This window comes from Anopheles ziemanni, chromosome 2, assembly GCF_943734765.1.
Source record: "Anopheles ziemanni chromosome 2, idAnoZiCoDA_A2_x.2, whole genome shotgun sequence".
In the NCBI taxonomy this organism is placed as follows: domain Eukaryota; kingdom Metazoa; phylum Arthropoda; class Insecta; order Diptera; family Culicidae; genus Anopheles; species Anopheles ziemanni.
Window position 1 is genome coordinate 17217977 of NC_080705.1, and position 72089 is coordinate 17290065.

Here is a 72089-nt window from a genome sequence, read left to right on the forward strand (position 1 = left end):
CAAACCCTAAATGGACCCTTTTTCGATCGTAACAATAAACTATTTAGCACCGACTAACCCATTCCGGACGGATGGCCCATATTTCGTACGGCCAGTGGCTCGCCCGTCTAATGACCGACCTGCCTGCAGTTTATAAGCACATAAATGTTATTAATTGTTCAACGGTAGTATCGCAGGGCAGGACATGCGTGATGCTATTTGCTGGCAAGAAAAACGCAAACCCTCGTCCGGAGGAACGTGACGGACGGAACGGATCGAATGGGTGGTTGCAAAAGGTTGCTTCCCCTTGGCAGTCTAGTCCTTTTCCCAGCAGTGCCAATGAAAACGGTGCTGGCAGGGGAAAAGTTCTGCGGTGGCACAATGACTGCTGGGTGTCACTAGAAACCCGAAATTTATTGGGCAACTTATTGAGTTGAACGAGCTGTGAGCGTGTGGGTCGTCGTTGCGTGCATTCCAGTGGAAAATGGCATTCAAGAGTGAAGTTTGAACCCGACAAAGTTCGACCGTTGATGCCGTTTTGCTGGAAGGTATGAAGAAGACGATTTTATTTGTTTTCTGTGACATTTGAATATCTAGCATAGCAACAGCCATAATTGTATAAAATCTAGTGTAAGTTAAACGGAAAAATGTGCAAAATTTCTTGAAAAATAATAAATCAACCTTGTGTTTCTCCTTAGTGCACGACACATGTTTGGCGAAAAAGTTAGCAATGAGATACGATCGTTTTTCCTGTAACTTTATTTATCAATCATTGTGTATCGCATTGAAAATTATGTCGAATGTTGTCAAATACATTTTATGCTTTCCTTTTCCAGAAGAAGCTTAACCCCTTATGGTGGTCAATTTATGAGAAGGTCTTCCAAAAAGCTGCTATAATGCGGTACGGAGAAACATTTCGTTTTTGCGAAAAACCTGTGCAGGTATTTTTCTTTCCCCGGGATGTCAAGCTTGCGCAAAACATTCATCCATTTGTTGATTATTGCAGAGGGTTTGGAGAAACAAATGAAAAATCCAAAAACCCTTCGGTAACGTTAAGGAAAAAGAAACAAAAAACAGCAAAACAGGAAAATGCTTTCTTCCTTGCATCAACAGTAACCGGTAAAAGTGACTATCTAACGATGAAAGTAAAACAACCTAACCCGCATAACCCTTTTTCATGGTGAAAGAAAACAACAAAAAGCTTCCCTTGCTTTCGGCTTTGTTTGCGCACCAGCCGAGCCAAGGAAAAGGGCTTTCACTTCGTTCCGTTCCGAGTATCAAAACATCGTCTCAAGTTGAAGGAAGTCACCCCCAGCTTTGCACCCCCCTACCCCCCCTGTACAAAGCCACCCGTTAGTTATGGGACTTTGGGAAGTGTTTGTTGTTGTTTTCTTTCCTCTCTTGTCGACTTTTTTTAGCCTTCTTTTCCGATTTCCTACCGATTTTATCGATACCATTGTGACATCCAGCCGCGTTTAACACTCCATCGTTGGCCATTGAGTTTGAGTGGTCCGATGGGGAAGAGAACTGAGGAAGGGAGGGGCACTTAGACAGAGCGACTTGGCATAAATCATTTTCGAGGCCACCCCCAAAGGTCACGTGCACTTATGGTCGCCCCGGTTGGCACTTTGGCGACCAAGGCGGCCCACCCAATTCCAACCAACAGCCTGCCGGAAGGCATCGGCTGATGCTGATCGAGCCGGGTGTAAACGTTTTGACAGCCACCTCGCCGGAATTCCCATCTCGGAGCGGCTTATCGGCGGAACGGCCGCCCCGAGGGGGGGATTGCCGCCAGCTGATGGTCATTTATCTAAGTGCCGCACTAGCAGAGAGGGTAGATTTATTATCCCGACTACACACAGTTCGCACACTTCGACCCGGTTCAATCCTTTCCGCTTCGCAAGGTAGGAGGTCGCGTCCGATGCGACGATGAGGATAAGCTTTCTGCGACTTTGCATGATGCTGCTCCTTTGGCAATTGGTACTCTTTTGCCTTTTCTTTTCGATGTTCTCCCATTCCTTCCGGCTGTACGAGATCCAATCCCACGGTATCATGCGCTGATTGCGTTCCGAGATCCACCGTTTCGATGGAGGCGCCCGGTACTTGGTGCAGCTACAAACGCTTGATGGAGGCGCCTGGTGCTTGGTGACGACACGCACGCCTGATGGAGGCGCCTGGTGTTTGGTGGAGATACGAACGTCTGATGGAGGCGCCTGGTGGCCCATCCGCAGATCCGTCTGGCGATGGGACACCATTTCGAACCTCATCCAATTTTCGAAGAAAATAAAACAGATCATACATAAAGATACTCACGCCACGCACGAATACGCAAGCACACGGAACGATAATCATGGGGGTCGGCAACCTGCTGGAGGAGTACGAGACCTCGATTGTTACGCGCCACACCTACCTTGTTAGCGGTGGGAAGGGGGTTTTAAGTCCGGGGTGGTTACTTTTGAAATTTATTCATGGAGAAAATTGACAACAGCGAAAGATTTATGTAAACCTTCACCGACACCATGGGCGCGCGGCTCTTAGCACCCCGATTTGCCAATCATTCCACGCCAAACGAAGTGCGCTCTTTTCACGACACCCGACGACGGGTTGCGTCTACCGGATCTTGTGTCTTCACAGTTTGCGTTCGATTTTCCGCACCGTTATAAAATAGAAGGAGGTCACAGTGGAAGGCCTCGATTGAACGATGCAGACAATTTCTTAGATACCACAGCCTGTTTGAGGCTTTGCGGCTTTCAACGCACATCACTTTGAATTATGTGCGGGTTGGTATACTCTTTAGTTTAGTGAACGAAATAAAATCGACCCGCCACATAATCGATACGATTGACATCTTTTCCCATCGATGGAAAAAAATTGTTTGATTTTAAAATAAACAACACTAGCCAACACCCGAGTAAACGACCATCGGACCGTTATTACGGAGTATGCAAATACTGTCAGCAAATATTTCCGGAACCATTTGATCTTGGTGTTGTTTATCTATTTCGGGTTTGAAATTTCATGATTTTCAACATGGTTTGTGGATAAACCTACACAGTCACCACTTAGGATGTGTGAAATATATAACTTGCCAAAGGGAAATAAACATCCGACTTCTTCAACTATCTTTTCCTCCAGCCAATCGTTGCCATCGCCCTCCAATAGCCAAGCAGAAGCGCACGGAGTACGTAGAGGTTATGGCTTTTAAAAACTTTTCGCTCCCTCTGCACTCCCTTTGACCCGTGCGACCCAACGCCGGCATATGGCATTGCAGTACAAAATGTGTTTACCACCACCGTTTTGCTCGATCGTTGTGCATTTCCAGCTGTACCGGTTTTTCTATCCCACGTTTATTTTCTCGAACTCGAAACCAACCAGGTCGATGCGGCAAGTGACTCGAGCGTCTGTCGGTTCGATAACTTTTTCTATCAATTTTACATTGCTGAGCGTTGCATGGGATGCACTCGTTCGAACATATGCACTCAGCGTCTTCCAACCCTTGCAGGTGGTGACGTAGCATGAGGTTCCAGAGAAATATGAAACGTTTGCAACGCGCTATAGAATCGAGAGCGAAGAAGGAAGATGGTGAAGAAACAACTTTCAACCGTCTAGGCTTGTGCATGTGCATTTGTCAGCATGGACGGGAATGTCACGTAAGGTCCGTCGTGGGACTTCCGTTCAAGAAAGGCGCATATGGCAATGGAATATCCTTACTTTTTCCTATTTCACTTCCCTTCCCGTAGCCTTGTCAATCGAACCCAACGCGTACGTCACATCGAGTACGGGCGAATTCAATTTTCCTTATCTCCGCCGAGCCCGAAGTCCCGAAAGCCTTCGAAGTGGTTTCGGTTTTATTTTCTTCGCTCCGTTCGATTACGATCACCCGCTTGCTGATCTTTCAAGAAACCCAATTCAAAGGGCAGCCATTCGCCGTCGACTGTAAGCGTTCTCTTCTCCCTCGATTCACATGAACGAAATGGGACTTGGTTTTGGGAGCGGGAGGGATCTTATCAGGATTCTACACCATACGCAATTCAATCGATCGGACGCTGGCACAAACCGAGCTGTCAGTAAAGAGCAGCTGCGAGTTGAGGAGCGCACGAAAGAGAAGCAATTCCAATGGCAAGTGTCAGCACATCGTATTACCTTTTCTTCCTTCCTCTAAATTTATGTTCGGAAGTTCTGATAGTGAAAAGAAATATTCACCTTTTCCGTCGATGTCAAATTGGTGTAATTTTATAACAAGCACGAATATTGTGCATACCATCAAAGCATGGCGTTGATCGAGTTCAACAACCATGTGTCTTGATTACACATAATGCACATCAAAAGCAAATCAAATCGAATGTTGATGAACGAACACTTGGTTTGATCAGATTGGTCTATGATTTTGTTGAAGTTTGTAATTTATTCTTGGAAATTGCATTATTCGCTTTCATATGGCGGTATGCGGTTTAAATATGCAAACTGTATGAAAGATTTAGCCTAACAAAGCACAAATTCAAGGATAATTATTTGACTAATGCAATTGCACAACGTCGTCTTCCTATTTTCGTTCGAAATCTTCAAGTTGCCCAGTAAACAGATTGGCTGGAGAAATTCGATGTTTGTTCGTTTACGGCTGAATGGTGGCCAGCTTTTACCCGCCAACCCTTTGCCACTCACACAAGCTCGCCCGGGCCATGTTCAGTCTGCGGTCGTGGCAATAGAATTTTCAATTTCCTCTTTCATTAGGCGCCCGACGCTAGTGGGAACCGTCACCGTCTCCGCGTCGTTTTCCGAATGCGAGTGTGCCCCAACAATAATGGTAAACCCACACGAATGCAATGGGAAGCCTAACGAAATGTTTGCTCTGCGGCTGATTCTTCGTTTCCGCTGCTCAATCTTCTCTGCCTGGTAGGTTTTGGAGTCCGTTCCGTTAAAAACGGGTGCTTCTCCCTCTGGTACCCGAGTTCTTTCATGTTTTTGAGCCATCTCGGCGAAGAAGATGTTGCTTTATGCTTATGCAAATATGTGTTGAATCTGCACCGCTGGCACATTCACAACGGCACGGCCCTTCACGAGCGCACAACCCCTTCGTCGATAGGGACTTCCGCTTTTCGTTTATCACGGGAATTCTTCCCTTCACTCGCCGCTCCCGGGCGCGGTTACCGTTGGCTCTGGTTGGCAGATGCAGCTTGCGATTGAAGCCCGCTGCATGGTGTGAGAGGGTTTGTAGTACGGCAAAAACCACAGCTGCCGGTACGGGGCATGAGAATCTTCACAGCTTCATTCTCTCGGCCGGAATGCTCTGGCAGCTGCCGAGTGGAAAATGTCTGGTCCAATCGATAGTTGACATAACTTTGCTGTCTCGTGCACGAAGAATGTTCCAACACGATTTGGCAGCACTTTTGTCGGGGCGCGCTTTCCAGCTGGACGATTGGAAAGTGTGAGCATAAGAACCCGTCGCATACGTTTCGTTAAGTTATACAACCAATCATAACCGTCTCAACCGATTGGGTCGGAACTATATAACTATACAACTATATTGATACACTTTTTTCTCAAATATAAAATTATTTTTATTGAAATATAACATGAGAGAAATTAAATCAATGCTTCGTTTGCTCCCAGCAAATCCAATTCGCAAAACGAGTAGCAATAAATGAAAAATCATAAATATAATACCGTCAATAGATGCTGACAGATATCGATTTTCTTCGCCCATCAGCCTGTCCTTGAGGGAAAGCTTCAAAAGAATAAACAGAACAATACATTGTGCTACATGAAGCGCAAAAAACGAAACGAGCGCACATATTTTATTCTTCGCTCGTTCCATGATGGCTCCCGCATGGTCACTTTCCTTGCATCATTGCGAGATAATCATCACGCAATGAAACCAATCAAAGTTTCTTCAGACAGCCATCATCGGCGTGGCGCTTCTTCGCCTTTGCTTACCATCTCCGTTCCGTGCTGCGTGTTACCGAAGGCAAATGGGGCGACAAAAAAAATACGAAAGGTCAGCCATCCTCCGGTCGCGATGAATGGGGGGAAAGTCATAAAAGGGAATCATATTTGCAACATCAGCTGAATCATAAAATCAGATTATTACCCAGCAACACACACGCAGATTCGTATTGCGCATGGAATGGACTGTTAGGGGCGCGCTTACATTAGAGATCACCAGCATTAGTGATTGAAGGTAATTATGCTTGCAATAAAGGAAAGCAGTGCCGAACTAGCAGTAGTAAGCATAAGAACATAACGGTTGGTGGAGGCTAAATGAATTCGTTTTGTTGTTTGTTTTTTTGGTTGTGAATACACTTTATTCATTAACCTAATGATTTCTTTGTACCATTTCTCCAAAGTTATACATTTTTGTATAACTTGTTGACTTGCTGAGGTTGAACTAAACATTGAATAACAAGCAGTGATTTAAAAAGGAAAATATTTGTACCGCCAATGATTGGTGATTTGTCAGCGAAAGTACATTCGTCTTCATCATACGCCATGATACACGTGCATGTTTACCATACACTCAATTCGGATCGACTTCACATCCACATTCCGGGCAATTGAATGTGTATTTATTCTGCTTTCAAGCACTTGTAAATCAGGGCTGCCGGAGCCACTCACACAAAAGGACCATTCTGTTGGCGGCATTTGTAAGCAAGAAAATACGCTTACTATTGGAAAAAGGGCCTCAACCTTCAGGGCTGGGTCAACACTTCTAAGAAGGCACGGCTTACCTGATCCAAACTGATACATCTCACTGCAAATAGCACTTTTTTCGACCTCTCTTTAATTTGCCTTCCAATTCCTCGAGGTGATGGCGGAACCTTCATTGTGGCTGCTCGAACGCGTCAACAACCTGTTTGCACCAGGTGGAGTTTTTTTTATTCCAAAACAACCTGCAGTGCTGTGTGTGTAGGCACGAAGGTATGAAAAGAAAACACCCATCTTTTGCGTGAGGTGAGTTTACTTCGACCGTAAGTCCAACCTGACGAGAAAATGCTTTTACGCGGGCGAGAGCAAATTCGATGTTTAAATTATAGGTTGTTTTTTTTCTTGTTCACCAACAGAATTTTCCTCCACCTCCTCCAGGCCAAACTGTTGAATTTTTGCGGTCCGTACTTTCTACGAGCAACTAAATTCAATAATAACAACTTTCGAGCATCTTAGAGCATGCATAATTTCGTCTGTTTAAAGTGCGAAGCAGTCTGGCTTGGCTGCCCGTGATGCGAAGCGGTTGATAAAATCAACAAAGTTTTATTAAATTATTTTCCCATGGCCACATGGGAGGCCGATAAAGAGGTTTATGTGTGTGCGTGTCTGAATAAAGCTGCTAGTGGCTAAAAGTTGTGATTCAATTTATTCATTACACAATTTATGCCGCCTCGTTCACAATGGAGCGTTTCCCGTTGAACAGGTGTGTTATCTAGAGTGTCAATTTACATAATCTTTTGCACTATGCCGTTACACTAAGTACACAAACACGCACACCATATGTTTCGCCATAAACCATCTGGGTGATAAGATAATGGAGATAGGAAGGATGAACATATTGATTTATGCCTCGGGCATGAAGATGTTTCTTGAATGTTGTGATTCCGTAGGAAGAGGAGATTATAAAACAGATTTATGAGGCCCTAAGCTTAATCCTGTTTTTAACTAGTGAACGTGTTTTCTTTTCTATGAAAATTCGTTTTGTTTTCCTCTCGAACACTTGAAAAACATGTACTCTGTTCGTTTCCTAGCAACATCGAAAAACAAAATACAAAATCGGTGTCCTAAAAGCTTCGCGTGAGCGCAGCTTTCGGCAATACGGAATGGTATTTTATGTTCGAAGGAACAGGAGGGAAAATAATTAATATTCCTCACCCATACCAAGGCAAGCTTTCCTTGTCGATGTTGTCTTCAATAACGGCCATAATTTGCCAAAGCGGATCCTTTCATGTCAAGTAGCGTAATTTTGTACTTCCTTTCTCTTCCGTTTGCTACTTAGACTTCTTAGGGGCGGAGCCGGCAGGCGCTATCAGGCGTACGATCAGGCCAATATGAGTGGCAGCCTTTTTGAAACCCACGCACACACAGGCACACGTCAAGCTGGAGCATAATTTCGAGCCATACAGCAAACCGTGCGAGGATAATCGAGCCGATTACGAAGCACTGTGTCTCATTTAATTAGCCACGATACGCCCTTAGCGTTTCCACTGGGGTTGCAGCGTGGACGGGATGTGTTTATGGCACAGCTTGATCCCGGAGGTCGCCGGCTTCGATGGTGCTCCGTAAACGGGTTTATGTCTTGCAGTAGCGTGCATTGTTCTCGGACGGAAGGGAGTAAAATTTCAAAGAATTTTCCGCACGCTGTCGTGCTTTCTTTGCAAGCGTCTTGTACATTTGTTGATCTCTGTCGAAGGAGAAGGATGATTTTTTTGTCCCACCCTCCCAAGAGAGGAGTAATGTTGGTAACTCGCGAACAAGTCAACCGGCAGCAGCTTGCGCTTTTAACTGATCAAAGAGATTTTTGTAAAGCGGCATTATCCCCATCCAACCAACCGTTGTGCAATAAAGAAGAGCGAAAAATGAAACCAACCAGATGAGGGCAACAACAAGAAAGCTTAACTTTATCCTGACGGGTATAAACAAGTTTCGGGGTTCCCGAGCAAAGCGTGGTTTGTTTTCCTAACCTTGCTAACCCCTACAAGATGTGAAAGAAACCATTCCAATCTCGGTTTTGCGTTGCGATTTGCACTGACCGATCACCGTCGGAATGGGGAAACTACTCAAAAAAAACGGAAAATTCTCACAACCCAGTTTGAGGAGAAGTTAAATTTTTCAACCGCAAAAGTTTTCCTCAATTCCATCGCAGTTTGCCCACGGTTATACGGCCCGGGCGGATGCACATCGATTTATTCGCAGTAAAAGTTGCTTCTTAAGCCGGTTGCTATCTGGACTGCATCCCTTTTAGCTGCAGTTCGCTTGCCTCACGCGCACTCGTGCAGGCATTCTTTTGCGGCACGGAATGTGGCCGAAAAAATGTTTGATTGGGGTTTCTTTTTTTTTTCAAGGTGGAATGAGGAAGGGAAGTGGGAGACTTATTGACAAAATACACGGTAGAAAATGAAATACATCAGGAAAGTAACATTATGTCAACGGAAAATAGATCGGTGAAATAAGTTAAAGCTATTTTTTCAACCATGCCAATGTAAACGGTAACTATTAGAAAAATTGCTATGAAAACAAATTTTCGAAAACTTTTACTCCAATGGATGCTTGATGTTTAAGATCAGTTTTTTTGCTCAGAATGTTGACATTTATATTAAACACGACATAAGTTAACCCTTTCAGGACCAGAAGCTATTCAAGTATATTATTTTGGCTATTTGGGGTGTAAAATAAAAGAATATCACCAGAAAAACCTAGCAGTCTGCGTAGGTTTTTTTTATAATTTCATGAGAAATATTTTTCTCTATAAACCATAAAAGTATAAAATGAAAAGTAAAGTGATGATATCGGAAGTTTTTTTATTAGCTTTCCAAAACAAATTACATATTAAAAGTTCTTAAAACAGATCTTAGCCATTTCAACAAAAACATAATAAATTAATCAAGTCTAATAAACTTCCCAAATATTAAGTTGCTGTTGTTGGTTGAACGCACGAATGTTTTGGTTTTGGAGCAATTAATTTTGATACTTTTTTTTTATTTATTCGTTCAGAAAGACATTTGCCGCCTTTGACATAATGTTTTCTTTGATGTTTCGTATCAAAAGTATCATTTTGATAACAGTTGAACAAACAGTAACGAGTTTTGTAGATCGGAAAAATATTTCCCTTGGTCGTGAAAGGTTTAAGTAATCGTAAAAACAGTTGAAGCGATTGAAATAGTCAAACCAAACGAGATGGTTGAAGATATCGAGGTATTGAATCATTCTGCTATTGGGGAAATTCAAATCCATCCACACTCTTTGGTCGATAAAATTCTCATTAGCTGTTTAGTTAGAAGAAGTATTTAGCTTGCAAAACGTTTAATGAATGGGAACGTTCATTAGGCATACGAAATCTTTAATTAAATCTCAAAAACGAGTGTCATTCGTAGAACAACTTGTTTTATCTCGAACGTGTCGCAGTTAATTGATATTTGCAAAATGCCACTATGTTCGCCCGAATCGAAGCACATTCGTAGCTCGCTAGATTATTCCCATTCTCACTTCCGGGATCTGCGGCTGGCGGGAACGTTCCCGGGAAAACCTCCAATCCATCTTCACCCGGTTTTTCGGTTCGGCCGTAGCGAAGTCACCAGCTAGAAACAATCGCTGTTGGCATCAAACGCCAAGCTCACCATGGCAACGCATCACAGGCCACCGCAAAGAGTGGCGTACCGGAATTGGTAGCGCTCTTGTGCGAGAGCAGATCGGGCTCCACCAGGTCGCTCGATTGCCTTCCGGCCGGCGGAGAAATGTGCTGTTCGATAGCGTGCCAGGCACGTGACATGTGATCGTGACCACGCCGTGCACATTTGCGGCCTCATCGCTCGAACCAAACTCACCAGCCAACGGCCGCTAATGAGTTTTCGGGCCGAATGTAAAATTCAACGACAAAACGGTAGCCGCATCGCGACACGGCGTGCGTTTTCGGTTTTCGTTGCAAGGATTCCGGAACGACCGACACCACCGGATGGAGTGAAATTTGACAAACGGTGGCAAAAGCTCGGTTTTACCCGGCGGGCCTGATGGCGAGGTAGTGAATTAAAATCAGTCCATCGCTACCGGGACAGTCGAGCTCGAAAGCTCGAAGATTGGCTTGAGGCATCGGTTTGGCCAACACCCTTCGCGGAAAGTTTGCCATTCGCTCGCTAAATTCCTTTCACCGTTTCGGGTTCGGAGATCAAACTATCCGTTCGCAACTCACTCATTCCTGCAGGCTTCGGGCACGTTCGAGAACGCCACCTGTCAGCTCTGGACAGTTGCTGAAGGCAGCTCGTTTCGCGTGTGACTTTTGCCAGTTGCACAATCGGGAAAACTATATCCCGGCCAGCCTGTTTCCCCTGGGTCGGTTTGCCATCCCCTCCTCGGGCTTTGACGAGCTCCACCCGCCCCGCTGGCTGTTGACAGAAACTGTGCTCCAATAAATCATTCAACAGTCGCTGCACCGACGACTCGCGTGACAGCCTCGAGTGATGACGATTGAAAGGATTCAACGCGACGCTTGTGACGCGGGTGGCTAGAAAAAATTGGATGTCTAAAAAAAGAGAAGCCTTCTAGTGTAGCAAATTTTCAGCAAAAACCAAAAATAAAAGGTTGGAAAAAGATGTACCCATCACAGTGTTTGTCGAGAGGATCGATTGCACTCGGTGCGTTTTATTATTATTTTGCGTTTTCAATTTGTTTCCACGTTGCGCTCTGACAGGTTTCCGCTGTTAATTGGTTATTGGGCTCTCTCCGGTGAGCTCAGCGCGTGTTGAAGTATGCTTTCGCAGTGTTTGCTATGTTTTCCCGCAATAAAACAAAACCTTGAAATCCACTCCAGCACACTTTGACACACGCCGGGTGACCAGGATGACTGGAAACAAGATTGCCCGCAAGTGTTATTAGTTTCAGTAATAGTTTTATTTTCCCGCTGTGAAATCAAACCGATCGTGTATTTTTGGAGCCGCATTTCATTCTTGTACCGTTTTCTCTCCTCCACAGCAATGGCACTTCACTGGACACAGCCAGGCATGAAACTATTGTTTATTTTCACCGTCTACTTAAGTCGAGGTAAGTACAACGAAAGGTATAATTAAAAATCATTGGGCAAAAACGAAGCTGACAGAGGATAACAAGTTTTGCAGTTGATTGTCACACCACTCATCCGATAGGAAATGCAATTCGATTGGAAAGGGTTTTAATTTTAGATTAAAAATGTGATATCATTGTTATGCAAGCCAGGGAAACAGAAAGCCCACTCCAAATAGATCTCGTTTTGAAATTGCTCGTTCAGTTTTGCATATTTTATGTCACTATCATATTCACTATCTCTACATTGGCCTGCTATTCGACGTTTTGTGGCCGGTTAAATTTTGTTCGACTGCTTGAAAAAATGTCCGGAAGGCGAAGAAGCTCGTTTTATATTTTTATTTTTCACGTTTCAAGCGGACGTGCCGGGAAGGATGAGTCGGAAACACGTTTATAAAATCTTTAATCTCGCTTGAAAGATGAGTCAATAATTTCAACTAGTTTTAAGCACTTTACAAATCTTTAAAGCCACACATGAAAGCCTAAAGCAAGATTGAAAACAATTTGGAAAATACCAGCTAAGGAATGAAAACCTTCATATGTTAACCCAATTCGATATGGGTTACGTCACCCAATGATGGTTGTTAAAACACACACACAACAAAATAAAAGATGTAACCATACCTGTTACGCAACGGAAAAATACCCTTCTTCCGTTTCTAATGACCTCCTCGGTTGTCGTTGTTAAATCACAACGAACCGCAAATCGACGGTTTTGTTTTGTGTGTTTTCCACGCTGTCAAGCAATGCTTTTCCATCCATCTAACCCCACCGGGAACGAATGAGTAACTCTCTTCCACAAGCTTCATTGTGTCGAAAAAACCGTGCGTGAACAATCTCCGATCTGCGGTTCATTCTTGCGCTGCGTTGCTTTTAAAACCCGCATGGAGGACATGTGGGGGGGAAAGAAGGAACGACAACGAAATTTTAGAAGCTTGTTCGCCCGTTCGGGGATTTCTTGTTCCATTGCGCAGAGTAATGAAAAGCCAACAGCTTTCTCTGTGCCTCGGCGTGGATCGAGGCGAGACATAAGGAATGTTTTCTGAAACGAAATGATATAATAGCCTTCGGGTCCGTCGGAGTCTCCGCCGGGGAATACGGGTCGGTTCGAGAGTGTATGAGCTCGAGCTTGATGTTTGACTATTTTTCTTTCCATATCTCTGGTACAGTACATATTTCGTTTTTAGCGCAGGTTAGGTTTTCATTATAATTAGAAAATATTCTTTATCGTTCGGCATAACTTGTCAGAATATGTTCTTCCTCTAGTGGTACAAAGTTAACTATTGTTGTATTGCTTCAAAGCGCAGAAAACATTTCATACATAAATCTAAAGCCAACATAGACTAAACCACCATTCATGCTACGCGGGTCGCTTTTCCTTTGGGTGTTTTCCCTCCGGGGAGGGTGTCTCACGGCTCGCGGCAAAATGTACCGCGTTTTGATTTATTAGCTCTGATGGCCACCGTAGGCCCGCCGGTACTTTGCCTTTGCAGTCGAGCGATGGTCTTGAACTTGAAGCGAAACGGCTGTGAGAGAGTGGAACGGACAATAATGGAGCATTACAATTGCGTGTTCGTGTGCACAAGAGAGTGTTTGTTCGTCCGAAAGCGAACCTGAGAGCAGGAAAAAATTGTTTTTCCTAATAACTGCAATGGAAAGAAGCGGAACTAAGCAACCGTCGCAGATAAAGCGATGCCGTAATCAGTGAAATACATTTCACTCATCTCACCGAGGTCACCGTCACGGGCAGCGTGGCAGAAAACAAAAGCTCGGCTGACCGACCAGGCGCCTCCATCGGACAACGGGTTCCCGGTGGGATTCATTCCACCCTCCCCCCCCCCCCCCCCCCCCCCCCCCCGAACCGGAGTCCGTCCGTATCGCTGGTAAATTTATTCATCACTCAAGTGCTCCCGACTGTTGACGTCGGTTGGGAGCGCATCGGAAGCCAGCTTCTTTCATTCTTCATTTCGTCCGTTTAGCATTTTCTAAGCATAATGAATGACTCGGGCCCCGAAATTCGAAACCCTCCCGATTGGCACGGGGTGGGAGAGCTGTCCGGGTTGCGCGGTGCGTAATTATATTAAATACGTTTCCGTTTCCATATCGTTTGCACGGGGCAGGCCAACGACGGTGAAGGTCGGTAAGTAAATCATTCCGGCTATTCGTCAACGTCAATCAACGTCCCCAACGGGGACCGGAGCCGGACTTTCCCTTTTCTTGAGCCTCGCTTCCCGGGAAATCCGTGAAAGTGAGTGAGGCACTTTGACAAACGGTTCGCACGGGGTTGAAGGGAATATAAAAGGGAAGAAAATAGGCCCATCTCGGATTCCTATTGCTTCCGGCCCGCAAAATAAAACCCTCCCCCCGTAAGTCATTAGCGAAAACCGGTGCGGGTTCGGGAACGTGAACCATGTTCCGGTGACTCCGGAAGTGGCTTTCGTTGCCGCAAACCTCGCAAGCGGACTTCAGTGGCAGAGGTCATAGGCCCGCAGCGAGCGAACGACCCGGACAACGGAACGTAGCCGAACCATTACTTACATTTGAATAATTTTTGATTCATCTTTCATTGGGATGCAAAATTTCTCGGAAAATTCAAGTGGTTAATTTTTGGTTCTCGAGCATCGAACAAAGAGAAATCATTACCCTACCCCCCGGGGAGGGGGGGGGGGAAGGGTGGTAGACGGTAACGATGATGGGAACCATAGCACAACTTTTCGCCGACGGTTGGGAGCCGGAGACGAGCGAGTAACGGTGGGGCTGTGTAACGAAGCGAAAGCGTTTCTAATTGCTACATTAGGTCCATGGTGTGGTGGTGCGAAATGTGCTACAATTTGATTTTGAATCCAACACCGACGGCTCGTGCCTTGCGATGGCGTGAATTCTAATTTCGCTAGCGGTGAACAGTCTGGCCGAAGCGTACAATTGAAAGCAAGTCCCGGTGCGCGGTTCCATTTTCGAATCGTTTGGTCTTCCATCTTGATTAATATTTGATTGCATTCAATTTGCGTCTTCAGACGAAGATTTGTTGAAGAAAAAAAGTCTTTTTGCTGCACTCTGGTAAATGTGCGAGCGAAATATATTTGCGGTTGAAGAAGTCGACGACTCGTAATGAACGACTTTGGGAGAATCTGTAAGCGAAAGGCAAAACATTTAATTTCATTCAACTGTCCATCAGAACTTAGATTGATTTAATTTATTTTGGATGCGTTTATCTGTTAATGGTGAATTTTTGTTTAGTATTGAAAGTTGTCTGGTGAATCCATTAAGCAAAGCAAAACTCTAACAGTAGGTATTAAGCTTATTTTACGGTGTTTTTCGTGACGAAAAGCATAATCGGGAAATAAATCGCTTAAACATCGATTAAGCCACAAACCTTGCCGAGAATGTCACATTAGCAAATCTTTTTCATCCAACCCTCGGTTTTGTCTAATTTCTTGTCACGTAGAAGTCATCCACCAAACGCTGGAAAAAGGACGAATTATAACAAAAGCAACACAGGATGTGATCTGCTTTCTTGACATCGGACTGAACCGGCAACAAAGGCAACATCGTATCGAATGTGTTGGAAAAACTAACGCAAAGGAAAACTGATCCACATACGTAGCACCACGCAAAGAAACTTAGCGTCTCGCTGAAACAGATATCCCAAAAACAGTTCAAAAGAAATCATATTTACCATAAACGGGCCGAAAAAAAAAGTAAAAGAAAAAAACCACAACGCGAAACAAAAGCCACCGAGTTCAACTCATACACACTTTCCGAACGACAAACGGTTGTGGGGGATTCTTTTCGATTGACCACCGGAGAAGCTGTGGATGGACCAGTTAAGGGCAACCGGTATGCGACTGGAATCGATAACGCCAGATAGTCAGGAACATTTTTATTTTTTTGCGTTGTTATCATACGATGTTCTGTTGTTGATGATGTTTTGTTTCCTCCGCAACGGACATTAAAAGGCGCGTGCAAATGCTGCACACTGTTTTTGTTTGTTTTTCTGGCCTGTATTCCTCGTATGATCGTTCGCCTCTTTGATCAGCGAGTCGTATGTTGTCTGTCCAACGTTGACCAGTGAATTCTGGTCCCCCCCCCACCTCCACTCCATCCTACAAAAAAGTAAACACCACAAAGTTGGCCGAAAAATCCCACCAGCAAACAGCTGCCTTCAGTAACCCTTTCAGAGTTCGATCGTATCAACGATGGAAACTGTTCGAGGTGGTTAAAGTTTTTGCAGCTTCGCTTCTTTGCGAGCATCGGAAGAAGCTTTCGCCCGCAATGAGACGCACCCAGCCACAAAACGACGGCTTACGGCCGCCAACAGTTGTTGCCTTTTTTACGCACACGGTGTGAGGGTGAAAAAATGGGAGCAAAACTAACAGACGGAAAAAACGGGGTTCACGTTCATTTCCGCTAACATGATCATGATATCTCGCGCTTTCGCTTATCGAGAGCTGTTTTGATGTGGTTGATTTTTTCTCGTTTGTTTGCTTCGCACATTCTGGAAGCATATTTTCGCACCACGTGGGAGAAAAGATGAGGTTTTTCGTTCTGTTGGTAAAAATTGGCGATAGGCTTGAAATTGAATTTCCTCCTTTTTACCCTCGGAGGCAAGTTTAGGAATGCTTTTATTGCGCCATCATAGCGCGCTCGTCTGATGGGGGGGAATCATATTTTGGGAGAATATGTTGCGTGGCGCTTGCTTTGACGCAGTTCCGTTCTCCGCGTCACGAGTTGTAGAAGTGAGCAAAAATTCATTCCAGATTGGTTCAACCAGTTCCGTGCACGTTCGAATGGTTTCGCTTCTTCACGGGATGCAACCATTCGGTCGAAGGTTTTAACGTTTCGTGGAACAAAAACCGTTCGCATCGTTTCGTTCTTCTTCAGCGAAGTTTTAACCACCACTCTTTGTTTCACGACACTCGATGTCGTTCAATGCTGTCACAGTGTATTTCATTGTCGCTCGCACAATCGGTTCGGTGTATTTTTTTACTTTCCTTCCTGAAACATTTTCCACAAACCTTCGCTTTTATCACCAAAGCGCCATCGTTCGTATGAGGCACGAAAATGATAAATTAACACTGGCGATGTTATGTGTTTCGGTGTTCGTTTTTTTCCTTTCGGTTTCATCATGTTCGCCATCATACTGCAGGTGGTAAATTTACTTCCATTTTTATTGCCGCTTGCTCGCGAGACAATTGGGTGCGCAAAGCGGGAGGGTTGGGAATATCATAAAACAGCGACGCTCGATTGAGCCGTTTCGAAAACGAATACCATACCGCCTTCGCATCCGAGCGCGTCTCGTGCACCGTGCGAGAAGTATAAATTACGTGTAATGGTGTAATTTAAATAAAAACGCTACATTTGCTTCCGCAGCCTCGGGCTGAACGAGTGAGTCAAACGTTTGAATACAGCAACCGGGAGCAATTTTCAGCCCTGCTCGATACGACGTGGGAAAATGTTAAAATTCCATCGCGCCGTTGCGAATCTTTGTTGAAATGGTTTCATTTATATGACGGACTTGTTCGGGTTTGTTTGTTCTCCATATCCATTTGTGTATGAGCATATTTTCTTTCCTATTTTTTTCTTCCGCACATACTCACACTGATGCAGGTGGTTAATTTTAAGTACACTTTCCGAATTGCTATCCGCGGGCATTTGGAAGGTCAAACAATACAATTTGTAATTAATTTTTAAATCAATGTTTGACCACCGAGGGCCCGATTGAAATGTGGTCGTTTGTTTGTTCGCCCGGTGAGGGTAAATAATTTGCGTTTGATGGTACGTATGGGAATATTTCGATCAAAAGAGTTTTTCCCGGGTGTACCTACGGGATAGCTGAGCAAGCAGTTACATTTCAGTGCATTTTATTTTTGCACGGAACATTAAATACCAACGAACTTTATTGTCACTTACGATAAAAATACATATTTTTCCTATGCAAACACACAGAACACTTCATTGGAGATCATTTTGGCCTGTATCCAAAGAGCTCGTTTTAGAAAAAAATCATTCTTAACGCAATAATGTTCGAAAGATCCAATTACGCGGAATACAATCAAGCAGAAAACCATATTTCTTTATTTTCGATCAAATAAATACAATTTATCCGTGCAAAAATGCAAAAAACGAGTTAAATTAGGGAGCGAGAGCAAAGGAACTCCCCGCTCCTACGGCGCCGGGAATATTCATGAGCCGTCGATCCTGTTGTTGGAATCTCAAAACACCGTGACCCTTGCTTGGTAAAAAAGGGTCAAGAGATACTTCCGGCGATGGAATGGTCCGGTACGCTATCCGGGACCGGCTTGGAAGACGGTTTTACGGAGTTGAAGGAACCCCATAGCTAACAGTGCTTTACGGCGGTGTTCTTTGTAATCCATTTATCTTCTATCTATTTTGGAAGGAAGAATGAAATACGCTGCATTGAGTTAAAAAAAATCCCAGCCACACGGGATAAGGAAACCTTGAAAAATCGTTTATGTATATTTTTTTATGTGGCGAAATCTGTCCTTTTTATAAAAGGATGTTTTGGAGGAGGAGGAGATGTTTTGATCAAATTACAAGCTAGATTAAAAGTGGTTCAAAAGAAAATATCTTTGAAATCTTCAATCATCCAACCCTTATCCGAGAACATTTAAAAAAAAAAAAAAATATGCTTGATTTGACTCACTCAGGCTTCAAGATCACTCGGTTTCTTTTGAAATGGAAATGTTGTACATATAACTCACTAACTTTTGCTGGAGCAGTCAGATAATTTATTTGTAATATATTAATTGAGTTAACAATTGATTCCTAACAACTATTAAAGCCTTTAAGGTGAATCCCGTGTTGGAAACGGACCAAACACTATCCTGAACCGGACACAAGTTTAAAAAAACCCACAGTAATTTCCTGTTTAGTCTTTAATCATGAATTTCTCGCCTATAATAACGTGAATTGCTGTGTGTCATTGATGTGTGATGATTATCATGTGCATGTTCAATATCCGCAATTGAATTGATTTTATGGAAGCAGTTAACTGGAAGCTTGGAATTGATAACATTGCTCTCCAGCTAATGGCTCTGAAATTCGAAATTAATTGTGATATTAGTTATATTCGTGAGGGTTTATTAAAGCGTAATGTATTTTTAGCTATCGGTTGTACCCATCTATAATTTTACCGTGCATACCGTTAAAGCGATAAAATGATGTTCGGCAGCGGAAAAAAATGGCTAAATAAAAATATCGACAGATAAAATCGAACTTCATCCGACAGCCTTCCAAAGCCATAATGGAGTGATTCACAATAATGATGCATTAGCGATAAGGAATGATGCCAACCCCAATAATTTGCATGCGATAAGACCACCGTTAGGCTTGGGGCAAACTTCCGAAACTTGGTCGCACGGCTTGGCACCGTTTAGGCCGGGAATAAACTTCACTAGAACCGGATTTGCGCCGCTTCCCTAAATTGATCCTATTTTTATCTACACAAAAACCTAACGTACCCGGGAGCAACCGTGGAAAAGATAAGAGAAAACGAAAGAAATCTCAGGAAAAAGTTCCCCGACACCTCCTGGTTCGTGCACTGCTTTTCACTCTCGCTTCCAACACGCGGAACATAAAATATCAATTTAAATTCGACGGCAACTGGATTGGAAATGAGCCGGGCCGGATGCGATTAGGCTTGTCATTATTTGAATGGTTTTCTGTTCGCAGTTTTGTTTCGCTCGTTTTCCGCAGTCTGTTTCTTGCTCGGGGACACGTTTCCCTCCGATTACCGGCGGGGTTTCCCGGGAGAATGTCGCTGGAAATGGGATAGAAAATTCCCAAGCGCGTGGCATGTTGCTAACGAAAAGAAACCATTGCTGAGTCCGCCTGGAAGCGTATGGTGCAGAAACATATCCGAACAAAATGTATGAAAATGCCGGGGTCCTCGACACAAACCGTATCGCTGGGTGATATCGACGCATTGATTGAACGAATCCCCTTAGCACGACGCGCTTCGGTGGAATTTGTGAATGATTCAATCGATGTGGAAAACTGATCCCGCGCACCATTTCGAGGCCACATGGGGGAGGCGTTTTGTTTTCGAGTCCCACCTGTTTGTCGGGTGGAAAAATGTGCGATTATGAAAAGATAATGACAGGCGAAATTTTGTTGCAGCACTTGCACGCTCGAGTGAATAAAATATGGTTGATTCATGTTCGAACCGTTTCGGTGTTTTTATTAGTTTTTTTGAAACACGCGAACTTTTCAATGGATATATGTTTTTACTTTAAACATGTTCTAGTCTGTATTTTGAAGCATCGTATTTTATTTTGATATTCTTTGAATTTGAAAGTCAGAGTAAATGTTTATCATATAAAATTTATAAATGCCTGTGATTAATAAATCTTTGATAAACATGATTTTCGAGCCCGAAGGAACAATACCCAAAATTGGTATTGATTCCTGCGCTATTGACAAACTCTAGAAATGAATGATCAAAATTGAAATTCTACCACCCGTAGCTCGGTCAATCGAGTCATATAACATATGATGCGTCTGTCATCTCGATAAACGACCCTGTACCGATCCGTTCGAAAAATATTAATAGAGGACCGGGCAGACAAGGGCCCTGTGAACGTTTCTGCGTCCGATGCATAATTCATCACTCATCAGTCATCAAACACTCGTACACCCAATATCGAAAAATGGTGAAAGGGCTTCAACCAGAATTTGATGATTCCCATCCCAGACACGGCATCTGAACGTGCTCGGTCAAAGCCCGAATTTTGCCAGCCGGTACCAGATTGAATTCGATTCCCATGAAATTTAGATTCCGTTCCCGCGTGGCGACTCAATTCGCTTAATCAATTTTTGGTATCACGCTCGTGCTCTGCCCAGCTGGTGATAGGTACTGTTGAGGCAAACAATTTGATCTTCTCGCTCCCTCGGATGGATAATGTGGCCAGCTAATTAACTGCTTTTCCCATCAAATTTCCCGGCGGTGGCCAATTTTATATCATCCGATTTGCTCCCGCCTTGTCGCCCTTGGCGTTGTTAAGGGGCTTACTTTCCACTTTTCCGAATCAACTCGTCGTCCGAGCCACAAATCCTATTCATTCCCCCGAGGGTGGCAGCGGGAAAGGGAAAAAAAGAACAGCACCACCCAAATGACGAATGTGTTCGTTCCTGATAAGCTCTGTTCCCAGTTCGCCACGATGGTTCAAATTGGAAATTCGTGGAATGCGTGGAAAACCCCAGCACGCGAAAGTGTGCCCTCAATGGTTTAAATGTTTGGCTTCGAGCGAAACTGGGAAACCTAATTATGGTCCCATATAATCGTTACCAATCGGTTTGACGGCGTACGAGTCGTTTTGTAATCCATGAGGTTCAATCGTTTTAGTCAGGAGCGGAAGGGAAAGGCGGGGGCAGGTAATGGGGGATTTAGAAAATTTAAAAAATTTCGTATTGCTCAAAGCGACGATTAAATGTGACAATCGAGTTAGTTTTTTGTGCAGTTACTAATTGTGTAATAAAATAACAATTAATGGGGAAAGTGTTTCGTCTAAATGTGATTGATTGATTCATTCAAATTCATCTAAATATGATTGATTGCATTAGTTCAGTAATAAATGAAATTATGTAACAAAATATTCTATTTACACCAACTTAAAGCTTATCAGGGAGAGGTTTAGAAAAAAATATTAGGTAGCATATTTCAAATTTGACCATATTGAGCACAAATAAAGTATGCAATGGTAAGAAAACAATTTAAAAGAAATTGGGCAAACATTGGAAAAGGTGTAAACAAACGATCTATAAAAATTTAAAAAAGGTTTTGCATATCAAAAGCAAACTAAACATTAACCTTGATTTGTTTAGACGAAAGTATGAAACATCTTCTTTAACAATATCCAAATAGCAGGGATAATAAATTTGTTCGCAAGTAAAAGATGTTTCATCAATTAACTTATGGTTTACACGCATATATTTAAAAATGATTAATTGAAAAAGCAACGCTGCGTTTGAGGCAAATTTTAAGGAATTGATGGTATTATACAAAGGTGATATTGAGAACGTAAAGTACGCTTTGTCGGAAAAATCATTCAAATTAAGCTCGAATCGTCTAGGCTATTTGGAAAAGGCCCACTACTTTGCGTGTATGCAATTTAAATCAACAATCCTTCCGTTATCGGCAGCCTTATACAGTTTTACAAGTGCGTAGGATAAATATTTGATCAAATATCCTGTGCAATTATCCGGTCCAGCGTGATATCCCAATTGGCACGAGATTGCCACTTCCGTTTTGTTTTCTTTACTCACCTTTCAGCTTCACCATTCACTTCCGATTAATGTCCATCGGATCCAGTGTTTGATAAATATTTAAACCACCACTAATCCTTTTCCGTATCCACACCCGCATCGGGTGACGCAAGAATCGGTTGCAAAAAGGCAGACATAAGCAGGGTGATGTGTGTGCATTTGCGTTTGGCGTCGGGTGGAGAAGGGAAGTCCACACTCGATATGACAGGTGATTTATGTTCCGCATCTGTGATAACATCTCGCACCTCCCGTAAGGCAACAGCATGTGTGTGTGTGCGTGTGTGGCGGCCTGCGGTGAGCACCCGGATGACGGCATTAGTGTCACTTTTCATTGACTTTTTCGAGCATTCCACCCGCCTCACTCCAAACCGCGACCGAAACCGAGAGGTGTGGGAGTGGAAATAAGATTGATACCGGCGATAAATTAATTCTTGCACTCAGCACCAACACAAACACACACGCACACGCACAATTGGGTCGCAAATCCTTCTCGCACACACCGCAACGACCGCAACGGCAGGAACAAACTCCCAGAGGGAAGTTGCTCCGGGCGAGTTGCTTTAACGTGGAGTAAATTAAGTGTCTCATTTCATTCCGGAGCTCTGAAGTCTCGTCCAGTATGTGTGTGTGTGTGTGTATGGATCGTTGTCCCCTAAAGGCAAGATAAGGTTGTCCCACCGTTTGCGGCCATCCGTGTTGTCCTTGGTGGGGAAAGGAAAAGCTGGTTGACGCTTTGTTTTTTCCTTCGTTCCTTTGTCTTTGTGCTCGAGGATCGCTGGGAGTAATTAATGTTGAAAAAGGTTGATGTACTGCGTGCGGTATGTTGCTTTGCGGAGAGAGTAGTTCCTGCCTGGCGTTCGTTCACTTGTTTGCGCCGTATCCTTGGTATTATCGGTTCGATCAAGCTCCGGCCTCCTTTCTACCAGAGCTGGGAATGGACAAGGGACCGGAAGTCAAAAGGGATACGGGAAATTATTGTCCCCACACGAGCCACCCTGATTGAGTGTGTATGTGCGTGTCGATAGGATTAGTGTGGGACCCGCTCCGGAATCCCTTCGCCAGTATGTCAGGGTGTTGAAATTTAGCACAGCACAGCTTTATCGAAACCCGGGCTCTGGCCGACCCAGTCAGATTTCTAATTTATCCTTCGCTCAGAGACTCACCCGATCGGAGCTTGTGTTGTGTGTATTTTTCAATTGACAGCAGAGTGTCGGTCGACGACCATCAATTGATTGGGTACCTTCCCGGGGCGTTACGGACCAGCAGCGAGAAATTGGCACGCATCCGGAAGTTCAGCGCCAACGCCCGGGAGTGTCGAGATGCTGTGGTCCTAAATTTAGCTGAAGCTAGAATATATTTTCCCTCCAACTCGGGTAGCACCGGAACAATCGGGGGTTGGGGAGGCAACACGAGCGGCAGATTTAGTTAGTTAGTTAGCCATGGAGGCCGACTTTCTGCAGGTCGGAAACGTTCCGAAGAAGAAAGCTACCTCATTTATCAACCCGGGGTTGACTTCCGCAAAACACACACACACAAATACCCTGCCAGCGAACCCATTTCTAATTTGTATCTTCGCTCTTTTTCCCAATTGCGCCCGTTGCTTCCATTTCCGGTTCCGATCGATCGCTGCGGTGGCCAACCATCGCCCACAAAGGCATCACGAAGTCGCTGCAGACGTTCTCGGAGGAGCAGTTTCTGTCCGAGCTGAGTGACGACCGGAACCCGCTCGGCGGGCGGCCGACGGTACGCAGCCGGCCAGCGCTCTACCAGCCGAACGGGGCGCACCGCCCCCAGCACCACCAGCACCAGCCGCTCCAGTACCAGCAGCTACATCCGGCCATCGAGCACCAGCACCACGCGCCGGAAGCGGCCGAGAACGAAATTTACGACTCGGACGAAAGCAATCTGCTCCGGACGCCGCTCGACCGTGGGCCGCACTTTGATTTATCGGCCTCGAAGAACATCACCGCGCTGGTCGGCAAGACGGCCTATCTCAACTGCCGGGTGAAGAGCCTCGGCAATAAAACGGTAAATTTCAATTACTGCACTGCAACAACAAACAGCAACAACGAACAGCGAATGGCGCACGGTGCAAGTGCGTCCCACAAATCCCTCCGGCAAATCTCTCGGCTCCAATTCGCTTCCAAAGCCTTCCTTTTTCTTCCACGTCGTTGTTTATTGTAAATTCCACACCGGGTCCCGGGTGGGAAAAGGTCTTAAACAACGGAATCAGAACCTCCAAGGTACACTCCAACAGGCCCAACAACGCCGTCCGTTGCCGTGCGGATTTTGCCGGATGAGCGAAAGAAAAAGAAACTCTGCATGCATCCAACGACAAAGCTCTACGGACAATATTTGCCCTGCCGATGCGGTACGATGAATTCTAATAGAGTGTACTACCAATCTCTTTTTTTCCTACTCTCCTTCAGGTGTCCTGGGTCCGGCACCGGGACATTCATCTGTTAACCGTAGGTAGATTCACCTATACTTCCGATCAGCGATTCCAGGCTGTACATAATCCCCAGACCGACGACTGGTCGCTACAAGTAAGTCCCAACATTCGACCCGGCTTTCTTTTTCCCTTTTGTGCGTGGGATGTCAAACCGTCACCTTTTTTGTGCGCCCTTTTGGAGCAAGTTAACGTTGGACAAACACACACAAATACGCGCGTGCCGTTAAAAAAGAAACCGGGACGTCTAAAGCCCACCGTATCGATTCCCATCCAATCCAGTGTCCCATCGATCATTGGACGGTCCAGAAGGCTCAGCGCCGCTGTTTTTTTCCTCTGGAGGACCTACCCAGAAGGTGTCCTGTTTCTTTTTTCCTCTGTTTGTTCCTGCCCTAAGTTGACTGTTTATGTTTCTTCTTGCGCTCTTGTTCGCCAACACGAGCACGCAGCTAATGGCGCAATGGCCGTTCGTTCGTTCGTTCGTACTTTCAGATACGATACCCTCAGAAGCGGGACACCGGTGTGTACGAGTGCCAGATCTCCACCACGCCACCCGTCGGACACTCGATGTTTCTCTCCGTAGTTGGTAAGTATGTCGCGCCTGCGCACAGTGGGATGGGGGTTCAACAATCAAGTGGACATTTCTATTTTGTTGATGGATTTTTCACCGATTTTGATTACTTTTTGCGAAAACTGGTTCTAAAACATGAGAAAAAGTTAATTTTATCAGTAATATAGATGTTTTCTTGAAATATACACCGTTTTGGAGCCCACCACTGCCACTGTCCTCTAAACAACCGCCAAACAGACGGTTGGACGTTCAAATAACGAGTTTGTAATAAATATATGCCAAACGTAACTAAAAATTAGCCACCTCCTACTAAAACGAATGTTGATGCTACCGGGTTCGTGTATTACGATGACATCTGGTGAAAAGCTAAATATAAGAGAATAACACGAGCATTGTAGCTGTAGTGTGCGAAGTACTTATTTAGAGCTTTTGCAGTAAGTTTTTTTTTGTAAAGTAAGTTTCTACATAATTAGATATCAAAGTATATTGTTTTCAGCAGCCATATCCAATTTCGTTTCTTCATTCCTGAACAAATACAAGACCTTGAGCTCATTGTGCAATTACTTTCGTGTTACATAAATTTCATCGATAACAATGTGATAATAATGAAATTTTCTACTGTGAATACTAAACCCTAAGCAAGAAAACTTCTCGTAACAAAATTATCAACACGTAATCAACCATGCTTGTATAAACTTAGCAAGTTGCAGGAGGCAAATGTTTAGTTACGTTTGGTATATATTTAGTACGGTCTCACGAATTTAGTTGAACGTCAAATGTTTGCTTACGGTAGGCGGATATTTGGAGGATAGTGGCAGATGTTTAGGTGGGCTCAAAAACGGTGTATCTCTTCAACGTACTGAACTTCAAAGAAAAATTCGACTCGTATTTCAAAATCGTGAAAAAAAAACTTTAAAAATAACATGTTTTTCACTTTTACAAATTTGGCATTGCACAGCTACAACATTGAGCGATGTATTGAAATGATACTACGACCTTTCCTTAGATATCTTTTTATGCTTGCTTCCATTAACAAACACACTCTTTGATTTTTCTGAAATGCCCGCCTCTTATCCCACCGTGTCGCGATGCAATCGTTCACCGTCGTTCTAATGGAACACGCTTTCCTCCTACGGAAGTGTTTGACCTTGTTTGTGCAGCAAAAACAGCGACACACGTATGCTGCCCGAGATTAGATTTTCATGTCCCTTTTCCAACGGACTTTATTTAGTGCATGTATGGATGACGCCCCCTTTTTTTGTTTTTGCTAAAGAACTATGACACCGTGAAAACCATCGTTTTAGAACGTGAACTCTGGCACGTGTTTCTCCTACAATGGTTTCAATTTTGTTTCCTTTCATGTGCGCTGCTTCCAGAACCCATCACCACGATCGTCGGTGCGCCAGAAATGTTCATCAACACCGGCTCGACTGTAAATTTAACCTGTATAGTACGCAACTCGCCCGAGCCACCGTCCACCATCATGTGGACGCACAACAATCAGGTAAGTGTAACAACGGCCACTCCACTCCGCTATGGTGACGGCCGTTGACGACGATGGCAGGGAAGCTTTTTTCTCCACTCAGACAATTGGTTTCGTACATTCGATATGCTTTCTAGGAGTGTTTTCAATTTTTTACTCCATTTTCGCTTCAATCCTCTTTTGATATTGTGTTGTTAAAGTTGGCACATATGAGAAAGGCACGAGAATAGGGTTTATGAGGCAGGATTTATGAGGTTTGTTTATTACGGTACAACAGTTCCTAGCCCCCGTGGGGTCGTTGTGCCAGGCGTCGCGCAAAGCATGTGTCCGGTGTCAGTTGATTGAGGTTGCGGGTCGGGACGATTATGAGGCCATACTCTTTACTCCATATGTTTAGAGTCGTACTTGTGTGTCGTACAGTAAAGTAGCTTTTGGTGGGGTGTTTTAACGCAAGGGGGCTTGATTATAGCTGAACATAATAGCCATACCGTATTTTTGACTCAATTTACTTATAACAAGTTGGTTTCTGCAACGTTTCTCTTTCGAGAGTTTTTTCTAATCTACCTTAAAACTTCTAGATGAACAATCAATGCTCTTTTTATTATTATTATTTTTTTCTTAGTTCATTTCAATGTGATTTGGAATCGAATTGTTCTTCCCCGCGAGCAACGCGATAAGTTGCAACCTTGAGGAATATGAGGAATATGAATACAGGAAAAGGGAAATTCACTGGCAAGGACCAAGATCATATCGTGTAATGCTATATTAAAATCCTCCTTCTTAGATTTATGAACATAAATATGTTTATCAAGGTTCTGTTTAGATTAACGGAAAATGAGTTGGTTTTTCCAGTATTTATACAGTTTGCTATCTTTTAATTCAATCGAAGAAAGAGCCCAAAAGCTAGAAACGGAGAAAAATGTTTTATAGTCAGAACAGTTTTTGACAGCAAAGTTTTCAAAAATATGCAGCAAAGCAAGAGGAAAACAAACAGCTTAAACATTTTCATCTTTATGATAACGAGCAATGCGTTTGTGAAGATGAACTAAAAGAATAAAAAACAAACATTTTCTTTCGTCTACGTAACATTCTTGTTAGATGTTATCATACATAAGAACACGGTGTTCATCAATTCAATCAATTAAATGAAAACGTTTTTCACCCTAACGCATTTCAGGTGCATTTCACACGATTCTTAGAGGAGGAATAAAATTACATAATATTGCTATTTGTTTATTCTGCAATTCTTGGACAAAAGTGGAAATAATAATAAACATCGTTAAGTCCGTCAAAAAATTTATTGATTGTAGGACAAAAGAATAAGTAACAATGCATTCGTTGGATAGCATTTAAAAAACGAGAACAATTATCATTGTTTACTGTAATACACCCGTTCATTTTCCCACTTATGGTTATACTTTATTAATTTCATTTAAATTCATCATTGAAATGTGTTGTTTCCTCTTGATACCGTTTTTTAATGTTTTATATCACACGCTTTGTTTTTGCCTTGCTTTGGGCGGTCTGCTTAATATTCTCGGTAAAAAAAAAATCTTAAAACTCGGTAAAAAGCATGTGCAAATGTGATTTGATGATGTTAATATTTCACAACAAAATCCTCTTACCAGAAATCAGAATTACCCCGGGCGATAAAAAAGGAAATCAGAGAAAAGGCACACGAGGCAAGCTTGCTGCATTTTATCGAATTTCTTCTTTCTCGTCAGTACGCCGAAACGTAAGCCATCGTGAGCCATGATTCAATTCATGTAGCACCTCATCGCCAGCGGATCCCGACCCGGATCCCATGGCCAACACGAGATGAAAGGTGTCTCGGATAATGGAAATAATGGCCAGAGGTGCAAACGCACTGCACTTTTCGCCTTCGTCCGGGCCACTCGGGCCCATCAGACATTCGGCCATAACTCAGCAAAATTGACAATATTGGGATTGCCAGTTGAAAAATGGATGCTTTAATGCACATTCCGAAGTGTGCGGGAGCTCGTTTTTGCCATTCTTTTATGGGTTTCCCTCTTTTGTTTTAACACTTTTTTCGTGGTTCTGTGTTTTTCATTCCCCGTCCATCACGGAATTGACAGGGATTGCCGGTGTGGGTGTGTTTGCTGGTTGAATATTATGTTCACTCCCTTTTATTTTGTTTTTGTTTCCACAGCTCGCCTCCATGCCGGAATGAGTTTCCGAAAGGATTTAAAACATAAAGCACAAAGCTACGGCCATGGGTGGAAATAAAATTTCAATATCAACGTGATTTCAATATCAATTTGCTTTCACGCCAGTTGGCCGATGGTTCCCCGCCCCATGCTACCTGCAATGCATCCCAAATGTCAGGAGTAAACATCCAGGGTATGCTGCTATGAAAGCATGAACTAAAACGGGACAAGAAAAAAAATCAAACCCGGGGTGCAGGAAAAACAAGTCGTCCGGAACTGAAATACCTGCCTCCGGTGCTCGGAAAAGTGCAACATTCCCACCGGGAGGGTTGGTGGCTCGGTCAGCGGCCATGACCCTCTCGGTCGGAAGTTTCCTGGGCCAATGATGCCACTATGCACTTCGTCCCTTCCTCCCCTAGCTGGACGCAATTTTGAGGTTATGCTTTTATCACTCCTCTTGATTTATCCAATAGACTACGAACGCAGGGAGTTTTTGGGCCAAAGCAGTGAGATTGCAGTTGAACGAGTAGGAAGGAGCGTGGGAAAGCAAAATATATTCCATACTCTAACGAGGCTGATGATGATGGTGATGGTGATGATGATGATGATGTTATTTTTGTTGTTGACGCTGATGGTTTGGTCGAGGATGTCAATGACGATTATGGGGATAGTTTGCTCTCGGTTCAATTTACATCAACATGCTGCCGGTTTCGGGGGTGCAAATGGGAAAACCGTCAAGCGAACATCGTCCCAGAATGGTCTGGCTGCGCGGAGATAGAGAAATAAAATGCAGAGTGCGAGAGCGTGAAACCGAAAGAGAAAATGCGGGCAATAAATTATACACGATATTTCTTCGTTGACATTGACATACAGCAACAGCAACAGTCGTCGACGCCAGTTAATAGGAATAGATTAAAGGGGGGGTGGTTGGGTGGAAAAGTGTGGCCTGCAGGATGAAATGGCGATCTTTCAGCCTCTCGACCCGATTCGCTCGTGGGCTGCGTAAGTTGTTGCGGCTGGTAAAATAATGGTCGGATCTTGTATTTCGAAGGCCTGTCCGGTGGAAAAATAGACGAAACTCAACAAGGGTAAAACTTCTTTCGAAGTTTGTTTTTTTCATTTCCAAAACGGATAGCCGGGTTGCCCAAATGTACTCAAACATATAACTCGCCTAACACAGCCACAAGTTGGTGCTCGATGGGGTTGACGGAACTAGCGGTAGAAACGAGACCGGAGAGTTGCCGGTTCTTCGAAAACCAACTGAAGCTGAATAGAAGTTTTTCCTGAATCGTTTCGGGCGCAACTAGATCACGTGATCACGGGCCGATGGCAAGGAGTGGATGGGAATTTGATGCTTGCAGATATGCTCGGGATATTAGAGATAAAAAGCACCTTCGCCGGAAGGTAAGGAATGAGTTTTTACCCGGCGCAAAGTTGATGATGACATTTCCCCAAGAAAGCGTGTGAATATTTTCAGTAGAAAGGTAGAGGGAAAGTGAACCTGGGGAACGGTAATTGGTAATCACTATTGGTGTGATGCGATGATTCGAAAAAAGAAACGAGAAAAGTGTGGCAGTGTTGATAATCAGTATCGATTTGAAAGATGACGAAACCAGTCGAGGTGGTAGATCTCAATTTTAAAATTTGGCTACGAATGTGAGATTATTGCATTCTTTTATAATTTGTTCTGTTTCGTTCTAGCAGACTAACGATGAAATTTATCCCTTGGAATTTTGTTATGTTTTTGTCATTAATGTGATTGTTTATTGATGTTCTAGATTGCATTTTTATGATTTAGGCAACAAAAACTAATGCTACTTTCGGAATGCTTTATCTGGGTTTGTTTCCTACTTTGAACATCCTTTCATTTCGTTGTATACAGTTATGTTTTAAAATCTTTTTTTTTTTACATATGACTAAACACTTTTTCAATTTTAAATCGCGTTAAATATGTTATTTGATACAAAAAAACAATCTAAAAACTACAAAACGAATCAACAAGCTAAGTTTAGTTTTATTAATAAACAGAGTAATACAGAGCACAACACCAGTGTAATAGTAATAATAAACAGTGGGTACTTTTAGGGATTCAATAACTAACCAATATTGAATCTCCTATAAGCGTGATGGATTGTTTTACTTTATTGTGGATTGTTGTTGCTACGAAGGATTGAATAATGCTTTTGCTAATATTTTCACCAGATATTTTGTTTTTCTCCCAAACGTCTCTCATTATCTAAGAAATACATGTTCTAATAGGTCCTTTTCTAAGAATTTAATGGCGTCAACAAAATGTTAATGTTCAGTATGACTTTTTTAGGAATAATCAAGTAAACAGGATCAGACATCGTTACATCGTTACGCCAATTGTTCACCGTTTTTCCAATCACTCAATCAAGCTTTTCCTTCTTGATTCACTGCAGGAGATCAACTATGATTCCCCCCGGGGTGGAGTGTCCGTCATAACGGAAAAGGGCGAGACGACCACGTCCTATTTGTTAATTCAGCGCGCCAAACCGACGGACACGGGCAAGTACGTCTGCTCCCCGTCGAACGCGGATCCTTCCACCGTCAATGTGCACATTCTGAACGGTAAGCGAACGGGAAAACTCTACCGAACTGCAAATTCCTGTCGCTAATGTTGCATTTTTCTTGTGTATCTGTATTTGCTGCAATGTTTCCATTCCAGGTGAACATCCGGCAGCGATGCAGCACGGCGGACAGCTGCGGATAGCGGACCCGGTACATGTGTTCCTGCTCTGGCTGCTGAGCTTCCTGCTGGGACGCCGATGAGAGTGTGTGTGCGTGTTGCCGTTTTGCAGTGCTGGAACCTGCGGGAACTCGGAGAAACTGCGGCCTTCGCTGCCCTGCGGTACAATTCGAACACATCAAAGTGCATCACAGCAATTTAGAGCTAATTAAACTAAACGGCAGTTGACCAAAACACGACACGGACCGTACCGGAAGGTGGAAACGAAAGGGAGGGGGGCTTAGGATAATTTAATTTACGGCCAACTCGAATGGGCGAATACAAATTGGAGGGAAAAACGCGCGAAGATGCAGGCGATTGAGCGGAAATGAAGCGTCAAAAATGGAGTGACATAACTCATCATGGGGATGATCGATTGGAGGGACGTGCTCTAATCATTTAGTTAAATAACACGTTTTTACGATCGCGATCAGTGGACAGGGCTAATGATTTAATTTTCATTGGCATTCATTTTCCCGCCATCCCGTGGGAGCAGGAACCACGGACGGATGAGGTCGCGGGACTAGATAAATACGCATTTAATTGAAAGCAATTCGTGTCGAGGTTTTGTGCTTTTTTTTCGCTCTCGTGGACTGATTGAAAATGTAGGTGTTTTGATTGGAACGCAAGGCAAAGAGTTAAGCAGTTTATTGGAAAAACACACACTCATTGAACGGCACCGAGGGGGTCCCATTAAATTCCTATGATTGTTGTTTTTCCCGCAAATCACACACAAAACATTGGGTACATACTACTCGAACCGGGAGGGACCGCAAACAAACAAAACGTTTCTATCATAATGGTTGTATTTGGTTTTATAAACGAGAAATAGAGATTTTTCTATGCAGAATAGAATCACCAAGGCAGCGGTACAGTCCAGCACAAGCAGCCTGATTCGATATTTTACATGGTTGTTGGGTGCAAAAGTGATCGTGTAACATTAATACGATCGTTATCTGATCGAGTTGAATTCAGAAAAATAACGCAACTGATGCTGATGGTGGCGAGAAAGAGAGATTTAAGGGAAAAAAACAGTAACATAAAATGGATGAAATAAAATAAAACATACAACAAGAGTAGTGATTAGTTTACATTATTTTAATGCACGGTTGAAATATCACAGAGCAAATTGATAGATGTTTGGTGGATAAAATTATGGAGGTATCATCATAAAAGTTACGTAAGTAACGACCCTCGGAACGAAGCTGTGCCGAAACATTACACAATCATGCATTAGCCCTACAGCGTCCCATCCAAGCATCTCAAATCCTTTCTTCGATCCGACGAATGGATGAGATTGTGTGTGTTCTTGGACATCGTACGTCGATTTCCGGGATAAAAGAAGGAATCTCCAAAACCGACGGCAATGAATCATCATTAACCAACGCTAAGCTTATGTAAAAGCGGTCAAAACGGGATTGTAAAGGGAAAACTTTTAGCGATCAAAGTGTGCCTTTTCATCCTAGATCAACATGCGATGGATTTAGGGTTTTGCCCATAAATGATACTTATGTCATTGCAGCCTAGCGTTACGGTGAGGTTCTAAAATGATTTGCAAAAGTTTTGCGGTCTTCATATAAACTTTTCAAATGTGCCAAGCTTGACAGGCCCATCATTTGGTTTTCTGTTCGGAGAGATAAGTTTGGTCATATTGCGAAATATGACAATGCCATATTGTGAATTAAGTATCACAATGACGCTTATAAAAAAGAAAAGCTAGAGTAGTTCACATCAATCGTATCCATTTCATCTTTGTATTTCGATCGATCGCACTTGAAAAGTGTTGTAATAACTACGTAGAGTCTAATTGCTCATGGAAGCTCCTCGCAAGGACAGCGAAGCGATTAGCAGCGGCTTCTAAGCATACGCACCCTTCACGGCTTCTCGTTTCCATCCGCCCACTATTCCGACGGGCGTGGAAAACCCCACCAACAAACACTTAGCCGTTGTAATGGTTCGGAAGTAATTTCGATGTTTTCCGGTCGGTCGGCTTGAAAATACGACCCACACGACCCGTTGCCGCGACCCGTCCGCTCCAAACTGGGTGCAGGGCCGGTTGGCATCATATGTTATGCTTTCATCTCCACACCTTTCACGCTAAGCGACACTTCAGCACCCTCGTGCTTGTGGGTTTGCGGTTGAACATGCGGAAAAATACGGGAAGATATGTGTGCCAGAACTCCGAGCGAACGTCGCTCGAAGGACAGATGTTTTTCTCCGTCCCTATCTCGCTCCTTTCTCCTTCGTCACGGATAAGTGGTCTCGGTGGCGCTCGAAAACGAAAGCGCTGGCAATATTGGGCGACGAGCGATGGGCCCCACGCGAGGTGCAGGTCGCGGAAACACGGCTTAATTAAGATGGCCAGAAATGGGGAAAAACGACCGCGTTTGAAAGGGAGACACAAGAGAGAAACACTGCACAGAACAATCTTGCTTTCGAACCCGCGTCGTTATGTGAATCATCCGTCGCGGAAAAAAAGGTGTTTCGAGGTGAGAGCGCACCCATAAGATGTGGTTTCCATTGTTTTGTTGTAATTCGTATACCTTTAGATGGTGGAAAAATCCACCGCTAAGGTTTCATAAACAGCGAAACTCACGGTTGGAAGGCTGCGGTTAGTTCTGTTTCTAACTTTTTCTTTCACGATATTCCGAGAAACAACTGCGGTACAGATGTTACATACTTGGTATCATCTGAACTCGATGAAATTAAGTGGAACGTTTGTGAGGAAAAATAACATTAACTTATTTTCCTCCAATTCCAAAATGGTGCTAGCATGATCGAATACTGTTTGGTTGTCTTTTTTTGAATATTTTGCAAACGCGGCGGAAAATGCGGAGCAGGATGACAAATCGTGTATCTAATTTTTCGCTACATCATAGCAAGGTCTCTTGCCCGCTTGAAGACACACACAGACACATACACACAAACACAATCGGAACCAGCACCATCACCAGGTGCAGATTGATTATCGGAGAGCGGGGCGCTTCGCCTCATATGCATAATGGCCCCATTCTGAAGTTACGAAAGAAAGAACGCTCCGGCAGAGCATTCCAGCGGAGCGTTGTTTTTGCGCGTCAGTTCGGGCTTGAATCGAGCAATTTCATGATCCGTTTGCCAGATTGGGTAATCTGTTGGACGTGCAAAAGTGCTGAGTTGACAACCATTGACGCCCGGAGTCGGATTCCCGGCGGCCAAAAGCGGGTCCGTTGGATTTGAAGATGCAAATTTAGTGAATGAATAAAACACGACTGCAAATTGTAACTCAGTTGTAACAATCGCTTGCTCGATGGGCAGCATTTTCTTTGATTTGATGTTTTATTAGAGGATTTAATGTTTCAAAAGTGTTGCAACAATAATAGTTCAGCAGTTAGTGAAGAAATTCGAAGCGATTTCATTTGTTTTCTTAACCAAATAAAAGAAAACATTACTGATAAGTAATGTTATATCTACTACATTTGACTCCTTGTAACTTTACACAAATCAGGAATAACTACTTGTAGTCATTTTCAAAAGCAAACAAGTATTTCATGCTTGCAACATTGCGTGCAAGGAAGAGACTAGCTCCAGACTTGCGCAATAGAACCGGAAATTACTTACCTTGCAAGGAACATTTTATCCTTTCCTATAAAAGTGAAGCTTTCCTATAAAAGCAAGGTAACGTGGAAAAGCTGTGAAATTATTTTCTTTTTATAAAGTTTGTAGTTTGTGTTTGTAGAATTTTACAACAGGGATGGGATCATTCATTTTATCAAAAGCCAATTAAAGTCAAAGCTTTTCAAATAGAACATTGCTCCGAGATGGCGTGGCTTTTTTCATTCGATGCAATAACGAAATTTGAATGGATGATATTATGGTGTGAACTGGATTGTGGTTTCAAACGTGTTTTGGAATTATATGATATAAGCTTTGGATTTGGTTGTTTTGTTTCCTTTAATAAAATCATACGAAACCGATCTATATTACTTAAAATTATTTAGCGAATCTCCGTAATTTATATCAGTCGTGTAATGTTTATGGTTTTTAGTGAAACTCCATGATACCATTGTGTAAAATCAAGCAGCATACATTCATTAAAGTGCAATTCAAATACTTTCTATAACCTCGTTCAAATCTGACCTTCTTACCATTTATTAAAGAACCTAGAGATGTTGGTCATTTTAGCACACAATCGCGACCGAAAAGACGTGATACTTCTCTCTTAGGCATTGTTGATACTTCCGGAGCTTCCAAATCCTTCCTGCAAGCTTCGTCTAAGAACCTCTTGCGTCATGACTTGTATTGTAGTTGCTATGTTTTGTCCCATCTCATCCCATCAACACGTTCACGGCATTAGCGTTACCATCGATAGCGCCGAGGTTTCCTGCACGAAAATGTCTCCCCCGAAACGGCTTGAGCATAAGGAAACCAACACGAAACCATTCGTTTGAGCAAAACCCCTTCCGAACAACCCGTTCCCGACCGGGGCGGTGGGACTTTAGAACCACAACGCGTATTGTAAATAGCAGCCACTGCGCGATTCGCTTTGCATTTCGTAACGAGCAGCTTGCACGGATGGAAAATGGGAAAAATGGGTCCAACCCAGGTGCGGCCGACGGGGCGAAACAAGTCGTTCCGGGTTTACCACACTCTGTTGCAGATTATCGGCGGTGAAGTGTTATCGGGATCATTTCGAAGCCAGGGATGGAATAGAAATGATCTGCACCTCGGACCACGGGGGAGCAGAAGCACTGGGAGAAAGCCAACCCCGGTGGTGAGATTGTTTGCACTTGATGACGACCGGTCGGCAAACAACGGCCCAACCCAGCGGACGTGGGAAAACGAAGGAACCGAGTCATGGGTATGGGAAAATGTTCGAAGATTCGAGTTAACGCCAGCATAAGAATATGAGCCATTGTTTAGTGCTGCAGTGGTGCTTACGACTAGTGTGCTATCTCCGGCCAGCCATAAACGGAATCTCGATGCCGGTGTGACTGAAAACACTCACAGCGTTAACGATTGCTTGCAGGCCATTATTGTCGTCGTGAAAGAATCGAATCCACGTTGCAGCTGAGACGGGAATTGGACGCAACCATAGGCAGGAACGCTGGGAATCTTGTGTTTACCATTTCGGTCCAGCTCGGGCATTGCGCCAACGATAATAACATATTTTGGAAAGGGTTGTGAAACACCCGGCGCCCCCATTTACATGACTCACTTATGCAAATGGCTCTAATTTCAATCCACAATGTTTTCTGAAAATTCCTTTTCAATTTGTAATCGAAATGGGATATTTTAATGTCAATTATTTTTATTTTTAACTCCACGGGATGCTTCATTTTCATTTATGTTTTCTACACCGAACAGTTGAATGATGTGAAAATTAATAATAGGCCCGCCGTTTAGGATCAAATATCTCAAATTGAATAACTTCAAGCAAAACCAATTTATTCGACATATTCATCAGCCCAAACCCAACCCCTTCCCCGTGCCACAGGTTGAATACATTCATCAAACGGGCATACCGACGGCGCGGCTTTCCACCGCGACCAGCGTGGCGGGGAGCAACATATTTATTTTATGCTTTGGTTACACATAAACATGCCCGTTTTATTCCGGCTCGACAATAGCGACGGTTTGGTGGTATCGCTTTCATGTGTGTACTTGTGTGAGTATGTGTGTATGTTTTTTTGCTGATGGCTTTATTTGGGTCGGAAAAATACGGAATGGCGCGCGACCTGGTGAATTGTTACTGTCATTACGAGGCAATTTTTTTTTTGGCCCGATGTTTGGCTGCGATTTTGCCTTTTTGTCTCGTTTCAATGTGCTTGTGTGTATGTGTGTGTGTGTGTGTGCTTGTGTATCTGTACAATTATTTGCTGAAGCGAGTCGCTACCTGTTTGTCCTCCCGTTTCAAACGCGCCGGTAGTTGAAGCGGTTGAATTTTTCAAACGAACAATAAAACACTCCATCCAACCGGTGGAAAACATTCCCCGGCGTGCGCGGAAACGGATTGATTTAGTACGTTAAACGTTGGTGCGTGTCGTTGGCCCGGGTGTTCGAGTGGTGTTGGTCAGCTGAAGTGCCGCTTGGCGCTTTCCCATAATGAGTCGGTGTTAATTATCAATTTGTGGATATTAATTCGATGCACACAAACATTTTAATCCGCATCGTTTGGCCGTGAAAAATGGAAAAGTCAAAATACCGGACGATAATTAAATATTTCCATTAGGGACGCTTGCGTGTGTACTTATGGTGTGTTACATAAAAGAAGTCAATTTGAAATACGCTCATCTGAGGAGGTCATGAAAAAACGGCGATGGGTTTTTTTTTAAATACAACATCTATTTATGTTTGAAATTTTATTTCCTTGATGAAACTTCACTTTTGATGACAACACAAATAACAATAAAATCAAATTACTTTGAACCGTAAAGACCATCTTTAAGCCGAAAATTAACAGCATCTCTCAATAATACATATGCTCTCAAATTCTTTAAGTTTCATTTCATGTGGAGGCTAATGAAACACCTTTCGTTTTAATGATCTCATTCTACGTGTGAAATGGAAGTTTGGCTCTTAAATAAGTTATTCACACGGAACATTCGCGATAATGATGAAGTCACAAACTGAGAGTTTAAATTTGTCAATTCTTTGACTACGAAGGCCCTCACCTTTCCTACAGAGCGCCCGTTGTTGCAGAAACATAATTTTCGCCTCACTGCGCCCAAATTACCTGTCTGTAGGTCGCGAAAAAGGTCATTCAATCAATTTTATAACTCCACGGCGCAGCACCATCCGATTTCTACGCGGATGGCGTGTGTCGGGCAATAAACGTCCCTCAAATGGGTGTCGGGTTTTGGTGAATTGGGCAAACGCGAAAATTGAGCGGTTGAATTTTAGGTTAGAAGCGATGAAATTTTATCGCACATTGAGCAACGAGCGGTCGGTTTTGGATGTGGTTGCTTCCACCCCGAGCATCGTGCACGATCGCCTCGATTTACTTTTAGTTTTGCGATGAAAGGTTGCGGAACCGGTTGTATTAGCCGGGTTTGGCGAGAAAGGCAGCTGGAAGGTGGGAACTTGGAAGAACTTTCGAATGGTGGCCATTACCGGGTTTTATAGTGCAGTGGTTTGGAGGTAGTCCAAATTATGCCACTATAACCCACAAAGAACACTTTCGTTCGGGAAAGAAATTGCTCATTTAGTGTGTGTGCTGTGAAGATGACGTTGAAGAAATAAAATCCCAAAAACTAATGACATCCTTAAGGATTTGCATGTTAGCGTAGCCAGGTGTACATTTGTCAAAGTGAAAATGGTAAAAGATTCATAAAGATTTGAAGAATAAATTCAATTAGAACGTATAATTACAACTGATACTTTGAGAAAATCTCAATGTTAAACATCTTCCCTCACTGAACGAACCTGATCATCATTAGGTTTGAGGGAAGAAAAAAAAACCCAACTCGTTTGGCCCTTTCAAAATTCCGACAGAATCGGGCTTCATTCAAAACCTGTTAAAGTGGACACGCTAGATGCTATGATATGCAGGGTGCGAAAGGAAATGTTCGATATTGAACTAGACGTTGAAATGTGCCAAGTGAAGTTGAATTTCATATATACTAAATAATTAGAAGCAATTACGTCATCATCCATCGGGCGATGGTTGTGTAGCATGCTTATAGTACACAGCTCAAAAATGGTGAAAATGTCACAGAACAAGCAAAAACCAGTTCCACCTAAACCTTACACGCTTTGTATCACACAGTGTTAATCCAACTAAATTTAGCCAAACACCTCAATGCAAACAAAGTCCGATCAAAAACTCGAAACGAAAGAAGCGCTAGCGGTAAACATACTGCGACGGGTTAAGCCACGTGAGAACAACAACAATAACGCGACCTACCGCAATAACGAAAGCCGCAATCGAGGCGCGCGGAATCATTCAGAAAAACACAACTACGAAAGAACCTAATTTGTGGACCACCGTGAACTCTTCAAGCGGAAGAACTAACAATAACAGAAACATCTCAAGCGGAAGAACCTTGAGCCGAAATCGAGCGCATGACAAAGCGATACAAAGTCGTTCTCAAGGACAAGATAGTAAAACCATAATCAAATTGATAAACAGTTTAGGGACCGAAACACCAAGTCGAAAGTTAGGGAACATTGACCAACGCACCCGAAATACAAGTAAGGCAAATCAAAATTAACCACTCAAAAGACGAAATGATGTCAACTAACCCAATTGAACCAACCGATAAATGTTGAGACGCCGTCTCCACGACCGGATTGCTGACTTCCTGCAACTGATATAACCATCTACCACAGCTGAAGTGTTGAAAGCAACACTACAACCTTGAAAGTGTTAAAATTCTTCAAAATTTTGATACCGTCATGGTGTATATAAATAAAAAACAGCCCTAGTGAATTTCAAAGATCATGAATATTCAATCTCGTCAGCAGAAAACGTCAAAACTACGGTACAAAACGAGTTAACTGCCGAGCACGTTTTAATTAATGATGCTTAACAACATCAAGAACCGGTTGTGGGAACCCAGTTCGGGCAATGTTCGACCATATAAAATTTTGAACGGTCTGCAATCTTTCATCAGTTTGTGTGAAGCTGCGCAATGGTGTTCCTCGTAACGTTGGTTGCTGTGCTGTTGCTCTCCGATGGAGGTAGGTTGAAATCACACTGAAAGCGATCGTAATAGCTGTCCTCACAGAGTACTTCTTTTACAGTGGCAGCTCTTTTGTATAAAGGGATTGAATCAACACTCATGCCGAATGAACGTGAATCGCTAGATGGTGCGTGAGTTTAGCAGTGATACTTTCCAACTGTAAAACATAACGTAGTATTTTTCATTCTTCTAGACTGCGATCAGCGGTACGAATATCTTTCCTCCTTTCTTTCATCTCCTGTTGGTGGAGTTAAGGCGCACTGGCGGGAATTTCCGCACCTCGGAGCGATCGGATGGACGCGGGACAATGGAAGCATCCATTGGGGTTGCGGTGGTTCGTTGATATGGGAAAATTTTGTTCTTACTGCCGCTCATTGTGTTTTCCATTCAGAGTAAGAAATCGTCAAGTGTCCTAAGCACAAATTGACACCCAGTTGTTGGGAAAAGAAATTAACCAGTGTATTCGTAGCTTCAATAATTCACAGCCGACGGTGGTGCGCTTTGGAGATCTGAACCTTCATAATGAAACAGACGATCAATTTGTCCAACAGTACAACATCGTGAAGATCATTCGTCATCCGGAGCATAGGTTCAGTGCAAAATATCATGATATTGCGCTGCTGATGTTGGAGAAGAACATTGAGTAAGATAAGCAGTGAGAATTAACTGTACGACTTTCATACTCGATAGCAAACGAATAATTTGTGTACATCATTTTTACAGATTACATGGCACCGTTGTTCCGGCGTGTCTTTGGGATGATGAGGAGGTTCGTTTTACCACTCTAGAGTCAGCCGGGTGGGGTGCAACAGGTTATGGTAAGTATGGGTAATCTACATCACTCTCACAACGTATGCTGTATGCTATGTACTTTCGTTAATTTGTAGGAGAATCTCAAACACCAAAATTATTGAAAGTATCATTGCACCCAGTTGAGAAAAGTGTGTGCGATCGGCATTACCGTGTTGGAGATCGTGGCCTTAAACAAGGCCTCCAGGACTATCAACTGTGTGCAGGCGATGCGAAGATGGACACATGCCAGGTTTGTTATGCAGGCGAAACTTTGCCTAAAACTAGTTAGTCATGATCCTGAGGAAATGTTCTTTATCAATACAGGGTGATTCCGGAGGTCCACTAGAGATCAAGCTGTTGCATTCCTTATATATTACACCGTTCATCGTAGCTGTTACATCCTTCGGAACCATCTGTGGAAAGGCCATCCCTGGGGTGTACACAAAGGTGGCGCCTTACATCCCATGGATACGCTCCGTATTGGAAGAACATGGAGAGGTCGCTTCCGGTGAGTTATCGAAAAATTTTAAAAGAACGATAGTTGTTTTATACCTTGGAGCAACACCGTTTGCGCTGCCGGTGCAGTCAAAAAACATACAAGGAAAATGCAAACTGAGTCAGAATGAATGAGTGAGTCATTCATTTCAATGAATTAATTGATTTAATTCATGCAGATAACTTATTTCGTCACATGTATGATTTAGCTCAGTGAGAATGATGACCATCTGTGAAATGATTTGGTGACCTAAAGAAGGATTAACTCAGTGACAATATTTCAACTCCGTAAGAATCAATGCGCCCAGCGAGAATAGTTTGGAACACTCAGTGCCAAACTAATTATACTGAGCAAATTGGTTTTATAGATTTGACTCTCTATTACAACTTACTCGTCCTCAATAAACTTACACACCGTATGCGAATTAATCTTCTAATTCATACAATAACTGGTTTCAGAGTGGAAATTCAAACCGTACGGTTGCGCATTGCGGTATGAAAGGTTCAGGCCATACGATCCGGTCATAACAGATGGCTTATACGATGCAAACGGTACGTTGAAAATCTTCGATTTCTCTAAGGCACGCTTTTCAACTGGTTTCAATGGTGTACTTACAACCGTAAAGATCGGTTGGAATGACGAAAGCGATGCTGCAACTAACTGTTTCGGGGTGCTCATTGATCATAATACCGTGTTAACGTTAGCACAATGCGCTTCTTACAAAGGGTAAGCTGACCATTTGTTTTAATGAATTTAATCACAACCGTTTTTATATTGTGTGCCATTTGTAGGAACGCTCCTTCGCATATTGTTTTACCCGAATATGGTGTCAATGAAATTGTAGACATCTTTATCCATCCAAATTATGCTCCGGGAACCGTATACAACAATATTGCCGTACTGAAACTTGCAGACGCGTATTCATTTGCAGTAAAGTTCGTACCAGCATGTTTAACGTTTTCAGATACTCCCTCTGAACCTTTATCGATGATTGGGAAAGGAAGAGTTGACCTAAACATCCGCGGAAACACAAACGGAGATATTTTAGATGAAAACGATCTCGGTTTGTAAATTGCAACGAATATCCTTAATTGAGCAATCCCTAAATTACATGGAATATTTTCGTATTCTTGACTTTTTAGACGGAAATCTCACGGACCTGCTGGCAAAGGTAACCCCACATGCAACCGAGAATTGTACGTTGACGAAGCAGTATCAACCACTTTTGACAAAGGGACTCGCAGAGGAGCATCTTTGCTTCGGCAGTGACATCTTCCTAGTGCCGGAAGCTTGTGAACAAACGTTTGGAGGTGGAATTCAGAGTACATTTGTAGCAAACGGTGCAAAACATACCGTTTACGCACTCAATCTCCTCGGAAGGGATTGTGGATTCGGAGAATCAGCTCTTGGAGTGAAGATCAGCAGTCATGCGCAATGGTTGAGCCAAGTCATCCTGAAGAATAAACGGCGGGGTGACGAGTCGGCGTTGTTCTTCGATACAGACCTCGAGCTGGGAGACCATTGCGGATTACCCGATGGAACGGTTGGAATGTGCACTGATATACGGAGATGTCCTAAGGTGCAGTACGATCTTAACATCCAGAAAAGGGTGACCTTCTGCAGCAACGGTTCCATTGCATGTTGTCCGTTTCATAACGTCCTCAATGCCACGCAGGGAGCTGGCAGCGAATTGGACACGTGTTCATCCCAGTTCAGATTTGTCACTGAACAGTACGACTTACCCTACGCCGAGCACGATATCGATCTACGATTCCCACAAGTGGTATAATAATGCAACTAATCCTCTTCTTTTTCCGCTATATTGCTGGGTAGTTGTAACTTGTGTCCTTTTCCTTAGGTTGAAATTCAATGGAACCTAAGCCATGGACTACATAAATCGTGTATTGGGACGTTAATCAGTCAAAGCGTGGCGGTTTCGTCAGCAAGCTGCCTTTCGAGCATCGGCGACGAATCGGCTGAGATCATATTCAACTGGGAAAAGAAAACGACGCAAAGTTTGATCGAGAAGATCATTATTCATCCCGGATACGACGCAAGTACGCTGCAGAATGACATCGGATTGGTAAAGATTAGTGAAACCGTTGAGTCAACGATACCGGCGTGTCTCTGGCAGAATCAAACACACACTCCATTGTTTTTGCAGCAAGTTAGGCTATCCGAGAGAGGTAGGCTGGTAGGAAGATAAAGTAATACCAAAGCTTATTTTGATTGTCATTTCAGTCCCGAAGACAGTGCCGAGCTTGTCGAAGTATAATTCGGATTGTGACGACTTGGGAAAACCTATTGGACCAACACGTTTCTGTGCGGATCTCCATCATAGTCTTTGGGGTGCAACAACGACATCCGGTGCACCAGCCTTCTGGCAGGAGCTACTCGATGAAGATGGGACAGTTGTGACTTATCTGGTCGGCATCGCAAGCGAAAGCTTCAGGAATTATACAATTCTTACTCGCATTGAGTCGTATGTCGATTGGATTAAAAGTAATTTGTAGTCGACATTGCGAGTATTGGAATCTACTGTTGAGATGAAAGTATGAAAACAGTGTTCCATTTTTCACAAGCCAAATAAAAATAATTATTTCAAAACAAGATTTGTATAAGTCATATGATTTTTACAGGGTCCAAACAGTATAATTTGACTAGGTTTAAATTTCCTAGAACTACGCAACAACTGGGCAAGCAATGCCATGAGAAGGTAACGAAAATGATTTTTAAATCGTCATAAATACACTTAACCAATAAAGTCTGTTCACAGCAGGCTAAAATAGAAACAAAAGCCATAAGGTTTGACACGAACAGTGATTAAGGAAAGCAAAAATTAGGGTTTTTTCTTTGCACTATCCTGTTTGTTTTGAAACACATGTGGGCGATATAAGTTTGGGTAAGATATGCTCGAAATTATGCTGCCACACTATGACCTCACCTCTATGACAAAAAGATTAAGTTCACAGCATAATGTTTCATCGTTTACATTCACATTTATTTGGTACAATTGTTCATCTCTGGGGCTGTTTAATAAAGGTCTTAATACTAGTTTAAAAAAGTATTAAGGGGTAAGGGAGAGAATACGAGAACAGAATTGGGAGATGGAGATATTGTGGTCAAATAGACCAGACATTGCATTGAAGGCCAAAAACGACCGAAGTAACAAATCATTCTGGCCATAACTTGTCCAAAGAGTAGGATGCAGGAAGGTATGTCACGAAGATGATACAAAGGGATGTAGAAGGGTACGGACGGTAGGAGGAGAGGGGCATCAAGATTATTAACAACAGATTCGAGGACTTTGGAAACGGAGGATAGGAGGGACGTAGCTCGATAGTTGGAAGGAGTTGATCAACATCTTTTCTTATCGGTCGGATCTAACCAAGCTGCCTTCCACATCACCGGAAACACCCATTCCCGCAAAGATCGCGAGAAGCGGCGAATCAAAATCACGGCAATCGTTCGACACCCCTGGGAATGAGTGCCCCTTGTGAATTTGGCACTCGCACGCTATAAATAGGAAAGGCAGAATCTCGATCGAGTCAGTAGTTGAAAAAGTGTGTCAAGTAAAAGTGATAGTTACAGATAAGTACGCCGTATACCGAATTAGTAGGACAGAGAGGGTGAGGAGTGAGTAGGATCGATACATGTGGAGTGATAGATGATTAATTATGAAAAAGATTTATAAGTAATAAACTTTGTATCAGAACCGTGTCGTGGCCACCGGTATTCGAAAATTAACCCAACACAGCTCTTTAACACATTCAGCTTAAGGCCTTCAGTTTGGTTAGGGCAGTCAGCACAGATTCCTCGGAAATGGTAATATGATATAGGGAGAAGTCGAAATAAGATGTCCGAGCAAGGACCAATGAGCGGGACGCCGCAGAGCAAGCGGGATCAAGAAACACTTGAAAGTGAGAGCAGCTGATGTGCCAGAGGATAAGGATGGAGGATTTGAGAGTTACCTCGACGGGAATTTACGTGGCGTCGGAACGGCCGGAAGTTTGTCGTGAAAGAAGCCTGCAACCGACAAAGGTGCAACCCGTAACTGATGCGGTTGTAAGACCGATAAGCAAACGCATACTTAAACGCATCACGGCAGAACGGGATGTGAATGGTTGAGCTCGTTTCATGTCAGCCTTCAACGTCGGGCTAACGATAGTAGGATCAGTTTGCGATTGCAACGAATCGCGATCGGACGCATTGCGATAATCGCTCTGGCGGCATGTGGTAGTGATGCAAGATGTGATAAGTGGCGTGTCGGAGCAGTTTGCAAGGCGACTATCAGCAGTCGATGCAGTGTCCTGAGCAGGAATTTCAATACGAATTCCCTGAACCCCGTGCCAAGGGCACACATGGACGGAGCTAGAACCTTATCGCAAAGAGAGAGCGGCACACCGAGCTTGAATGAATCGAAGGACGCTGTGCTCGATTCGCGATCCTTGGGTAGTTGTCTAATGGTCACGATATCATCAGTGCCGATACGTTGTTAGACCATCCTGGTTATAAATAGCCAAACCCGTGGGGGTCTTTGTGGCGCAGTTTTAAAAAGGCTAGGTATCGCACCGTGGAGGAGTTGCGGGGTAGACACGTGGTAAGTGCAGTAGTTACGCTCGGGATGGTGTCATTATTAGTGCCCTTAGTGTCATTATCAGTGACGGTGTGTACGGGATGCGGAGCTTTCGTAGTGTTGATGTCAGTTGGGATGATGCGTACGACATTGACTGTAGGGCAGACCATGTCTTCTGCTCTCGTGTGTAGTCGTCCTCAGGCCGGTTGGAGTTAAGATCAGGGTTGGTGCCACCGATGGTAGGTAAGGTGTGTGTAGCATCGGACGCATGATTGATCGCAGATGAGTCGATCGGCGATGCATCAGTTTTAGTGCCAGTGGCTAAGGAGGCAAGACGCCGCTCAAGCGACATGATGTTCCGGACATCAACAATCGATGAGGCGAGTAAGACCCGGAGATCAACCATCTTGCTGCGAAGACTGTCGAGGCAATCCGAGTATCTCCAGGATAGACCCGTAACATGCCGCTTTAGCTCCATAAGCACCGTTGCAGGAACGTCCAGGCATCCCGCCTTGTAATGATATTCAGCTTGCGAGGGGTCGGCACATATGTATGTACTAGTGCCTGTAGCTAGTAAGGTGCAAGCACGACACACTTCCATCATTGCGCCGATAAAGCAGGTGGGGGAGGAAGGGGGGGAGGTTTTACACTGACTATCATTGAAAAAACCCGGAGTAGACTGCCGAGCATGTTTTTATTCTAACAACAACAAGATGCGTTTCTGCGCATCTGGGACTACCAGACTGCTAGTGAATACTCCCCTAGTTTCTAGTTTACAGATACTCAAACAGGTTGTACGTCAGAAAGGCATTATAAATGTAAATGAACCGGTTGCAGGAACTCAGTTCATGTAGTGTTTGTAGATATTTAAACGGTCTGCATTTCCACCTTTAATCAGTTTATGAGAAGCTGCGCAATGTTGTACCTCGTAACGTTGGTTGCTGTGCTGTTGCTCTCCGATGGAGGTAGGTTTAAACCACTCTGAAAGCGATCGTAATAGCTGTCATCACAGAGTACTTCTTTTACAGTGGCAGCTCTTTTGTATAAAGGGATTGAATCAACACTCATGCCGAATGAACGTGAATCGCTAGATGGTGCGTGAGTTTAGCAGTGATATTTTCCAACTGTTAAACATAATGTAGTATTTTTCGTCTTTCTAGACTGCGATCGGCGCTACGAATATCTTTCACCATTAGGTCTTCTCGCTCCTGTTGGTGGAGTTGAAGCGTACTGGCGGGAATTTCCGCACCTCGGAGCGATTGGATGGACGCGGGACGATGGAAGCGTCTATTGGGGTTGCGGTGGGTCGTTGATATGGGAAAATTTTGTTCTTACTGCCGCTCATTGTGTTTTCCATTCAGAGTAAGAAACCATCAAGTGTCCTAAGCAGGAATCGACACCCTGTTGTGGAGAAGAGAAATTAACCAGTGTATTCGTAGCTTCAATAATTCACAGCCGACGGTGGTGCGCTTTGGAGATCTGAACCTTCATAATGAAACAGACGATCAATTTGTCCAACAGTATAACATCGTGAAGATCATTCGTCATCCGGAGCATAGGTTCAGTGCAAAGTATCATGACATTGCGCTACTGATGTTGGAGAATAACATTGAGTAAGATAAGCAGTGAGAGTTAACTGTACGACTTTCATACTCGATAGCAAGCGAATAATTTGTGAACATCATTTTCACAGATTACATGGCACCGTTGTTCCGGCGTGTCTTTGGGATGATGAGGAGATTCGTTTTACCACTCTAGAGTCAGCCGGGTGGGGTGCAACAGGTTATGGTAGGTATAGGTAATCTACATCACTCTCACAACGTATGTCAAATACTTTACTTACTTTGTAGGAGAATCACAAACACCAAAATTATTGAAAGTGGCATTGCACCCAGTTGAGAAAAGTGTGTGCGATCGGCATTACCGTGTTGGAGATCGTGGCCTTAAACAAGGCCTCCAGGAATATCAGCTGTGTGCCGGCGATGACATGATGGACACATGCCAGGTCAGTTAAGCAGGAGAAGCTTTGTCTCATACTATTGAATCATGATCCTAAGGAAATGTACTTTATTAATACAGGGTGATTCTGGAGGTCCACTAGAGATCAAGCTGTTGCATTCCTTATATATTACCCCGTTCATCGTAGCGGTTACATCGTTCGGATCGGTCTGTGGAAAGACCGCTCCTGGGGTGTACACAAAAGTAACGCCTTATATCCCATGGATACGCTCCGTATTGGATGAACACGGAGAAGACGCTCCAGGTGAGTTATAGTTATAGTTATTTTAAATGAACGGTAGTTTTTTGTTCTGTGACGCAACACCTTCTGCGATACCGGTTGAATCACAAAACATACAAATTAAATGCAAAGTGAATCGGAGTGAATGAGTGAGTCATTTCAATGAACGAATTAATTTAATTCATGAACATGACTTATTTGGTGCACTCAAAATGATTTAACTCAGTGACAATATTTCAACTCCGTCAATCAATGTACTCAGGGAGAATAGTTTGGAACACTCAGTGCCAAACTAATTTTATTGAGCAAATTGATTTTGTAGATTCGACTCTCTATTACAACTTACTTACTCTTCCTCAATAAACACACACACACCGTATGCGAATTAATCTTCTAATTCATACAATAATTGGTTTCAGAGTGGAAATTCAAACCGTACGGTTGCGCATTGCGGTATGAAAGGTTCAGGCCATACGATCCGGTTATAACAGGCGGTTTATACCATGCAAATGGTGACTATACCTTTGATTTTTCTCGGAAACGAATCTCACGGGATTTCAATGGTGTACTTACAACCGTGAAGATCGGTTGGAATGATACAAAGGATGCTGCAGCTAACTGTTTCGGCGTGCTCATAGATCATAATACCGTGTTAACGTTAGCACAATGCGCTTCTTACAAAGGGTAAGCTGACCATTTGTGTTTATTATATATATGTTTAACCACAACCGTTTTGGTATTGTATGCCATTCGCAGGAACGCTCCTTCGCATATTGTTTTATCCGGGCAAGGTGTAAATAAAATTGCTGATATCTTTATCCACCCGAATTATGCACAGAAAACTGTATACAATAATATTGCGGTACTGAAACTTGCAGACGCGTATTCATTTGCAGAGAAGTTCGTACCAGCCTGTTTAACGTTTTCAGATGCTCCCTCACAAGCGTTGTTGGAGATTGGAAGAGGAAGAGTTGACCTTAATATTCGCGGAAACACAAACGGAGATATTTTAGAACAAAACGATCTCGGTTTGTAAATTACAACGAATATCCTTAATTGAGCAATCCCTGAATTACATGGGGTATTTTCGTATTCTTGACTTTTTAGACGGAAATTTCACGGACCTGCTGGCAAAGGTAACCCCACATGCGGCCGTGAATTGTACGCTACCGAAGCAGTATCAACCACTTTTGACAAAGGGACTCGCAGAGGAGCATCTGTGCTTTGGCAATGACATCTACCTAGTGCCGGAAGCTTGTGAGCAAACGTTTGGAGGTGGAATTCAGAGTAAATATTTTGCGGACAGCGCAAAGCATACTGTTTACGCACTCAATCTCCTCGGAAGGGATTGTGGATTCGGAGAATCAGCTCTTGGAGTGAAGATCAGCAGTCATGCGCAATGGTTGAGCCAAGTCATCCTGAAGAATAAACGGCGGGGTGACGAGTCGGCGTTGTTCTTCGATACAGACCTCGAGCTGGGAGACCATTGCGGATTACCCGATGGAACGGTTGGAATGTGCACTGATATACGGAGATGTCCTAAGGTGCAGTACGATCTTAACATCCAGAAAAGGGTGACCTTCTGCAGCAACGGTTCCATTGCATGTTGTCCGTTTCATAACGTCCTCAATGCCACGCAGGGAGCTGGCAGCGAATTGGACACGTGTTCATCCCAGTTCAGATTTGTCACTGAACAGTACGACTTACCCTACGCCGAGCACGATATCGATCTACGATTCCCACAAGTGGTATAATAATGCAACTAATCCTCTTCTTTTTCCGCTATATTGCTGGGTAGTTGTAACTTGTGTCCTTTTCCTTAGGTTGAAATTCAATGGAACCTAAGCCATGGACTACATAAATCGTGCATTGGGACGTTAATCAGTCAAAGTGTGGCAGTTTCGTCAGCAAGCTGTCTTTCGCGCATTGGCAACGAATCGGCTGAGATCATATTCTACTTTGAAACAGAATCACTGCAAATGTTCATCGAAAAGATCATCATTCATCCCAAATACGACGCAAGTACGCTGCGCAATGACATCGGATTGGTCCAAATTAGTGAAATCGTTGAGTCAACGATACCGGCGTGTCTCTGGCAGAATCAAACACACACTCCATTGGTTTTGCAGCAAGTTAGGCTATCGGAAAATGGTATTTATCGAGCTGGCAGAACATTAAAGTAAAACCAACGCTTATTATGAATTTCATTTCAGTCCTGAAGATCGTGCCTAGCTTTTCGAAGTATAATTCGGATTGTGGCGACTTGGGGAAACCAGTCGGACCAACGCGTTTCTGTGCGGATCTCCATCATAGTCTTTGGGGTGCAACAACGGAATCCGGTGCACCAGCCTTCTGGCAGGAGCTACTTGATGAAGACGGGACAGTTGTGACTTATCTGGTCGGCATCGCAAGCGAAAGCTTCAGGAATTATACAATTCTTACTCGCATTGAGTCGTATGTCGATTGGATTAAAAGTCATTTGTAGTCAACATCTTGGGTGTTCGAATCTTCTTTCAAGACTACTTTAGCTTGAAAACAGTGTGTCATTTTTGATTATTATTTGCTGCTTGCAATAAGACTAATAAAACTTATCATTTCAAATAAAGACTTGCATATAATTTAGTCATATAATTTTTAATGGTTTCGGTCAAACGTGTTGCTGCGCTATCACCAGCATCCTGGCCATTCACCCTCGTTTTTCGCTTTTCACTAATACTCACCCGATCCCGGTGACACGGACGCTTCGAATTTGCTTCCGGTACACGATTCTCCTGTCTACGCTACCACCGCCGTTCCTGCTGAGTCCTCCACCGCTCCAGCAGCAGCTCCCTGCGTTCCGGCAGTGACCTCTACTAATGGTACACTGGCGGCTCCCGGCGACTTGGAATAGCCACAAACCTCATCGGTTCGCCGTTTTTCCTACTTAAACATATACTATCAAAATGTTCGTGGCCTTTGTACAAAGTCTTATAATATATTTTTCTTCTTTTGTGAATCCAATGCTGGCAGGATGGCAAATGACCTACTGTTGGTTATTGGCTATTGTAACCAATCCTTGGTTTCTTGGAGCCGTGCATCCTCCTCTCCTCCAGAATGTGCATCTACTTTCCCGCACTGCCTTTCTTCGCCTCTGGCTCAATCAAGCACCTGTTTTTGGCCTTCATTATGATAAGCTTAGGGTTAACCTCTCTCGCCACGACTGATCGGTCCTATACGAATGTGATAATGTTGATGATGGTGTTGTATTTTTTCTGATTCTATATTCTGGTGCTATGTCAATACTCACCGTGGTGCTCAATCACTCCCTGAACAAGTAACACTTGTATAGAGACTTTATTTGCCGAGCATTCTGCGTCCATATTCTTTGACCCAATATCTGACCCTCGCCTTCTTGCCCGAGGACTGTCATTCTCCCCGTCAAATGTTCTCCGTGTTTCTCCCATTGTTGTGAATCGAGAAACTGTTCAGGGTGAGTTGCTCGCCAATTGAGGTAATTTTTAATTGGATTAAAAGAAAGGGTTGCAGCACTAACATGACAAAGTTCATTTACAATTAAAGCAATTTCATTTAAACCATTTGTTCAAACCGAACCCAAGCAATGTGAATCATTAGAGAGTGCCTGTCCTTGGGTTCACCTATTTTATACCTGCAAAGAACAATTATATTTCAACATTTCAAACCGTTTTTATAATATTTCATCATTTCCAAATATAGACTGGAGCACACTCCACTCAAGGAACGTAGGCAGCTTCTTGAAAGCCAGAGAGCCCTTACAAATGCAAATGAACCGGTCGCGGGAATTCAGCTCGCGCAATGTTCGAAGACTTAACATTTTGAACAGTCTGCATTTCAAACTTTAATCAGTTTATGAGAAGCTGCGCAATGGTGTGCCTCGTAGCGCTGGTTGCTGTGCTGTTTCTCTCCGATGGAGGTAGGTTTAAATCACACTAAAAGCGATCGTAATAGCTGTCATCATAGTGTACTTCTTTATAGTGGCAGCCGTTTTGAACAACGGGATTAATTCAACACTGATGCCGAATGAACGTGAATCGCTAGATGGTGAGTGAGTCTAGCAGTGCTATTAGTGCTGCTGTTATATTGTAAAAAAATTATGCTTCGTCTTTCTAGACTGCGATCAGCGGTACGAATATCTATTCCCAAAAAATTTTGTCGCTCCTGTTGGTGGAGTTGAAGCGTACTGGCGGGAATTTCCGCACCTCGGAGCGATCGGATGGACGCGGGACGATGGAAGCGTCTATTGGGGTTGCGGTGGTTCGTTGATATGGGAAAATTTTGTTCTTACTGCCGCTCATTGTGTTTCCCATCCAGAGTAAGAAATCGTCAATTGTCCTAAGCATGAATTGACACCATGTTGTTGGGAAAAGAAATTAACCAGTGTATTCGTAGGTTCAATAATTCACAGCCGACGGTGGTGCGCTTTGGAGATCTGAACCTTCATAATGAAACGGACGATCAATTTGTCCAACAGTACAACATCGTGAAGATCATTCGTCATCCGGAGCATAGGTTCAGTGCAAAATATCATGATATTGCGCTGCTGATGTTGGAGAAGAACATTGAGTAAGATAAGCAGTGAGAATTAACTGTACGACTTTCATACTCGATAGCAAACGAATAATTTGTGTACATCATTTTTACAGATTACATGGCACCGTTGTTCCGGCGTGTCTTTGGGATGATGAGGAGGTTCGTTTTACCACTCTAGAGTCAGCCGGGTGGGGTGCAACAGGTTATGGTAAGTATGGGTAATCTACATCACTCTCACAACGTATGCTGTATGTTATATACTTTGCTTTATTTGTAGGAGAATCGCAAACACCAAAATTATTGAAAGTCGCATTGCACCCAGTTGAGAAAAGTGTGTGCGATCGACATTACCGCGTTGGAGATCGTGGCCTCAAACAAGGCCTCCAGGAATATCAACTGTGTGCCGGCGATGCAAAGATGGACACTTGCCAGGTTTGTTAAGCAGGAGAAACTTTGTCTCAAACTAGTTTGTCATGATCCTCAGCAAATATTGTTTATCAATACAGGGTGATTCCGGAGGTCCACTAGAGATCAAGCTGTTGCATTCCATATATATTACACCGTTCATCGTAGCGATTACATCGTTCGGATCGGTCTGTGGAAAGACCGCTCTTGCGGTGTACACAAAAGTAACGCCTTATATCCCATGGATACGCTCCGTATTGGAAGAACACGGAGAGGTCGCTCCAGGTGAGTTATAGAAAGATTTTAAGAGAAACGATAGTTTTTTGTTCTTTGGCGTAACACCTTCTGCGATGCCGGTGGAGTCACAAAACATACTAATTAAATGCAAAGTGAGTCAGAGTGATTGAGTGAGTCATTTCAATGAACGAATTAATTTAATTCAAACATAACTTATTTGGTGCACTCAAAATGGTTTAACTCAGTGACAATATCTCAACTCCGTCAATCAATGTACTCAGGGAGAATAGTTTGGAGCACTCAGTGCCAAACTAATTTTACTGAGCAAATTGATTTTGTAGATTTGACTCTCTATTACAACTTACTCTTCCTCAATAAACACACACACCATATGCGAATTATTCTTCTAATTCATACAATAATTGGTTTCAGAGTGGAAATTCGAACCGTACGGTTGCGCATTGCGGTATGAAAGGTTCAGGCCATACGATCCGGTTATAACAGACGGCTTATACGATGCAAATGGTCAATATCGATTCGATTTTTCTCTGAAACGCTTCTCACTTCGATTCAACGGTGTACTTACAACCGTAAAGATCGGTTGGAATGACGAAAGCGATGCTGCAACTAACTGTTTCGGAGTGCTCATAGATCATAATACAGTGTTAACGTTAGCCCAATGCGCTTCTTACAAAGGGTAAGTTGACTATTTGTTTTATCTAATATAACCACAACCGTTTTGGTATTGTATGCCATTCGCAGGAACGCTCCTTCGCATATTGTTTTATCCGGGCATGGTGGAAATAAAATTGCTGATATCTTTATCCACCCGAATTATGCACAGAAAACTGTATACAATAACATTGCGGTACTGAAACTTGCAGACGCGTATTCATTTGCAGAAAAATTCGTACCAGCCTGTTTAACGTTTTCAGATGCTCCCTCACAAGCCTTGTTGGAGATTGGAAGAGGAAGAGTTGACCTTAATATTCGCGGAAACAGAAACGGAGATATTTTAGAACAAAATGATCTCGGTTTGTAAATTACAACGAATATCCTTAATTGAGCAATCCCTGAATTACATGGGGTATTTTCGTATTATTGACTTTTTAGACGGAAATTTCACGGACCTGCTGGCAAAGGTAACCCCACATGCGGCCGTGAATTGTACGCTACCGAAGCAGTATCAACCACTTTTGACAAAGGGACTCGCAGAGGAGCATCTGTGCTTCGGCAGTGACGTCTTCCTAGTGCCGGAAGCTTGTGAGCAAACTTTTGGAGGTGGAATTCAGAGTACATTTGTAGCAAACGGTGCAAAACATACCGTTTACGCACTCAATCTCCTCGGAAGGGATTGTGGATTCGGAGAATCAGCTCTTGGAGTGAAGATCAGCAGTCATGCGCAATGGTTGAGCCAAGTCATCCTGAAGAATAAACGACGGGGCGACGAATCGGCGTTGTTCTTCGATACAGACCTCGAGCTGGGAGACCATTGCAGATTACCCGATGGAACGGTTGGAATGTGCACTGATATACGGAGATGTCCTAAGGTGCAGTACGATCTTAACATCCAGAAAAAGGTGACCTTCTGCAGCACTGGTTCCATTACATGTTGTCCGTTTCATAACGTCCTCAATGCCACGGAGGGGGCTGGCAGCGAATTGGACACGTGTTCATCCCAGTTCAGATTTGTCAATCGACAACACCATTTATCCTATGCCGAGCGTGATATCGATCAACGGTTCCCTCATGTGGTATTATAACTCTTTTAAACCAAACCTTGCTTTTTTAGCTATATTGCTCTCGTTTCACTTAGGTTGAAATTCATTGGACCCCAGGCCGCGGACTAAATAAATCGTGCATTGGGACGTTAATCAGTCAAAGTGTGGCGGTTTCGTCAGCAAGCTGCCTTTCGAGCATCGGCAACGAATCGGCTAAGGTCATATCGAACTGGGAAACGAAAATACCGCGAATCGAAAAGATCATCATTCATCCTAGATACAACGCAAGTACGTTGCGCAATGACATTGGATTGGTGAAGATTGGTGAAATTCTTGAATCAACGATACCGGCGTGTCTCTGGCAGAATCAAACACACACTCCATTGTATTTGCAGCAAGTTAGGCTGTCCGAGAAAAGTAGCTATTGGGCTGACAGAATATTAAAGTAAGAATAAGTAACGCTTATTCTGATTGTCATTTCAGTCCTGAAGACCGTGCCTAGCTTTTCGAAGTATAATTCGGATTGTGACGACTTGGGGAAACCAGTCGGACCAACGCGTTTCTGTGCGGATCTCCATCATAGTCTTTGGGGTGCAACAACGGAATCCGGTGCACCAATCTTCTGGCAGGAGCTACTCGATGAAGATGGGACAGTTGTGACTTATCTGGTCGGCATCGCAAGCGAAAGCTTCAGGAATTATACAATTCTTACTCGCATTGAGTCGTATGTCGATTGGATGAAAAGTAATTTGTAGTCGACTTTTTAAGTGTTTAAATCGTTAATTGAAATAAATGCTTGAAATGTGTGTATCGTTTTCAAGCATGAGTTGCTCATTTTCACGCCACTAATAAATATAATCATTTCAAATCAAAATTCGCTTATGTCGTAGGATTTTTAAAAGTTCCGATCGGTAAAATCGGACTGGGTTCGAACTTGCTCCCGATACGCGATTGTTCTTTGTTTGATCATGTTTTGTATTGTGTTTTGCTTTTGGTTTGGCTTTTTGGTTATTGGTTAAAAAGGTAAAAGGTATGCTAAAATCTGGAATTGAATTTTTAATGTTAATTATGTTAAAGATGGTGTCAACTCATGGTGTTTGAACTAACGCAGTTTTACTTTCAAATCAGCAATGCTGTTGTTTATTTATATTATAGCCGACAGCTTAAAAGAGTATGGAGAGAATGAAATTCCATGAGTTTTGTAAAGAAGTTCAATGAATTTTGTTTTGCCCATTTCTTGTTAGAAAACTTTTTAATTCGTTAATTTTGCGGAGCAAAACAGAGTGTCTTTACTATTGTCATACTGAGTTGATCCACTGGACACGCAAGGCCCTTCATTGCACGCAACGATGGCCCAAAAGCATAATCCTCGGTAACAGCGGCCATTGTTACACCGTCATCCTTCCATTTCCATACATAATAAACAAGGGCTCATATTGTTTGGGCATTAGTGTGCGGTGGTGGTGAAGCTTTTTGATTCAAAGTACGCTCCGCTCGCAATCTCGTTCATTGTTTGTCCCATTTTGAGTATCTTTTCGGTGGCCCCTTCTCCTGCCCCTCTTTCTCTCGCTCCATAGTGAGTTTAGTTCGATCGTCACAACAAATCGGTTGCATTGTCATTGTGACGAGCTTATGATACGTGCTCGTGCCATAAAATCGCCATGCTGCACGCGCGCCTGACGTTGGGGTCGGAACCCTTGGTCTTTGTTCGCCGTGACCGATCCTCGGTTGCCCTAACGGCACGTCCGGAGCAAGCATTTACTTTCGTTTATTTGTCCGTTCATTTATTTATTTATTTATTTATATCAGTCTGAGCCACATTCCGCTTCACTGGAAACCTGGCCCGATTTGTTGCTCCCTGATTCCCGAATGCTGCAACGTGGACATTGCAAGTTTCTGATGAGTTTGGTAGTATGTTGCGCTGGTCTGCGTGGCAAAACTTGCCTACTGACCGCGCGGATGATGGGAAAAAAGATTTACCCCTTGGTGTGGGTACTCGAGTGAAATTCAAACACAAAACATACCGAAGAACTACGAACGTATGGGAACGGTGTCGGTAGAACATTGTTTTTTTGTTCGAGCGTGATGGATATCATCCCTTTGACAACGAATCGTTTTTTTATGTTGCTGTTCCTCTTCCGGATTTCAGGTACGTCATTTTGCCATCATGGTTCGCTTGAACGAAATCGATATTTTGATGCGCACACATTTTTATGACGCTCTTACTTTATAGCCACAGCATCTCCGATGACGTGGACAGCGTTCGTTTCCAGTGCAGCTAGGGCACTTTTCTCTTGACCAATATTTTGTTACGAATACGAGTACGATCCTTCAGAACATTGAAAGATTGTAACAATCGCGACTCGGTTGTTGGTCTATACCTTGTTTTAAGCTCTGAATGAACACAACACGTTTGCAAAACCTTTTGTAACTACAGGTACTGAATGTCTATTTTTTTACAGTTTTCTATACAAAACCAGATTATGTGATGTTCCTATACTTTGGGCTTCCCGTCACAAGATCGGATCTCAGTTTTAATCTGGACGAAAAAGGAGATAACTCTATTGGTGAGGTATGCAGCCTCCAGTCCTGAGTCTTTTATACAAATTTAAAAAAATTTTCTTAAACTAGAAAAGGAATGTACATGTATACATTTTACTCGTACAATTTGCTATTCATTAAAAAAGGTTTAGAATCAATTATGTGACATACTTATGTCTTTAATGTCTTCTACTTCTTTGTTGAAGCTATAAGTTATTGTTAAGCCAAGTCCGTTCAGCGGTTGTAGAGGTTGTAGGTAAGTAAGAAAGCGTAACTTGTTTCCATTTTCTATATCATGAATTAAAATATTAAAAATATGGTTCAACACATGAAGAATAGATGGATATCAGGTTATTTGCTCATTAAAAACTATCTTTTGTATATTGAACGTTTTGTTTTGTTATTAATAGACTACTCAAAAACAAGGGTGAACAAATCTTACTTCTCTTTAAATGGTCCATAGTCGTTAAAAAGAATGCCTCACCACGTCTAGCGTCATTTACTAACGCACCAAACTCCAATTCAGTCCGATCGCAGGCATAGGCCGAGCCGAGTAAAACTTGCTGTCCACTGAAAGACCGCCCGTCGGTTAGAACTTTGTATCTTAGACATAGCGTTGGAGACCGAGGCAACCTTTGGCCCAGTTACGACCAAGTAGAGCGTGTTTTAATGAGATAAGTTATCAAACTAATTTCCCCACTGGGAGGGGATTCCTGATGCGCTCCCAGCTACGCCCTTTAGCGTTTGGCTGCCGCAGCGTATCGTTGGCCACCTTTCCGGCAGCGTGCGCAACCCCATGCGGTCGCTGGGTTTAGGGGTGGGTTCTCCCCTTCTAGAAGCTGCCAAAAACGACTAAATACAAACCTCCCCGATGGGTAAACCGTTGGTCCCGCAAAGCTTTGAGCTACTCTGCGTACAATAAAATGCCGGACTGGCAGTAGCTGTGCTCTTGAGTGCAAGCCCTGGGAAAAGCCGGACTATTCAAAATAAGCCATCGGGATCGGGACCGGAGAGTTGTACGATCGTTAAAACCATACCATGACCAATGGTGGTACGGAAGAAATTACACCATCGGTTTCCACTGCAATCCAACGGCTGGCAGTAGGCCGGGGTTTCTTGCCCGAATAGGATTTGAGCTGGTTTACCGATTAGCCTACTTTAGTGTTAAACAATTTATTTACAGTCTATGGTTGGGCTGCTAAGAAACGTTAGCGACGAGATTGTCTTGTTTGCAAAAGCTTTGGAAATATTCCAAAAACTTTAAGGGATTTCATGAATGTTGATAATTCCCGGTTCGAAGAAATAATCTATTGAGACTGAACCAATTGTTGATTATCTTTTAACTTATTGATTATCTTTTAACTTTTATGTTTCGTGATGAACGATGCTCGTGTGCGAAGAAAAAAAAAAGACAACCGGTCATCTAAAAACCTATAAGAAATAACAACCCTCGGGTTCGTTCCACAAGTCCAAAAAGGACGTGGTCAATGATGTGCACTAACGAGCCATCAAGCACAGGAACGTAAAATGCTAGCTGACGGTTCATAAGTGTCTCCTGACCTGAGCACAGAACACGCCGGGCCCAAGGTGTGTTTCTGCCACAAGTCACAAGTTAATTGAAACGAATAACTACTCATTATGGCACCCAAGCGGAAGTGGGCAGTTCTAGGAAGGAAAGAAACGATTTGCATGCGTTTCTTCGTGGCGCTGGGATGGATTGGATGGTTGTTGAAGAATTCACCACCGACTTCGAGACCGACGAACTGAGGCGATGCGGTTGGAGGATAGACATAGGGGGGAGATTCTAGCACCGGAAAAAAGATGGTGAAGCGACCGAGACCTTGCCCGAGTCCACTGTGGAATTCTTCAAACAGAAACATTCCCATAACGGACGCTGGAACGCTTGGGGTGCGTGTCTTGCGGCAGGTTTGGGTTGTGATGGGTTTGACAAATAATCAGCAGGGCAAAAATGTCATCCGACTGAGAACAGAGGTCTATAACTATGAGCTCGTGCAGAGGAACGTCCGCTCTGGACCGGATTCCAAAGGCACGGGATGGGGTAGCGGTGTTTGTGAGAAACCATAAGTTTAATTACCGTACAGATCATAAGCGATGGCATCCGGTTTTGCCTGTAGTGGAAAGCAGTGGATGGGGGGAAGGAAAAACTAACCGTTGCCAGAGGGCCCAAAACGTTATCACAATCGAGTGAGGAGCAGATGAAAGAAGTTGTGGTGGAAAGAAAATCGGATGCCAACGGGTTGTGGAGCGGTGTAAGAGTTATGATTGTGAAAATAACTTGCTCTAACAGAATTTTCCCCTCCCCTTGCAGGGTTGCCCCATCCCTGCATCCTTTCTTCGTTTGCTCTGGTCTTAGGTTCTAGCTGGAAACAACCGAACGCAAGATACGCATAAAGATACGTCCCACCCAGGGAAAGCGTTCGTGGTAAACCACTAGGAAAAAACAGGCGGACGAAAGTTTTCACCCCTTTTCGGCAGGATGAAACATTCGAGTAAATGTGTGCACGCGTGTAGCTGTGTTTGACGGTCCTTGGAAACCGAGAACGACCAGTGGGCAGCCTGTGTTTGACATGTTTCCCAGCCACCCCTTGAACCCCAACCGGCTCAACGACACCGATGTCAAAAGTCTAGTCTCGAAAGCTAAAGCTAAAAGCCATCGGGCTTCGTCCATTTTCCCAACTTTGTTTCCACGGCGATGTTTTCACTTTACTGCGCTCTGTCTGACTTTTTATCAGTCAGCGCACCGTGACAGCTAGCGTTTTGCCAACTGCAAGCCGGGCATGGATGCCGACGTAATGGTGTGGATGTCCATGTGGAACCATGTGGCGGGAAGTAACGATATGAACTAGCTGCCAGCTAGTTGTCGTACACGTTGGGAACTACGTTTGAGTTACAACCGTATGAAAGGCGAGGATGTTTTTAAAACCGAAAACAAAAAGATACGAAGTAAAATAAGTTGAAATACCAAAACCGACCCTGTTACATTCCAGAATTTTGTGTAATGAATCATTTGTTCTATGAAGCGGTATTTCGACGCGGGTCGGTTGGAGGATGTACTGAATAGAACAATTCTGCTCTTCGCCTCGCGAAGTCGTCTGCATGTTCGACAACGATAATGAATTTTGGTATTTCACATGAAGCAAGTCAGTAATTACGTAGTTACCCAAGTAACATTTTAAGTTTTATCATGGTTCTAACAATGTTGTTCATGCTCATCAATAAGTCTCATCTTAAGAGTAAAATATCTTAAAGGCTGTGATAAAACCTTCATAAACCCGTTTTAAGTGTAAGAGGGCCCACTCTACAGAACGTTGTCAAAACCATCCTTTAAAACCTTTTCTAGACCAAAAATCACTGATTGGTTTTAAGAGAAGGTTTTAAGAAGGACTTAACAGCGTATTTACAGACTCTTCAAGTCTACTAAGATTTAAGACTTAATGAGCGGTTTTATAGCTATCCTAAAAAGGTTTCAAGGACGTCAAAATTATTAAAACTATTTTGCCTGCTGAGAAACCTCTATAAAACCAATTGGACTTGGTACACCCATGTTAAAACATTGATAAAACTTGTTAAAGTTTATTAGGTCTTGGAAATGTTACTTGGGTATTATCATTCAATTAAATGCTTTCAATAGCGGTATTTAAGTTCAAAACTAAACTAAAAAATGTAATAGGCTTTAAGTTTTTTTAAGGTTAGGTAGAACTAAGTTTGATTTTTTTTTAATCAAATGATAATAAAGACTTTGTTAGTTCAGTTTGTAAATGTACATTAAAAATACAAAGCGAAAGTTTACCATCAATTAAGCATGCAACAAAAATGCATTTACTTGCTTACTTATAACATTTTATGCCTCGCAAGTCACAACATTGTATGGGATATACTTGCATGGAAAGGATTATCATACCACTATAATTGGAAAAACGTCATTACTTCCTGTTTTTCTTTCCAACACCTGCCAATGTTGATTCAAATCATATCATTACCATTATTGGAAAGCATTTTGAGAATAAAATAACGAATACAGACGAATTTAAAAAGGTGTAATTATGAGTATTTGTGGTAACATGCATTTCTACTGATTGCACGTCCATAGTTAACGGTTACCATTGAACCTTAAATTTCGTTCCAAAACAATTCGTATTTCGGTGTTGAACGGTGAACAATTTTGAATCAATTCTTCTCCCCTTTTTCGACAGTGAGTTTTCCGTCGGAATTTGCCTGCTAGAAAGTGGATCGCTCCCGAGCCCAAATTCTTCATTCGGAAAACTCAATAAGGGGAATGATAAAGCCACCGACCTGCCATGAACCCTTGCCCGATGCAAAACGGTGCCTAGGGGTGCTTGTTTCGAGCTACCATGCAGCTCGTGCTTCAGTGTTGCAGCAAAGCACCCGGGTTTCAAAATGTAAACCACGATGGATTTAGTGCCATGTCAGGAATAATATGAAATTATGGTGCAATAGCAGTGCCACTTACCCGCGTTTCCGTACCGTAGCATTTCGGGCATTCCGTTATGGTGAAACCACATTTAACCCTTCAGGTAGGAGGAATTTTAATTACAAATGCTTTTAATTTAAGAAATATTTCAATGGAATACGTCAGTTAAAAATTTTTGTTTTGACTTTGATAAGTTATTTGCACAAAATTGAGGAAGATTTTATTTTGAAACTTAAATGTTGTTTGTTAAAAAGGGCAAAAAGACTCCAAGAGTTGAATGTTGCACCCTTCAACAACCAACGATTGATCCTTTGTTTAGAAGAGTTTTCCGCCGAGAGTAGTTGGGAATTGAAAGCTGCTTCCTGATGGTATTTACATTCCTCCCGGTGTCTTCCGAACCTGATGGCTCCTGTGAAGGCTCGCCTGAAAGAGAATGCACCTAAGATAATCGCGATTCGCAGCAGAGGAAAGAATACCGTTGGATTTATTTCGGCATCTCGTCTTGCTCGCTTGGCAAAGCTTCCGGGCATGTTCCCGGGTTATATCTGAAGCTCGAACCACTTTCGGCAGCCACCGTCAAACGAACGCTTTGTCCCTGGCCGTACTCCAGCCAGGCAACTCCAAAACCCAAAGGATAAAGCGGGGAAAGGGGACAAAATAAAGTTTACATTTATAACTGTCGTATTATCCGACTGCCGCGTGTGTTGTGCCGTGTCGAATTTATACGAGCGATTACAGGGCCCACGATCCGGGTGGGATTTTACCAGAGGCCTCTCGGTACACCAGAACCCAAACGAGGGAAGGATTTGAGCGAGAGCTTCGATGGTGGCTTTTAAAATTGTCACCAAACGTATCCCGGTACCGATTTTGGACCGGGACGGAAGTGGAATCACAATCGTGTGCCTTCAGCAAGCCGCTTCTATTCCAGAGGCAAAAACCGTGGTGTGGTATCGTTCCGAACGGTTGTACCCGACGAAAGGCAACCGACAGGCCGTTGATGACGACGACGACGACGACGAACGGCAGGAAGCATCGAAACAGGATCGTGCCCCTGAACCCAACCCGATAGTGTGGATTACGGTTGACACTCGTAAACTTCCTACTTCCGAGGCGACCTGTTCCGGGCGCTCCCTCAATGGATTACGGTCGATTTTAAGTATTATCGAGCCCCAAATCGAACTTCCTTCATGCCACACCGGAACAGAAACGCACTGCTAATGGGGCTCAACGCAAGTTCGGTGCGGACCGGAAAAACTTAGGCCACCCTTCACGGCTACCGGAACCGCAAGACTGCCAAAGGGTTCGTTATCGATGTAACACGATCTCGACGGAAGATTGAACGGCAGATTGTAAACTTTTAATGAGATGTAAAGGATTAAAACTTGTTGAAGAAAATGGTTCGGTCGGTTGAAGGATGTTCAAGAACCGGTCGTTCGGGAGTTTATTTTTTCGCTCACCCACTGCAAGAAGCATTCATCTTGAGGCCTAACTTCATGGCGGAGCACAAACAGCTATTCAAGTGCTTCGTGTTGTTTTATCTGGAACCTTCTTTTGGTTTCTTGTAGCAAGTTCTTCACGAAGAGAGCATAAAGGTCTTACATTTCTTTTCCTTATTTCGCTATTGTTCACTTTTTCAGCGCAAATGGGAGTGTATTGTTATCCACTATAATTTGCTGATTCCTTGAGTATGCTTGTACTTCTTCCCTGAATTGCCTGAACCCCTCGCCTGATTTTTAAAGAACTGTCAGATAACAAACTCAACGCAATAATCTGTTTGGTGATTTTCTGCAATACCCTGCACCATTCACACTTTCTCATCAAAGGAAATAAACGGCAGCGTTGAGAGGACGGAACAAAAAAACTCCATCTAATAAAACCTCATCCCCAACCACGCGCTCGTGTTGTGTTGCCCCTACGTACGTGGCAATCAACACGGGTTTGGAAAATGAGTTTCTCGTCTCGGTGCGGCCGACACTCCATCAATCGGCACTAGCGATCTCCTCTCTTCCGGCATACAAAAGCGGCACAATGACAGCGAAACCTGTCGTGCGGGGGATGACATCGGGAAGGTGGGTAAGTGGAATGAATTTTACACCAACCTCACAAACACCCACCGTTCGGCGTAGGGTAAGAGCACATGAGCTTTATGGTGCCACATGGCATTTCCCTTGATGCGAGTTTTATGAAAGCTCACGCTCGAGGATCCTATAGGAAATCGAAACACGCCACATAAGAGGGGGAAAAAGAATGGCTCGTGCTACCGGGGGTTGGCGTGATTTCCATCCAGCCGCCCCCAACATCCATTTGCTTGGTTTAGAGCCACAAGTTTCCGTATTTCGTTTTTTTCCCCAATCACAAGCTAAACCATTGTCAGACGATGATAAAACAAACGGAGGAAAGCAGGAAAGTAAAAAGTACAGGAATAAAATTGAAGACGCTTCATTAGAGCGTACCGTGCAGAAAAGGCGGACACGAACGGGCCGTGCTCGGGGAAAGGGTTTATGAACTGGATTCTTCTCATGAAAGGTCAATGTTTGGAAAAAAAGGAGAACGCTGGAAACGTGGAGTGCCGGGAAAAAAGGCTTCATTCCGGTCAGCAGCCAACGTAACCGGGACGATTTCGTAAGGAAGGTGAAGGCGAAAACTCTGCCAGCCTAGTGTCCCTGCTATATTCATCGTGTGCTCTCGTGTGTCCTTGTTTTCCTCCTTCTGACTCCTGAGACGCTGCATTATGCCCATCACGTCCGTGCCGTGTGTCGATTTCGGTGAAGGTGAAGCATTTCTTATCCGGCAGAAGATCCGGCGAAGAAAAATCATAGTAAAATGTGGGACGGCACAAGTCGACCAACATCAGCACAATAACGAATTATTCGTTCGATCGTTCGTACTGTTGCTCGGGCACCGGTTTCGGGGACAAATTGCTTATTGCTCGTCGAATCAGCTCCATTGTAGTTTCGAACGACGAAGGCAAAGAAGGGTGCAAGGACAACACATTTAGTGGGTTGCCTAACAACATGGGAGAAAAAAGAAACTCTGGATGTGGAATATAGGATACCTCAATTTAGGATTTCATCGAGACGGTTTGACATTCTCTTGATCATACTTGTTGGCATGTTTTAATATGAGAAAAGGATTGTTTACCGAAAACTTGTTTTATTTAAGAATGAATTATAAATGTTTTTCCTTGAAAGTCGTTGCGCTTTTGATCTGAACATTATCATAATAGATGCTACGAATAAGGGATGAGGTTCTCGTGTAAGAGAAACCAGATAAAACCTGCGGTCCGCAAATGTTGCTAGAACTCCAAACATTATAATCAATTTCAGCAAAATAACAATTCATTTCCGAGAAAATAGCTCCCCCGCGCCAGGCATCTGGGTACTCCTTGCCCCTCCCGTCCAGGTGGTGTTTTCTGCAACAAAGTTTGCCACTTACTTCCTTTGCATACCGAACTTGGCGAGCGTTTGTGTGAAAAAGTTAAATTCCTTAGCAACGCTCCCGTGCCCCTCTACCCATACCCACTCCCTGTTCGGTTGGAGAAAATAAAAATTATCTTACAGCGAAAGAAGCGCCCGTACCGAAGCGCAGGTTAGTGGAAATAAAACAGGGATGCACAAAAAAATGGACTCTCCCGAGAAAAGCTTCGGTTTTTGTCCATGGCGAACGTTTTTTCCTCTTCTTTGCTTACGCTTACCAAAGACATTCCCGTGGATTACCGAGCGCAAAAAAATGTTCACCAAGGAGGCAAACTTTTTTCATTTCACTTTTGATCCGGCCACAATCGGCCCGTTTTTCTTCGACCGGGCGTCGGAAGGGACGGGCCGGTACGGGCGATGGTGTGTAATCACTCATCGTGCCATCGCCAGCTGAAAAGATAAAGGCCACTGGCGAACGCGTGGAACCGTGGTGGTGGGGGAATAAATTTCCTGGAAGTGGTACGGGGAAGGAACGGCGGTGGAAAACGGGCGCAAAAAGATGCGAAATGCTAGCGCAAAATGAAAGACTTTCTTGCGCCTTGCTCCGGTTCGGATGTGGTGAACGAAATTGATGGATTCCGAGCGCGGAAACTATTAAACTTCATTTGATGTAACTTTTCGGGCGGAGTTTTCCGTTTTTCACCGGTGGCCGCACACGGAACAGCGAGATATCAATTTCCTTAATCTTTTGAATAATTCTACTTCGCCGCTGGAGAGCTCGCCCACGTGACAGTTATTGAGTGATCTGTAATGCAATGAATTCATTGCATCGCAAAATTTCGGACAGCACCTTGAATAATGCAATTTCTTTTTTGATGCAGTTTTAGCGCAAGGAGTGGAAACGTTAAAGAAAAACGGAACTTCGTTATCTCTGTAAAGTAGAAAATTTTTTGCATGTGGAAGTAAGACAAATTTCTCGTATAAGATACAAAAAAGAAAATATTTTATAAAATGAATCTTAATTTAATCACGAATGAAAAATAAATTCTATCGACAGGAGAAAAAATAAAATATAAAAACGAAATGAATAATTCGTCTTTTAAGCAAAAAGGGAAAAAATAAATCAATCAAAAAGAAAAGAAACTCGTTAGTTTTTCAAACTATAACTCATATATATGTGAAGCTGCTGAAATGGTAACGAAAAGAACAAAAAAGGGAAAAAATCAAATTGATAATTGATGATAATTAAATTGATTGAATATCTCCACGCCGAAAATTACCATTATCTCACTACCATTCTCGTCACTTAAGGTCGATGTGTACTTGTACACTACTACATCATTGAAAGCTGAATGTTTGAATGCCGTTGAAGGGTCGAGTTATGTAGTCAAATATTTGTTGACACTGTACACGTTGGAAGGCAAACTTTCGCACTCATCATCGTCCCCCCGAGGGCGTACCCGAAGCCGTCTCGATTATTTAGCGCAGCACAGCGCTTGGTTGGCAGCACTATGATGGCATTACAATTCGTCGCACTTCACCTCGTACGGTATGAGGGTGAGGGTGAAATAATTGATTGATAAAATGGCACACATTTTGCCATGGTTCAACCGAGCTCGCATCGCTACGGGATGCTAAGCTTCCACGTTTGATTAACTAAACTTTCCCCGTCCTCTCGCCGGTCGCACGGTGATAGAAGCCCGCCATCTGCATCGCCTTCGGCAGGTCTGCTCGAGCATGTAACGGAGGTAAAATGTCGCCACCAAACGAGCGACTCGCAGCGACATTCCCCGTAATGGAACGACAGTCCACCAGTTCATCATGTCGGCAGCTCGTCGATGTCGCTTTCTTCATCCATCAAGCACTTGTCAAACTGCTGGGATGGAATTTTGATCAAATTTTGGGCACACAAAACGGTCTCGCACCTTGCGCCCCATTTTCGTCCCAGGGGACCGTGAACGTGTTGCAATTTGCTCAACCCTTCCCATCAGCGCACGGTGCGAAATATTTGCTCACCAGAGCGACGTCTGTCGCCCGAACGGACTTCGGCGGCATCGTTGAAGTTCGAACGAATTTAATTTACATTTTCAATGACTTCCAATCGAGCAGCGAAACAACTTTGAAGTAGCGCCACCGATCAGCCCTTCGAGCCGCCATCGTAAGGGAAAAGTTATAGCTGATGGCCATCGACCGATTGCAATGCCATTTGCCCGAAACCATCTCCCTGTGCGCCGTTTCACTTCACCGAACGGAACCTCTGACCTTCGGACGCGTAACCCACTTTTTCCCCCATGGCCCCGAGAGGAAGTTTTCCAAGCCCCAAGGGGGTCAAGTGCAGTCGGTTTCCGTTCCCTTCAGCCGGTGCCTAATTTATCGATTCACCGAAAACTGCACCACGTGCGCTCTGTTGAGGCTGTAGGCTACGGAGAATTACATCGGATGGAGTTGTACTGGCAGAGTTCACATTGAAAAGCCACTGAAATGGCAGCTAAAAGGTCCTTAGCGCACATTTGAAAACACGTTCCAAATGGTTCTTGTGCGAGCTCCACCATTGACGGCAGGAAAAGGCTAGGGTGTCGTAGGCAAATAATTGTATCACTTTGGGCCCCACTTAGGAGCGATCGTCTGATGCCGTTTTGCCGATGTTTTATTTGCAAAGCAATTGAGCAGTCTAATATAATTTAGGAAGGGTGTTGGTGAGCTTCTTTTTCTTAAACGTTACGTATCTCTTACGGTGGTCTGTATTTTATTTTGATTATGGAGAATTCAGACTTAAATTTAATTCTGAAAAGTCAATTCTATTAACGATCAATTAGTTTTAAAGCATAAGAAATGTTTATTAAAATGTTATCAATTAGTTGTAAAGCATAACAAAAACTTCTTTAAGAAGATTAAAGTTTCTTCTTTAAATAAACAATTTCAAGAACTATGTCAATCAACAAAATTAATACCGTAGGATATAATGAATTCAAATGGAACAAAGTCTGGAAATTGCACCTTTCTTTACGCAATAAAAGTGGTTTGGATTTATTTTCTGCTTTTGTATACTCCTTTTCCACGAATCTTTGATCGTGATTAATTTTAAAATATACATTCTGCATTAATTGCCTTCTCATGTAAAAACATCCTCCCGAGTGAAATTCTTTTATTTCCGCTAGGAATAGCTTCAAAGTTTCCATAATGTGACAGTTTAATGAACTGATCATTGCGAGTGGCAACTTATTTGAGCGCTTTTCACCTACTTTCCTTTATTTTCTACCGTCGACTTCCAACACAACACGCCCGGCACATTCCAACGAACGGTTGCGACCGTCTTTCGTTGGAAGTGTGGGAAAAGTCCGGTGTGAAACTTTCCTACCAGTTCATGGCGTTCCTGCAATTGTCTCTTTTTGCAGACGGAAAGAAAGTTGCTGCCGGTCGGCGTTGACCTACGAAACCCGCCAATGATCACACCTTGTTTACCTAGTGCTTCGGCCACCGGTTCGTCTGTCATTACAAAAGTTTCCTCATTTCAATTTTCATCTCTACTGGCGTCCCACCAGTCGCAAAGCAGAAGTGTGCCATAGAAGAGAGTGTTGCTTTTTGCTGGTCCATTTTATTTTCCTTGCACATCCGGTGAATGACCGCTTCCTTATTTTCCGTTCTCAGCGAGATGGTTTCCATGAACCATCTTGTGTTTTCTGTCTCTCTCTCTTTCTCTGGTGCTGTTTAGCACTTTTTTTTCCTTGAGTGATATCGAGATCGTAATGTGGATCGTTTTTGTCGAAACCGGTACTCGCTCTGGTGCTTCCCTGCGGCAAAGGATTCTTGCCAGTTGGGGACGAAAGGACTCGTTCGAAATGGGACACCGATATTACGTGAAACTATCTGGCGGACCATTTCATACCCAGCCGCCCTCCGTCCACCGTCCACCACCGATAGTGCCTCCGCCGGAATAAAACTATTATTTCGAACGGCTCAGCTCTAATCCAATATCATTTTCAGGAAAAATCCCCTGCAGTTGGCGACACGAGCATTTTCCTTACTATTTTTCTACTGGCGCTAAGCTTCTCGGTTTTCGCTCAATCGTTGTTTTTTTTGCATTATCTTTTCTTTTCCAATGCCCCCGGAGGTGAGCAAATGTGAAAACTGAGAAGAATTGCTACCGAACACCCGAAAAGGATTCGAAAGGTGGAAATATATGAGTTTGTCGCATTACCGGCGGTCCGTACTTGATCAGGGAGCGCTTTTGTGGCAACAAAACCGCATCCGTGGGTATCCCGGTTTCCCGAGACCCCGGAGGCGGTGAAACATTACACTCGCAATCCGGTGTTCGTACGTTTTATCTATCGAATGGGGTTTTTATGGCCATTCTCCCTTTTTTCGTACGAGCCGTTTTGGGGCGATGGTGCGATATTTGTTCTCCTCCGCACCGAGTTTCCTTATCGACCGCGATGAACCACGGTTGAGTTCGTTTTCGCACACTTTTTCGCGGACCACCCACTCTTCAGCCGCTGCACAATGGGAAGTTAGTTTAAACTCCACTGACTTTTATGCCACTAGAGTCACTGGAATTAGCAATTTACTTTCTTGGCGGAAAGTTTGGTGACAAATGCGTTGGCCTGAGTGTGCTCTGCGATAATGAAAGGCGAAACCGCATCTGGTCTGGAGCGGTAAAACAGATGCCTAGGTACGGTGATCAACAACCTCTCTACAATTTAAAGTTGAAAGAATGAAAGGTTTTGTTGTAAGAATTTAATTTCTTTAAAGTTTGTTTAAGGTAAAACTAGTCAAAAAGGGGATTTTATTTTCACAGCTTCTGTTCGTGAAATGCTTTCATTCCATGAGAAAAATGTTTCTCCACTGATGCGAAACAGTTTATTGCACTTTCATTGCTACAAATCGTGGCAACTTGGCGCTGTCTCCACTGACTATAAATGCAGCGAACATAATGACCAAAGTAAGGTAAAACTGGCTGCCAATTTTCCGCCTCAAAAACCACCGAACATATGTTCGAATGATGCTGGCCCGTTCCTTACATGCGCTGTTTTATTTTCTGTTAGAAATGTCCTCAAAGTAACAGTGTGAGTCTTTGTGTGAATGCTGTGATTTGTCTGTTCTATTCAACTACAGTATTCCTGTGCTTGTCTGTTGTGTTCAACAGATATATTTAAGTAAAACAAAAAATTCATTTATAAGACAAAATTTCACCTAAAATCAATCATAAAACCAAACTTACTCAAGCAATGTTCTGAAATAATTTGGTATCGTAATTTTTTCTATGGATTGCAATAAAAAACGACTAAAAACTTGTAAAGAAAACGATTGAACTGTTTAATTAATCAGTGCAAAGTTTTTCTACCGATTAATGCTCGTGAAGGTAGACAAGTTCAAACTTATAAAGTCAATCAAAACGCTCAATGAAGTTCATTGAGGTGTAGCTAAATAGTAGCAGCGTAGCAAGAAAAGGAAAAACTATAGTTCATTATGCAGCCGTAGATAATAAATTTCCCAGTATTGCAGGTACAATGCTAAAGAATTTATACTGCGAAATTCGTGGAACACGATTGAAGTTAAATGATAAACAAGCAGCAAGTTAGGATAGGATAAATGGTAGGAAGAAATTGTTTTTGGTGGTGGACAACTTTGAACTTGTTGATGAAAGCCGTATAGCTTTGCATTGATTTTCGTTATTAAAGAGCATGGAATCAATTTCGGCTAATGTTCGCAATATGAAAATGTAGCAAAGATATGTAGAGATACTTTAAAAAAATCTGTCATAAAAGAAGAGGGCTTGGAACTTCCAAAACGGACACGAAACAGGAAAGTCTCTTGTTCTACTGTTTTGACCTCATAGCATATCATTAAACTATTAGAGAATAGTATTAGCTAAACAAGTGTTGCCTTTCATAGAAATCCGACAATGTAGCCTATGTGTTCCTCGTAAACAAAGCAAGTAGTTCCAATGGACGGAACAATATTGTTATTGTGAACGGGTTAAGTGATTCTCTTGATCAAAGCAATGTCTATGGCCATACGTAGACATAGTAGTTCGATTATTCTGATTGACCCCTGGCACACTGGAAGATTTTCCTAAGATTCAGTCGGTGTATTCAGGTTGTTTTTGATGTGGAAGATTAGTTACGTCTGCATCTCATTGTCCATATTTACATCTCAACGAAGGTTTCCTTTTGATGCTGAAGGACTATGCTCCGGAGGGCTTTATCGAAGTATTAAACGGAGTAGCATCACATGCTTGCTTATGTAATTCATTTAAGCCCATGTTTCTTTTTCCTTCGGAACACAATTCCTTTGTTAGGCTACACTCTTCAGATTCCAATACAATATAACCACGATTTCTCGAAACATTTCATGATTGAAACAGTACAATAACAAATTCTTTAATAAAGAGAGAAAAAATTAAAAAGGTCTTAAATGTGAGAGATTAAATCTTAAATGAAATCGATTCTTGGTAGCGGAATAAATTTTCAATTATCAGCCATGTCCGTATTTTACGGCGGTGTGGAAAATTTAAGCGCACCGGCAGAAGATTAAAAGAGCAGAAATAACCAACAACAATCACTAGCTT

At 43.2% G+C, this 72089-nt stretch overlaps 2 protein-coding genes across 2 annotated transcripts; both read left to right on the forward strand.

Annotated features, from left to right (window-relative positions):
- The first annotated feature begins 2329 nt into the window (after window positions 1-2329).
- Window positions 2330-31490, forward strand: LOC131293071 (zwei Ig domain protein zig-8-like). Its single transcript, XM_058321151.1, has 8 exons — window positions 2330-2399; window positions 23672-23821; window positions 23876-24045; window positions 24447-24563; window positions 24959-25052; window positions 26414-26541; window positions 31112-31280; window positions 31378-31490. The coding sequence occupies exons 1-8, from the start codon at window positions 2330-2332 to the stop codon at window positions 31479-31481; spliced, it is 1002 nt and encodes a 333-aa protein (XP_058177134.1). The 3' UTR covers window positions 31482-31490.
- Window positions 31491-40046: 8556 nt separating this feature from the next.
- Window positions 40047-43898, forward strand: LOC131293073 (uncharacterized). Its single transcript, XM_058321152.1, has 10 exons — window positions 40047-40095; window positions 40291-40489; window positions 40567-40740; window positions 40821-40915; window positions 40985-41139; window positions 41214-41397; window positions 41844-41936; window positions 42528-43168; window positions 43244-43571; window positions 43627-43898. Exons 1-10 carry the CDS (start codon window positions 40047-40049, stop codon window positions 43896-43898), a joined length of 2190 nt encoding a protein of 729 aa, XP_058177135.1.
- Window positions 43899-72089: the final 28191 nt, after the last annotated feature.

What these genes read in the sequence shown, in the direction of transcription:
- LOC131293071 (XM_058321151.1), top strand. Translation starts at nt 2,330, where the DNA reads ATGGGGGTCGGCAACCTGCTGGAGGAGTACGAGACCTCGATTGTTACG. An exon ending in CCGCCCCCAGCACCACCAGC is followed by an intron (nt 23,822 to 23,875) that starts ACCAGCCGCTCC and finishes ACCAGCACCACG; the next exon opens with CGCCGGAAGCGGCCGAGAAC. An exon ending in CAATGTGCACATTCTGAACG is followed by an intron (nt 31,281 to 31,377) that starts GTAAGCGAACGG and finishes TTTCCATTCCAG; the next exon opens with GTGAACATCCGGCAGCGATG.
- LOC131293073 (XM_058321152.1), top strand. Translation starts at nt 40,047, where the DNA reads ATGGTGTTCCTCGTAACGTTGGTTGCTGTGCTGTTGCTCTCCGATGGA. An exon ending in GCTGTTGCTCTCCGATGGAG is followed by an intron (nt 40,096 to 40,290) that starts GTAGGTTGAAAT and finishes TCATTCTTCTAG; the next exon opens with ACTGCGATCAGCGGTACGAA. An exon ending in CGAAGATGGACACATGCCAG is followed by an intron (nt 41,140 to 41,213) that starts GTTTGTTATGCA and finishes TTATCAATACAG; the next exon opens with GGTGATTCCGGAGGTCCACT.